Source organism: Pipistrellus kuhlii, unplaced genomic scaffold (assembly GCF_014108245.1).
Source record: "Pipistrellus kuhlii isolate mPipKuh1 unplaced genomic scaffold, mPipKuh1.p scaffold_m20_p_52, whole genome shotgun sequence".
Lineage (NCBI taxonomy): Eukaryota > Metazoa > Chordata > Mammalia > Chiroptera > Vespertilionidae > Pipistrellus > Pipistrellus kuhlii.
In genome coordinates, this window is record NW_023425554.1 from 114,403 (window position 1) to 186,121 (window position 71,719).

Below are 71,719 nucleotides of genomic sequence, written 5' to 3' on the forward strand. Positions count from 1 at the left end.
GCACTTGTTTTCTTTTTTAAAAATTGAATTTATTGAATGGCATTGGTTCACAAAACCATAAGATTTCAAGTGTACAATTCAATAAGACATCATCTTGCACCCATTGCCCCAAGCAAAGCTGCTCTCTATACCCATTTTCTCCCTTTTGTCCACTTTCACCCACCTCTCCCCCCTGCCCCTTTTCTTCTGGATATCCACCATATTGTTGTTTGTGTCTTTGTGTTACATATATATGTCTTTCTTGCTTAATCCCTTCACATTCTTTCAACTAGTACCCCCACCCTGCCATCTAACAGCTGTCAGTCTGTTCCATGTATTCATGCCTCTGTTTCTATTTTGCTCATTAATTTATTTTATTAGATTCCATATATAAGTGAGATTATGGTATTTGTCTTTCTCTGGCTGACTTATTTCACTTAGCAAGGCCCATCCATGCTGTGGCAAAAAGTAAGATTTCCATCTTTTTTTTTTTATGGCCAAGTAATATTCCATTGTGTAAATGTACCACTGCTTTTTTATCCAATCATCTACTGATGGGTACTTGGGGTGTTTCTAGATCTTGGCTATTGTAAATGCTGCTGCAATGAACATAAGAGTGCATGTATTCTGATGAATTAGTGTTTTGGGTTTCTTAGGATAGATCCCCAGAAGTGGGATTGCTGGGTCAAATGGACCTCGGTTTTTGCGTTCTTGAGGGAAATATTTCAATCAAGAGACAAAGTGTAGAAAATCAAGCAAGGATTTATTGACTGCAGCAAAAACATTCTTAGGACCGTGAAATAAGGAAGGCCACAGAAGAAGCAACAGGAGAACTGAGGCTGGGCTGCTTTGGCTCACTGGGAAGTCAAAGAAAGGGGGCCTTAGAGACAAGTTCAGGTTAGCCAGGGACAAGATGCTGCCACCCATTGCTCCCTTGGTTGCAAGTCTCATGAGGTCCCTTAGAGGCTAGTGGATACGTGCCTGTGGGGGGAGGAGAGGAGCAGGGGAAGGGAATGACACAGGCTTGCTCCCTGGAGGGAGAACGCACTGGGACTTTCATTTTCAGGGGTTTCAAAGGCTGGGTGTTTAAGAGAGTTCTTAGGAGTGGATCAATAGAAGATTCATGAATTTTATGCTGATATACCAAAATGAGCTTTATTTTCTTAATTTGTCTGTCTTTGGGTGTGGTTGGCAAATGGCACTTAATTGGATTTCTACTATTTGTCTCCTTGAATAGGGCGATTTAATCTACCAACACTGGTTGGGGAGAAGTGCAAACCATTTATTCTTAAGTGCCTTTAGTTTAAGAAAGATAGGATTTACTAGGTGGCTGCAAACTGCTGTTTAACTGTCTGTCTTGGTGTCCCTATTCCACTTCTCCTAGAATTTTCCTAGTTGCCTATTATATCATTATCCAAACTACATAACAAATGCATATTAATTTATTCATTTTTTCCTGAAATTTAATAAGAGTTTATTTGAGCCAAACTAACAAAATATGCCAGAGAGCAAGATCTCAAATGCTTTGGAGAATAACAATTTTGTAAATACATATTTTTTAAAAATTAATTTTTTTCAATTAGTTGACATACATTATATTAGTTTCTGATGTACAACATAGTGATTATACATTTCTCACTATGTTGTACATCTGACTACATAGTTATTATAATATTATTGACAATATTGCCATACTTCACATCCCCATGACTATTTTATAATTACCAATTTGCTCTTCTTATAATTCCTTCTCCTTAACGAATACATAATTTTAAGGAGGAAGAGTCAGATTTCCTATCTATTGTCTTGAACAGTTTTTCATATCTTATTTTGGAGAGAAAGGCAAGTTGTAGAATAAATAAGATACAGTTATGGGCCTCGTAATGATGGGGATGCATTCTGAGAAATACATCAGAGGTGACATCATAGAGTGCACTTTAACAACCTACATGGTATAGCCTACTACACATCTTGGCTATATGATGTAGACTATTGCTCTGTAGAGGAGAAAACATAATTTCCTCTCTGCTGGGTTCTTGACAAGATATCTCTGTATTAGAAGATTAACAAGAGAAAAAGAAACAAAAGTTTAATAACATGTATACTTCCTAAATACATGGGATAGACTGTAAAACTGAATAACTCACCAAAATGGTTAAAGTCACCACCTTAAATACCACCCTTAACTAAAGACAAAACAAGATATTGGGGGTGGGAGGAGTCAGTTATGGGAGGTTACCAGGAAAAGCATAATTAACAGATTTTAAATCTTTTTTTTTTTTTTTTTTTTTAGTTGTAATAGAAAGGACTTTATTTTTAAGGAAAATTCATTCAGCCACTGATTATAGAGTCATTTCTCAGTACTCCTTATCTTCCTACGTAAGAATCTGAAATACAACATGATTAGGATAATGCAAAAATAAGAATCGCTGGTTCATCACCTAGGGAACAAAACACACTTAATTGCTTGACACTTTATTGAACGCAAAGCAAGATTAGGTGTCTTTGCCTTCCTGGTAGAGCTGAAGCAGGAGCCCAGAGAGGGGAAGACGGCACAGTTTTCCTTTGTGGGGAGATGTGCGCCCCCTGTCATCTCATCTTGTTGTCGAAACACTAACCCATGTTCTTTCGGTTGCCATAGCCCCTAGGATGGGTGTCCTTCCAGTCATCCCACTCCCGAGCTCGGTGGAGTGTTTGCTCATCATCCTCTTCCTCCCTTTGTTCTTGATCTTCTTCTTGTTGAGCTGCTCGTTTGGCCTCTGATGTTGTTCTGGCTATTCCCTGGTCTGGTAAAGTTCCCAGCTTCCGATGCTGCTCATACCAGTCATTCACTGTCATGGTTGCCAGACTTGGATAACCAGCTCCAAATACTTTGGCTTGGGCTGCATCCCGAGTGAGAATGAAGGGTTTCATTGGAGGCCTGGACGGGCGAGATGAGTGAGAAGTTGATGCCTCTTTTGAAGAGTCTTTTCCTCTCAGGATATTTATCTCCTGGTCAATGCTCTCAATCTCTTCTAAGCAGATACCAATCCACCTTCGAAGGTGAAGGAGGTAATATTCACGAACATGCTCATCATCTGCTTTACCACTTTCCACAGCAGATTTCATTTCTGACAACCTATGCTCCATCTCCTTCTTCTGCTTGTATCTCTCTATTTTAGCCTGTCTTTGAGATGCCATAGCAACGAGGCTAGGATGGGCCATGGAGGAACTTGCTGTGTTATTTTCAGCTGAGTTGTTCTTGGTTTTGGGCAACTCAAACTCTGCCACGTGATAGTGCTGGCACTGAGATAAGTAGTTTAAAAAGTGTTCGCGAGCCCATTGCAAATGATCTAAGCGCTTGCTGGAGTTGCCTTGTTTCATGGCGAAGGCTCCTTGAAATGCTGGCACCATCAGGTACTTCAGGTCGGTGGAAGCAATCTCTTCCAAATCTTCATTTCGGCTGAACAAGTCGAGCTGCGCTAACATTTCGGCGGCCTGCTTAAGGTGCTGGAGTCCTTTCGAGACCTTCTCTTGGACTTCCCGGGAGCCGGTGGGCTCAGACGCTACTTCCACTTCGTCCAGAAGCCGCCGGCTGATATCAAACAGCTCGGGTAGCCGTGGCAACAGTAACTCGTCGTCTTCTTCGGCCGCGGCCATCTTGAGGGAGGGAGAAACACGGAAGACCCAGATTTTAAATCTTTGTTTTCTGCATTGATAAGAGTTTCCTGAGATAAGGAGGGAGACACCCTTACAAACGGAGGTTTCCCTTACTAGTGTAAATGTCTCTTACAATGAGTAACTCCTACTTGGTTTTCAGAGACATTATTTTTGTATCACAAATTCTTTCCCCTACAGCTACAAACCCGCACAGCATGTTACTGTACTGAACACTGTAGGCAATCTATAACAATAAAAGGGTAATATGCTAATTAGACCAGTCGTCCTTCAAGGCATCATACTGGATATTCTTCTGGACGAAGCTGGGGTTGGAGCAAAGTCTAGGTCCTGGGTGCCAGAAGAAAGCTGGTGCTGGCAGCCGGGGGAAGGAAGGCCTACTCTTGCACTGGGCCTCTAGTAGTAACATAAAATAGTATTTGAGTAATGCATTGCGCTAAAACATGAAGCCAGCTAGTAAGTCACAAGGGATAGGGATTTTCCAGCTCCATTAAAATGTGAAGGAACCACCGTAGTATATGAAGTCATTAGGTGACTGAAACATCTTTATGCAGCTCATGACTATATTTGATGCTATCTTTAAGATAAATTATTGAGCCTGAAAAGTAAATCTTACTTAAGACATATTTTTTTGCAGGAGCCAAAGGAGTAAGGTAGAACCCAGAGTTGGTGAGAGGAAAGTTAAACATTTGATCATTCACTTGGCCAGAGAGGCCCCGCCCACCAAGCCCAGGTCCCGCCTCCCTTTCCCCCCTCCCCCCCCTCCTCCCTCCCCCTCCCCCCTCCCCCAGCCCATTGGATGTAAACCCTGTCCCAGTCTTGCCCGTTTCCCCAACTCCACCCTCCGGTCCCTCTGACCCAACCCCATAGCCTAACCTCCCTCCCTCAGGCAATTCAACTAGAATGTGTCCTCTCCTCCGAGGTTGGACATATAAGGAGCTAACCTCGCAGCCGCTGTCAGAACCTCCTCCGGCCCTGAGAACTGAGGCCCCGGCTACTTCCGCTCCCGGGGGCTCAAGACCGGAAGCGGAAGTGCTCAGGGGCGGCGGCAGCGGCGTCAAGCAGCTCGGCCGGGCTTCCGCGGGTCCTGTGGTTGGCGTGTCTCTTCCGGTTTTCGCTGGTGCGGTCTGGCCGCCGCGAAGGGCGGGGAGGGCCCCGAGGGGCCCGGGCTGAGGCGCTTCCGCCCCGTGGTTGCTTCGGGGCCGGGATGGATTGAGGACAGTTCAGACTCGCAGCCGCGTCCCCAGCTTGTCCGGCCGGGGACCTCGTCCTCAGGTAACCCCTTCCGGCAGACGGGACTCATTCGTCTGCCAAGAGGAAAATCGCGAGATCCAGCCAGGTCCTGCAGCTCAGGAACGGTGACACCGGCCAGCCCCAGTGCGCTGGGCTCCCCGGGTCTATAGGGCCTTACCCTATCGCCCTTATGCGATAACGGTGCATAAGCAATTCCCATTTTATTTAATGTGACATTTCTTTTTAAATTATATTTTATTGATTTTTTTTTTTATAGCGAGGAAGGGAGAGGGGATAGAGAATAACACCGATCAGCTGCCTCTTGCACACCCCCTACTGGTACATGCAACCAAGGTACATGCCCTTGACCGGAATAGAACCCGGGACCCTTCAGTCCACAGCCTATACTCTATCCACTGAGCCAAACCGGTTAGGGCTAATGTGACATAGCTCGGCAATGGGAAAGTTTGGTCTAAGTCTACATGTACAAATTGGTTTGAATAACTTGTCGAGTACATTTTAAAAAATGGAATGCATCCTTTATCACGGGATGAGCTAGATGACGATTTTGTGTGTGTGTGTGTGTGTGTGACTGACGATTTACAGTTCTTAAATTTAGGACCTGTTTACTTAGCTTTTGTTGCCTTTCCCTTTCATATCTCTTCTTTAAAAAAATTTAAATATATTTTTATTGATTTCAGAGGAAGGGAGAGGGGGAGAGAGAGAGAGAGAGAGTGTGAGAAAAGAAACATCAGTGATGAAAGAATCATTTATCGCTGACTCCTGCATGTCCCACACTTGGGATGGAGCCTGAAACCTGGGCATGTGCCCTGACTGGGAATCGAACCATGACCTCCTGGTTCATGGGTTGATGCTCAACCAATGAGCCACCCCGGCTGGGCTTTTATTTTTTTATTTTTATTTTTTTATTTATTTAAAATATATTTTATTGATATTTTACAGAGAGGAAGGGAGAGAGATAGAGAGCTAGAAACGTCGATGAGAGAGAGTCATCGACCAGCTGCCTCCTGCACCACCCCCACTGGGGATGTGCCCGCAACCAAGGTACATGCCCTTGACCGGAATCGAACCCGGGACCTTTCAGTCCGCTGACCGACGCTCTACCACTGAGCCAAACCGGTTTTGGCCCTGCTGGGCTTTTAATTTGTTACTTTGTGAATACCTTATCAGTTTGTGTTTTTTTTTTCTTTTCCCTGTGAGGTGAGGATGTCTTAAGAAAAATTATTTCTGTTATGTCACAAATCTTATCAAGGAAAAGTAAGCAATTCATTTCTCTTTACTTTGGCTCAGTTACCCCAAACCTGCAAGTACCACAAAGCTTCAAAACACCCGGGACTCCAGGAAAAAGATGACATAGTTTTGTTAGTAATGACAATTGAGATTGAGTTGGCCATAAAATGGGATGTCTTCTTTTAAATTTTTATTTTAAATAATAGGTTTAAAGTTCACACTACTGGGAAATGAGGGAAATAAAAAAGTCCGGAGGAAAACTAAACATCAGATTCCAATTTAATGAGTGCGGTGTTTGTTTTCAGAAAGAATACATGTCTCACCTTGCCTTTTTAGGAAGAATCAACATTCCTTAAAGACATCTGAAGTCTCTTGTGGATCGTATTATATGAACAGTCATTAAAAAACCCCAAAACTTTAGTTTGAGAGTATTACAGATGTCTCCCTTTATTACCCCATAGCTCCCCTCCACCTGGTTTCCACCACCCCAGGCCTTCACCTCCATACCATCTATGTTCATAGGTAAGATCTTTGGTTAATCTCTTCTTGCCCTCCTCCTTCCCTCTGAGGTTCGTCAGCCTGTTCCATACTTCCATGCCTCTGAGTCTATTTTATTCACCAGTTTATTTTGTTCATTAGATTTCCTGTTCGTTTATTTTGATTTTTAGATTCAGTTGTTATATGTATTTGTTGCCCGAACAGGCATTATAAGTCATTTTCATGGTGCTATAGTTTTGTGTGTGCCTGTGTGTGCAGGCAGGGGCACTGCACGGAGGAACCTGTGCAGATTTGGAATACTGGTCAGCTGTAGGACACTGGCATAAGTGCCTGCCACGTGACCACAGAGATGTGGTATGGGCTTGGTGGTGTTTACTGTTCACTAGGTTCCCCAGGATAACAGAGCGGCATCTGATGCATTGACTTAATTTTTTTCCATGATCAGGGTCTCGTGCGGGTCTCATTGACTTTGGCCTAGGGCAGTGGTCGGCAAACTGCGGCTCGAGAGTCACATGCGGCTCTTTGGCCCCTTGAGTTTTTAGCAGAGGCCAGCTTAGGAGGACCCTAAGTAAGTTAATAACAATGTACCTACCTATATAGTTTAAGTTTAAAAAATCTGGCTCTCAAAAGAAATTTCAATTGTTGTACTATTAATATTATATTTGGCTCTGTTGACTAATGAGTTTGCCGACCACTGGCCTAGGGCTTGAGGGCTTAGAGAACCTCAGCCCCAGAGAGAGGTGTGTTGGTGGTTTGGGCCTTGGGTTCAGTGACCATTTTGCTGCCTTTGTACTCATTCATCGTCTTGAGCTGAAGTCCATGTGGCAGCTGGGAGGCTGGTTGGGAAGCATTTGTTTTCTTCTGCAAGCCCTCGGCCAGCACGTGTGTCTTTCTGCCTGAGCAGGGCACCACCATGCAAACCCGGGCTTGCCCCCAGGTGGGGCCAAGAGAAGAGCTGAGGGCAGCACCCCGAGGCAGATTTTGTGCTGTGGGTGTGGGTCAGTGCCAGGGGATGCAGAGATCAATCTATTACGAGGTTGGTGCCTGGAAAGTATCAGTCTTAGAGCATTTTAAAGGCCCTCTATTTTTAGGGGAAATAGGCCATTTGGTATGAGGCTTCTCAGGTAAGTTGCTTGAGCTTTTTTCTGTTTTCAACATTTTAGCTTTTTGGTTTCAGAAAAAGATATGTTCCATTTTTTTTTTTTTTAGAAAATTTTTTTTTGCATCACAAACTACAAGATGCAATCCTTTAAACTGCGCATTTTTTTTAAAAGTATATTTACAAAATTGTGTTATCGCCACTACTGTACTCCAGAACATTCCCATCATCTCAAAATGAAACCTTTATGCCCCCTCCCTCCAGCCCTTGGCAACCATTGATCTGCTTTCTATTTATATGGATTTGCCTGTTCTGGACATTTCATGTAAATAATCGTATAACATGTGACCTTTGGTATGTCATCTTTTACTCAGTATAACATTTTTGAGATTCATCCAGGTATCATTCTTTCCCTTGTATGGATGGACCCCGTTTTGTTTATGTGTAACAAACATCAGGTATTGATGGGTTGTTTATACTTTTTGGCAATGTGAATATGTTGTTGTGAACATTCATGTACAAGATTTCATGTGGACATGTCTTTAGTTTTCTTGAGTATATACTTGGGAATGAAGTTGCTGGGTTATATGGTAACCCTATGTTTAACCTTTTTTTTTTTTTTTTTAAACACACATTTTATTGATTTTTTACAGAGAGGAAGGGAGAGGGATAGAGAGTTAGAAACATCAATGAGGCAGAAACATCTATCAGCTGCCTCCTGCTCACGCCCTACTGGGGATGTGCCGCAACCAAGGCACATGCCCTTGACTGGAATCGAACCTGGGACCCTCCCAGTCCACAGGCTGACACTCTATCCACTGAGCCAAACCGGTGAGGGCCCTATGTTTCACTTTTTGAGGAACTATTAAACTGTTGTCTAAGAACAGGTGCACCATTCTATGTTCCCACTAGCGGTGGATGAAGGTTTTGATTTCTCCACATCTTTACTCACATTGATTATCCAGTTCCTCTTTAAGTTAAACATTTCTATATGTGTTGTCTAATTGCTTCTTGTTTGTCTGATAACATTCTTTTTGGCAACGTCAGTCTCATTCTCCATGGAATCTTTTGCTCGGAAAAATAGCTTCTCATTTTCTCCTTGTTCCTGTCGCTTCCAAATTCTGTACAGAGCTCTACTCACTTTGCTCACTGATGCCTTCTTTCCTTTCAGCACCTCCCCAAGTTTAGGGTCCATATTAAAAAAAACCCACAAAACACATTTTTTTCTGTGTCAATTTCGCACCACTACTTCTTTCTGAACGAAGTCTCTCTCTCTGTCTCTCTGTCTGTCTGTCTGTCTCTCTCTCTCTCTCTCTCTCTTTTTTTTTTTTTTTTTTTACAATTCATTTTAGATTGGGAATCTCCACCTAAAGCCAAAGAGTCTACTCCTATGCAGGATATTTTGGAGGAAAATTCATCTCATGATTTGCAAATGGTAAGAGTTGTGACAGGTGATCCTTTGTTCCCTCTCCTTGGAGAAGTTGATGGACATGTGGGTAGGAAATGCACCCCGGGGCCAGGGCACTTCCTCAGGAGCGTCCCCCACAGTGTTGGAGAGGATGCTGTGACTATGACCGTTCACACAGTCAATGACTCATTAAAGTGGGCGAACATCCACCTGTTGCTCAAGACTCTTTCTTCATAGTCAGTTCCTCCAAGTAAACATTTCCATCAGTGTGAGTCAGACATTGTGTCAGATGTGATTTATCTGCAACCGTCAAGAGAGACAGGCTGTCTGTTCGGGCAGCCCCAAGACAGTCATGAATGCGAGAGAGCCTGGTGATGGAGCCTGCAGTGTCTTCGGAGACCTCAACCCGTGTGAACAAGGAGCACCTCCTCCAATGCTGAACACGTGCTTCTGTTGGGAGCGTCCCCGGGTGTGGCGCAGGTGCTGGGGAGCTTTTCATCATCATTCGCCCCTTGTCAGGAGCGGACTTTGCTGGAGAGAAGACACCTGAGGATTTAGCTGTGGTGGGAAAGCCTTCTGGAGGAACCATACCTGGACATGAACAAGGGACCCCACAGGAGAGAGGGCCATACTGGTTATAAGGAGCGTGGGAAAGTTGTCAGGGATCCCTCCCTGCTTAGGAGACAAGTTGAGACCCCAACCTGCAAAGAAGCCCTTTTCAAAGTGGAGAAGAACCTTCAGAACCAGCTTGTACATTCCAGTGTATGAGAAGATACACATGGAGCCCCTCTGTCCCCATTTTGGCTCTGAGTTCCTGCTTTCTCAAACTGCAGGAGCTTCCGAAATTTGGGTTCCCAATTGTTGGGAATTTTGAAGGTTAGGGTTTAAGTAGAGGGACACACAAAGCCCAGCTTCAACCCTGGACTGGGCCTACTTGTCCCAGAGTCAGTGAGACCTCTGGGTTCCCTCAATCTGCACACCTTTCCCTCTGTTATGGATGATGTTGACCTCTGTGCATCATAGATGCTGGCCCAGGGAATAGGGTGGTGTGGTCTGGGTTGTAGAGACCTCTGTCCTAATCCTGCGCCCTAAGCATGGGGAGCCTCACCCTGCATAGCCTGGTTTGGGCTGCGGGGCTGCCAAAACCCTTACCCTGCACAGCTTGCAACCGACCCCAGGGCAGCTGAGACCCCCCTCCTCCTCAGGTCCTCGATGTCCCTGTCTTACATTCTTTTTTTTTTTTTAAAATATATTTTATTGATTTTTTTTTTACAGAGCGGAAGGGAGAGAGAGAGAGTTAGAGACATCGATGAGAGTCATCGATCAGCTGCCTATTGCACGCCCCCTATTGGGGATGTGCCCGCAACCAATGTACATGCCCTTGACCGGAATCGAACCCGGGACCCTTCAGTCCACAGACCGACGCTCTATCCATTGAGCCAAACCTGTTTCGGCCCTGTCTTATATTCTTGTTTAGGAGGATGTCTTCCAGTAGCTGTTTGGAAAAGGGCATGTGCTATTTGAGAACTTGAGATCTGCAAATGTGTTATTGGAGCTGCCGGATTGCAGGGGCCTCATCTGCCGTGATCGGTGCAGTAACCCTTTACAGAGCATTCTGTGCGTCACAGAGCTCTCGATGTTTGCTGAATGTAGAATGAACAGATATGTGCTGCTGACGGCATCTCCAGGCCCTCACCGTGTCCATGTTTTGACTGGCAGGTGGACTGTGGGAGGAGGAAGGATGCCACGATGGACAGGTCCTCTGTGGTTTCTGTGGCTCTTTCCTCTCAGCATGGGGCTCCAGCACCTCCCACAGAACTCCAGTCCGGCTCAGTAGTGAGCACTGAGTGTGGGAGAGGAGGGGTCTCCTGCTGCATCTGAGCCCAGGAAGTAGGCAATCACAGGATGTTCTGAGTGGGCAGCGGAGATCCACTTCCAGACACATGTAGAGAAGGTGAGCAGTTCACCTCAAAGACATATCAGCCACAAGTGGTCAAGTTGGATTTGGAGCGGGGAGTAGAATCCGGGCTTAACTCCTTAGACAACCATCTCAAGAGGCAGGAGAGAGAGAGGGAATAGGGTAGGTCAGAGCCTTTATTGGGGTTTCCACAGGGCAGGATAACAGGATTGGTGAGCTTGAATAATTCTGGGGGACCTGGTTGTCTGGCACCTGGTGTGGGTGATTTAGGATGGGGGAGTATTGGTTTGAAAAAGAAGTGGCCAGGTAGGTGATTCTGGGTGGCATGGGAGACGTAAACAACGGGCTGGTAATTTGGCCCTATGATTGGTGGATGCCAAATATACAAACACAAAATCTAAGAAAACACAGACCATGGTTTATACTCAGAATTAAGAGCTTCCAACCTTTCTGTGGTCAGACATCCTGTAGTGCCTCTGAGGGCTTGTGGCCTCACCTCCAGACAGGCCCCCCCAAACCAGAAGGGGTCAGGTCCGTCTCCCTTGGAGACGCTTGGTGGGCGCTGGTGCCTTCAGTCGAGTAAAAGAGTTATCCGGTCCGAAACTGCCAGACCAATCTCTGACTTCACTCTTCCTAAACCAACGGTATCCGAGGCCAAGGAAAGCCTCATCTGTCTCTGTCCTGATCAGCATTCTCCACTTCTTTTCTTAGGGGCCGGGGCTTGATTTGAGGATGCAGATCCGACCCATGATGGGAGAGAGGGGGATACTTTCACCTCCAGAGGACCGGCCAGCGCTCTGGGAGTCGCCTCGGCCTCCTGGTCACACGGTAAGCTTGGGAGGGGGCTTGCTGTGGGGGCCTCAGCCAGTAAGGCCAGGGTTCAGGATTTCTGTAAATGAGGAGGCCAGAGAGGAAGAAGGCACCTACGGCCTGCTGTTGGAAACACAAACTGGAGGCCCTGGCTTAGCTTCTAGTGAGAATTGAACAGGCCCCAGCATTTCTGCATGGATGCAAACCTCGAAGGTGGCAGGTGGCAGGGATTAGCGCTCTGACCTTGCCTTGTCTGGCCCAGCCTTTTTTCCTCCCAATCTCTCCACCCTCACAAACACCAGGAAACCTATAGGAATGAGCGGGTCCTGTGATCTAAGGGCTGGATTAGGAGTGTCCAGGCTGATGACTGAAAGTATCAGAAAGGGACACTTCCCTGTGGAGAAGAGGCCTCCCACCTGCCCCTGCCCATCACCTGCCCTCAGAGACCTGTGCAGTTACTTCCCATCCACCACCAAGTCCTGTGAGCTTTTCCTCCAAGCTGTAACCTACTTTTGGCTGCTTCTCCTGTTCCCCCTGCTACCATCCTTCCTGGAGTCACCGGGAACTGCTTCTCACAGACTCCTGCTTCCACTGTCCCACTCTGGGCATAGAGGCCAGCAGCATCCCTTAGAAGTGCAGGCCAGGTTAGACCATTCAAATCCTTTCTCCCAACAGGGCTTCCTTCCTAACGCCCCTCATTTTCATGGGTTCATGCCACACCCTCCCTCCACCCCTCAACCTGCTGGCACCCGCTGCTAGCTTTGCTCCAGCGTTTCCCCCCATCTGGAGGCTGCTCAGAGGAGGCCTCCTCCGTTGGGGCCCCTTCTCTCTGTCCTTCTTGGAGTTGCAGTTCTAACACAGTGATTAGCCTTGTCTTGCAAATTGGGTAAATCTGGGCAGGTAATCAGGGCATGTTCTCATCTATACTAATAATAGAGAAATATGCAAATTATCCATTACAGCGTCACATCACGACCGGATCAGCAGGCTGTGTCTCCACCCTCTGCTCAGGCCGTTATCAGGCCTGGGGTAGGATAGGATACGATAGTAGGGAATAAGAAAGGAGTGAGAGAGGAAGGTGGGCCTGTATGCAGACAGACTGAGAGGAGAAGCAAATATAGAAAGGGAATAAGAAAAAGACACAGGAATGGAGAAGTCCATTGGCCAGGAGGCACCCACGGGTCCCAGACGGAGTGGTGGACAGTTTGAGACTCTCTGGACAGAGGCATTCCTGCTTCGTGTTAGCAGCAGCAGCACCTGGGCTGCATGGGCCTCAGCCACCCTCACCGGGCTGGGCTGGGCAGGGAATGGGAGCAGGACAGCAGTGGGGAGGCCGGGGGAAGCGGGGGTGGCGAACACCTGGCTGGGCTGAGCCCTGGGCTGGGGGTTAATGTGCATATCTCCTTCACCCCCAATGGAAGCTTTAAGAAGGGAGGGAGGGAGAGAAGAACTTTATCAAGGAGTCAGTTGAGAGCAGAGTTAAAGAAGGAAAGAGGATGTATGAGTGAACTGTAGGAGCTATTATGAAAATCAAGTATAGTTGTGTACTGGGGACAGATTTTAAAAGTAGGAGTCAGAAAAGAAAAAAGATAAATGATAGTGAATAATTAGGCAGGTAGATAGATAGATATTAAAACAGTGGAAATAAGTAGAGAAGAATGTATGGGAAAGGTAGGATGAGAGAAAAAGAGGGAGGGAAGAAAAGTTTTAAAGGGCAGCTGGTAGAGTTTAAAAGGAGAACGGGAAGAAGAAATGGGGGAGGGAGCAAAGCAGGTCCGAGGGAGGAAAAGAAGAAAAAAAATTAAGGTGGGAAGGAAGGAAAAAGGGAGGGAGGACAGGGGTAAAGATAAAGAAAAGAAGGAATGTTGGGAGGGAGGGAGGGTAAGAGAAAGATGGGAAGAAGGATGATGGAAGAAAAGTAGGAAATAAGGAGGAAAGAAAGTTTATAAATGATGAGTAATTAGGAAAAAGTGTTGCATAAAGGAGAGAAAAATTGTGTGAGAGGGAGAAGCCAATAAGGAAGTCAAATACAGTTGTATGTGAAGGGGATAAGATTAAAAAAAAAAAAGTTAATAGGGGCAACCAGGCTGGCAGGGGAGGGTAGTTAGGGGGATCAGGCAGGCAGGTAGAGTGGTTAGGGCAGGCAGGCAGGTGAGGGATTAGGAGCCAGAAGTCCCAGATTGAGAGAGGGCTCCCAGATTGGAGAGGGTGCAGGTCGGGCTGAGGGACACCCCCCACTGCACGAATCTTGTGCACCAGGCCTCTAGCATCATATGTTCTCCAAATCAGTACCAGTCATGAGAATTCAGTGAGTGAGCAGGTGTGAGTGGTTCCCTTCCATCACCATGTGTCTCTGATCTATGCCTGTCACTCCATCCAGGGACTGAAGGCAGCTGTGCAGATTCAGGGGGTGGCCATGCTGGAGCCTGCACTGGGCGTTCCTGATCCCTGGGCGATCAAGGGTTCTGGTGAGTAAGTCCCTGTGGAATCGCAGTCCGAGGGCCTGGCTGTCCTGTGAAAACTTGCATCTCCAGCCTTCATTTCCTCTGATGGCAGGCAGAATACTTAAGGGCCTCTCTCATTATCTATGTGTTCAAGGGGAAAGACATCTCACAGCTCTCAGGTTTTTTGTTTTTTTTTTTGGTTTCAGATCTTTCTGTTTTGAAAGAGCAGGCCCTAGTGTCAACAACAAAAGTGCTCTTTAACCAAAGGAGCTATTGTAATAAAACAATTGATATAGCCACTGAGCATTGTCCTCTATGTCAAAAGGTTGCAGGTTCGATCCCCAGTCTGGACATCTATGGGAAGCAACCAAATGTTTCTGTCTCTCTTAAATATATCCTCAGGTGAGGTAAGATAATTGATATTAAAAAGTTGATATATTAAAAAAAAAAAAAAAAAAAAAAAAAAAAAAAAAAAAAAAAAAAGAGCAGGCCCCACTCAGTTGTGGTAAAAGGCCAGACATCTCTTTAGGAGAGATTACATTCTTTACCACACAATTATGCAAAAGACACATTTCCTGAGATTGGGGAAAAAAATTCTGGAGAACAGAAAGTATCTTAACTTTAATTATAAGCACTGGATTACATCATAATTAGTATATCAAGCAGTTTGGCCAGATATTTTGCTGTTTGGAAAGAGGATTTCAGGCCTAGGAACAGCTTCAGTAAAACTACTTACCTCAGAGCCTGGTCCGCCCAGGGACCCATGGAAGACTGTAGAAGGGGCAGAGAGAAGTGGAGAGAGTGAATGGGCTCCAGATCATTTAGGGCCTGGAAGCGTGGGAACAGAACTCTGGCTCATGCCCTAAGCTCTGTCTTAGCGCACTAGTTAAGTATATAATTTTACCTATATGTTCCCCAAAATTCTAGTTTAGCACTTCTTAGTTGGGATTCAGCAATCTGTAGTTTAACAACTCCACCAGGTGATTCTCATCATGAGAGAAGTTTGGGAAACACTGTAAGGCTACTGAGAGGAGGGGCGGGTGCATTTAGGTGAGTGGTACCGTGCATCTGTGGCTCTAACAGAACTCACAGCACCTGGATGATGATGGGCTTCAGGGAAGATGTGAGTGATGGATGCAGGCAGTTAGGAATGGAATGATGGCGACCTAGATTGGGGCAAGTGTCCCTAAGACCACTCTCAGGTTTGGTGACTTACTAGAAGGTCTCATAGGGGACAGCATAGTTTATGGTTTATCACAGGGAAAGGATACAAAGGAAAAGGTGCATGGAATGAAGTCTGGAGGGAACCAGGTACAAGCTTCCAGGCTCGTCTCCCAGCAGAATTACATGGGAAGCACTTAATATCCTGCAATGAGCTGGGACAACTCGTTCGCAGTGTTGTCTGCCAGGGAGGCTCATTAGAGTTTTTACTAGTGGCTGGCATGTAGGCACCCTCTGCCCAGAACATATCTACATAGAAGGGAAGCAAGCATTCAGCACAAACTGTACTGTACAAACTGTTTAAGCAGAGTTAACTCCTCATACCAGTTAGAGTGGTGGGAACCCTCTTGAAATCCAAATTTCCAGACCCCAGCCAAGGTCCAACCTTGACATCAGGCCTTGCTAAGAAGCACCATCGAGCCTGCTGTGTTAACTTTTATCTGCACAGTAGGTAAGCATGGAACATTCATTCTAAGACACATAGGAGGTCAAGTTGAGACAATTTGATGAGTAGTATATACATTCATTTACCAGATGATCCAGAGCATTTATGTGCCAGATGCTGTGCGGGGGACAGGGTTGTGGCATCTAAGTCAAGAGGGAGTGACATTTAAGTGGATCCAGGAGGGAGAAAGGTATGATATGGCATTAGCCACAGTGAGGACAGGGTTAGGAGGAAAGGAAGTGGGTGGGTGGAGTTGGGGAGAGATGGGTGCTTCAAGTAGAGATGTCACTACTGATTTATTTTGGGGGGGGGTTAGTTTTTGGGGTCTGTAGAGTGTCAGAGAGGGGAGAGATTTCACATCTGAGGCAGGAATGTCACTTCCTGAGATTGAGAACACTGGAAGAGGAATAGTCTTTTAAAAAAAATATATATCTTATTGATTTTTTGTACAGAGAGGAAGGGAGAGAGATAGAGAGTTAGAAACATCGATGAGAGAGAATCATCGATCAGCTGCCTCTTGCACACCAGTAGGGGATGTGCCCGCAACCAAGGTACATGCCCTTGACCGGAATTGAACTCTGGACCCTTCAGTCCCCAAGCCGATGCTCTATCCATTGAGCCAAACCAGTTTTGGCAGGAATAGCCTTTGAGAAGAAGGTGGTGAGCACATTTTGTGTGTGTGTGTGTGTGTGTGTGTGTGTGTGTGTGTGGTGTGTGTGTGTGCACATGCAGGGGGAATGAAACAATAAATTTATATCTCATATATCTAAAGGCACAGAAATCAAGATGTCCACAGGGTGATACTTCCTATGAAATTTGGAGGGGAGGGTTCTTTTTTGTCTCTCCCTAGCTTCTGCTGGTTGTTGGCATCCTTGGTATTCCTTGGCTTATAGATGCCTCAATCCAATCTCTGCCTGCATTGTCATATGGTCTTCTCCCCTCATGTGTCCCTGTTTCTGTGTCTCTTTTCCTCTTATAAAGACACCAGTTATTGGACTAAGGGCTCACTCTGCTCCACTGTAATTTCATTCGACTAATTACATCTGCAAAAACGCAGTTTTCAAATAAAATCACATTCTGTTCGAAGCCGGTTTGGCTCAGTGGTAGAGCATTGGTCTGCGGACTGAAAGGTCCCAGGTTCGATTCCAGTCAAGGGCATGTACCTTGGTTGCGGGCACATCCCCGGTGGGGGGTGTGCAAGAGGCAGCTGGTCGATGTTTCTCTCTCATCGATCGACGTTTCTAACTCTCTATCTCTCTCCCTTCCTCTCTGTAAAAAATCAATAAAATATATTAAAAAAAAAAATCACATCCTGAGGTACTGGGAGTTAGAACTTCCTCTTTTATTTGGGAACATAATCCAACCCATACAGTCTGCCCTCTGGCTCCCACAAATTAGTGTCTCCAATTTTTACCCATTCCAGCAGTCTCAAATTTCATCTAAATCTCATCAACTGAAAAAAAGGCCCAAATTTTATCATGTAAATCATCCAAATCAGATATGGGTGGGATTTAGGGTGTGATCCAGCTTGGGCAGACTTCTCTCCATCCGCGAACCTGTGAAACCAGAAAGGAGATCTCTGCTTTCCGAATACGATAACGAGGCCTGCTCAGACATTTCCATTCCTAGCGGGAGAGAAAAAAAGGGATTGCGAGTCCCACACAAGTTCACAACCCAGCAGGGGAAGATCAAGGCCTGAGAATAATCCTTGTTCCTTAGAGCTGCCTGCTTGGGTGACAGCCCTGCTTTCTAGCTCATTCTGGATATTCCATTCTTGTTCGCCCAGATAGGGAAGTAGAGAGATTGGAGCCGTTGGTTGGGTGTCTGGTCTGGAATTCAGATTGAGTCAGCATTGTCAAGTAGAGTTGGCCAAGTAGAGGGGCAGGTTGCCAGCTGAGGCAGAGAGTACTGAGGGAGATGAGAAGAGGAAGGTCTACAATATGGGGATGCTAGCCAGAGGCAAGATGGAGGAGGAGCTTATACAAAAAACTGGGAAGGAGGCAGGGAGTGTGGGTACGGTGCATGTCCCTATGAGTATGTGCATGGGTGTGTATACACATGTGATCACTAACAATCAGGGTGGGCAGCCCCTGGTCTTGTGAATATGCTCACTGGGCCTCACAGCCTTCCCCTTCTCCTCTAGCTCTGCTTGCTCAGGACCCTGTGTGGCTGCAGGAGAAAAGCACAGAGGAAGAGGATGTGGTTCCTGGCGTGCTGTCTACCTGTGTACAGGTAAGTAAGAAGTGCACCTTGCTCTTTCATGCTTTACCCCCTCCTTCTCATTACCTGGAGCTTTCTGACCCTAAAGGGCTGGCTTCCAGGCATCTAGGCATGGGGCTTCTCTCAGTGGGTGGGGGATGGCCCTGGCAATGAACACAGCCCCTCAGTCAGACCTTCCCCAGGTTGTTAAGTGCCGTGTTCTGCTGAGCATCAGGAGGGAAAATAAAGCAAGGATGTGAGCTGTCCTTGTCTCCTAACCGTCATGATCTCCTGGAGCAAATATTTCTCTCTTGCCTTTTTCTTGCCTGCCACATGCTTGGGGACTGAAGGGGAATAAAGCTGCAAGGGCTTCCTGGCTAATTGTCAATAGCTAAGTCCTGTCATGAAGTTGAGGTCCTTTGGCACTGTGCCTCTGGGTGCTATCCCTCAGGAAGGGAAGAGGAGAGAGAGGATTCTAGTTTTGAGGCCTAAGCCAAAGGTCAGATTCTGAGGTACCTCAGAGCCCCATCTGAAAATCCTCCACACAGTGTCTCTGTTCCCAGGCTTGCCAACTCCCCACCATCCTCTTAAGTGTTGGCAGAAGTGGCCCCTGACTGAGCCTGAATGGGTGTGCATTTTAGGAACCAGTCACCTTTGCAGATGTGACTGTGCTCTTCACCCCAGAAGAATGGATGTTTCTAGATTCTGCACAGAGAAGCCTGTATAGAGACGTGATGCTAGAGAACTTCAAGAACCTGGCCTCTGTGGGTAAGGCTGCTCTCATCACTTCATCCATACGCTCATGCAGCAAGAATGGGTTCCTGGAACTGTGCTGGTTTGGAAACTGAGAGATGAAAAGACAGACAAGGCCAGGCTGAGGGAGCCCACCAGTGCAGGAATCCATACTTTGGGCTTCTAGTATGCATATAAGACCTTTGGTTAATCTCTTCCCTCCCCCCCACCTCCCTCCTTCCCACTAAGGTTTATCAGTCTGTCCCATGTTTCCATGCCTGTGGTTTCCGCTCCTGTGTTGAGCATCTGCCTCCTGGTGGTCAGTGCACATCATAGCTACTGGACGGTCGGACGGTTGCTTAGGCTTTTATATATATATAGATAGTCTAAGAGTCTCTCCATTGAAATGAAGATCTATCTGCTGCTTCTGGGATTTTCAAATATGTACATCCCTGAGCTAGGCCCTAGGTTTTGGGGACTGGAATGTCCCAGTGTCCTTGGGAATCCAGCGAAGGAGCTTGTTCCTTAGTGAAAGCTCTGCTGTGCCCATCAGCATTTAGGCATGCTCATTTCACTGCTCCTGTCTTCAGCGCTCCTAATGACTTCAGAATATCAGCCAAGGTTTCATGGCAGGCGTTGTCTGCCCACACTGTCTGTCTTTCCCCACGAGCAGGAGATCAACTATGCAAACTCAATACCTTTTCCTACGTGGAGCGAAGAGAAGAGCTGTGGATCACTGACAGAGGGATGGTCCCAGGAGTCCGAACAGGTGAGTGCCAGATACATCAGGGGAGCATTATGGTAAGATGAATGCTCAATTTGGAATGTGTCAGTAGGGGCCATACTTTCAATGCCTTTGACAGAGAAGGCTATTAATTGAGCTCTCTTAGTGAGTTTTTTCCTTTTATTATCTTAAATACAGTACTCTGGTTTCATAGAATGATGTAGCCCTCCTTCACATTTAGCATTTTCACGTGTGTATTTCATCCAGTTCCTCCCTGCTGTAGATTGTTAATACCACAGAATACTTCCTTAGTAAATTACCTACCATTTCTATTCTTTGTCTCTGTGATTTCATCTTGATTCTAGTTTCCTTCTCTGAACATTTAATTTCTCCCTCTTTCCTTTAATTCGTTTCAGAACCTCAACCTCAACCCCAAGAATCAGTTCTTAACCAAGATACTTTTGTGAAGATTGCATCCATTGGCCTAGAAAGGGTAAGGTACACAATAGTTATTCTTGGTCCTTTGCAATAAGAAGTCTGGAGTTGCTGCTGGTTAGAAAAACAGCACATGAGGCTAGAGAGAGATTTAAGGCAAGGGGTGCTCACCCAGGAGAAAGCAATTTCTTGGTAGAGAGTCTGAATGTCATGATGAAGTGGGAGAAAACTTGAAATATAGGTTAAGACGCATCTTCCTAGAATTTCCACAACTAACCATGTACTTAAATGGGACACAGGCATGGTGCATTTAAAACTTACTATAGCCTATATCTAAGAAACCTCATGAAAGTAATGAAAATGATGTGGTATTACATCCACTTGATAGAACGTAGAGTAAGAAATAATTCAGACACATGAAAATGGTAAAAGTTTCAGCTATAGCAATGTCTTGACTTTACACACAATTTACTTGAGGGAGAATGTCGATGATTATAATGAAATATTTGGTCTTCATGTTTTCCTCAATGGACAGGAGCAACCTCTGCATGGAGAAAAACTCTATAATGAACTTGGGGAACCCTTTAACAGTATCAAACAACTTTTTCAGTGTGAGAGAATTTATGCTGGAGGCCACCCCTATGAATGCCCAGAGAGTGGGAAATCCTTCTTACAGACCACTCACCTAATAGTGCATGAGAAGACCCATAGTGAACACAGTGGAGATAAAACCTATGCATGTAACAAATGTGAAAAATCCTTCAGATACAGCTCTGACCTCACCAGGCACGAGAAGACTCATGCCTCAGAGAAGTACTTTGAATGTCAAGAATGTAGGCACTCCTTCAAGTACTCCTCGAACCTGCGACGCCACATGAGGACACACACAGGAGAGAAACCTTTTGAATGTAGTCAGTGTGGGAAAACCTTCACAAGGAACTTTAACCTGATTTTGCACCAGAGAAACCACACAGGTGAAAAGCCCTATGAATGTAAGGACTGTGGGAAAGCTTTCAATCAGCCATCTTCTCTGAGGAGCCATATGAGAACTCACACTGGAGAGAAGCCCTTTGAATGCAGTCAGTGTGGGAAAGCTTTCAGGGAACATTCGTCACTGAAGACTCATTTGCGAACTCACACCAGAGAGAAACCATATGAGTGTAACCAGTGTGGAAAGCCCTTCCGGACAAGCACCCATCTGAATGTTCACAAGAGGATCCACACGGGGGAGAAACTTTATGAGTGTACTACTTGTGGTCAGGTGTTGAGTCGTCTCTCAACCCTCAAGAGTCACATGCGAACCCACACTGGAGAGAAGCCCTATGCATGCCAGGAGTGTGGGCGAGCCTTTAGTGAGCCCTCATCCCTCAGGAAACATGCAAGGACCCATACCGGCAAGAAGCCCTATGTCTGTCAGGAATGCGGGCGAGCCTTTGGTCAGTCTTCACACCTTATTGTACACATGAGAACACACACTGCAGGAAAACCCTATGAATGTAATCAGTGTGAGAAAGCGTTCAGGCATAGCTCTTCACTTACTATTCATAAAAGGATTCATACCAGGAGAGAAAATGGTAGGAATGGCAACCTGCCTTTATCAGTGTCTCACTCATTTGGTAGGCCCCTTGCTAATTAACTTCCAATTTGTAAAAATATAAACATTTGGGCCTATAATAATCTTTTATAGTACTTGTTTAGCTTCATAACATGTTTTGATGTCTAATTTAATTTTTGTTTAATTCTAAATATTATTTTAGTTTCCTTAATTAAATCTTTGACACATTACTTACTTGTAATTAGATTTTTAAATAACTATGCATGATTATGTTTTTGTAGAGGTATAATTATTTGTAATGGAATGCATAAATCTTACGAGTTAGATGAGTTGGACAGATGTATATATACATGTAACCAACACTCCATTCAAGATATAGAACATGTCTGTCATTCTGGAAAGTTCCTGCATATATCTGGGTGTTTCTTAGTTGCTTTTTTGTTGTTGGTTTCTAATTTAATTACACTGAGAAGACTGTGTGGTCTTTGGGTTACTGAATCTTAGGTATTTGTTGAGATTTCTTTTTGGTCTAGTGTGGCATATCCTAATAGTTGGCTCCCAAAATTGCCCTTTCTTCTTTACAATAGAACCTAAGTTTTTTGTTCACATTGGTAATGTGCACTATTAAAAAATCTCCATCTCTCAGTCCTTGCAGTTAGAGAAGGCCACATCGCCCAGTTTGGGTTAGTATGAGAAGTCGCTGAGTGACTCCTGGGAATGAGGTTGGAAATGAGTGGTTTAATTTAGCCAGGTCCCTCTACCTGCCTTTTGCACAAGCAGACATGGTGTCCAGTGCTGGAGGAGCCGTCTGACCACGAGAATAAAAGCTATGGGCTAAAGAGAGTGGCCAGAAGTTACAAACATTCTGGTTCCACAGTTGGTATCTTTATGTGTCTGCCTCAGCCCAAATCTATTTATTTCTGAATTTCTTGTTAGATGCACTTCTTACTAGTATGTGACATAGGCTTTTTTGAGGAGGGAGGTGGAGAGGGGAAGGTAGAGATGGGCTTATTACAGTTGAATACAATTTCTAACAGATGCACCTAATATATGGTCAGTTTTTATAAGTGCTTCATGGGTGGTTGAAATCAAGGTGTTCTACATAAGTCTACTAAATCAAGTCTATTATTTGTGTTTCAAAATCTGCACATTTATAATAAACTAGAGGCCTGATGCATGAAGATTCCCCTGGCTGCTGGTGCCACCTTTGCTCCGCCTTGGAGCCGCCTTTTTGCCTTTGCTCCGGCCTGTTGTCACCTTTCCACCTTCCACGCTGCACAGAGGTCCTCAGTGGCTGGGGTGATGTGGAACACCTGTGTCATCGCCATGATGATGATACAAGCATCCTGCCCCTGCCACTCGGTGCCTGTGTATGCAAATTAACCTGCCATCTTTATTGAGTTAATTTGCATATTCCTGATTGGCTGGTGGGTGTTGCAAAGGTACAATTTGCATCTTTCTCTTTTATTAGTGTAGATACTAGAGGCCTGGTGCATGAAATTTATGCACAGGGGTGTGTGTCCCACAACCCAGCCTGCACCCTCTCCAATTTGGGACCCTTCCAGGGATGTCTGACTGCCCATTTAGGCCCAATCCTGACATTCCAATTTGTAATCCAGAAGTATTGGCTCCCAACTACTCGCCTGTCTGCCTGCCTGATTTCCCCTAACTGCTTTTGCCTGCCAGCCTGATCACCTCCTACCCACTTCTCTGCCAGCCTGATCAATGCCTAACTGTTACCCTGCTGGCCCAATTGCCCCTAACTTCCTTCCCTTGCCAGCCTGGCCATCCCTAACTGTCCTCCCCTGCAAGCCTGGTCACTCCCAACTGCCCTCTCCTGCTGGCCTGGTCACCTCTAACTACGCTCCCCTGCAGGCCTGGTCGCCCCTAAATGCTCTCCCCTGCTGGCCTGATCGCTCCCAGTTGCCCTTCCCTGCAGGCCTTGTCCCTTCCCTGCATGCCCGGTCACCCCTAACTGCCTTCCCCTGCCAGCTCAGTCACCCTTAAATGCTCTCCCCTGATGGCTGGTTGCTCCCAACTGCTTTGCCATTGCAGTCCTGGTTGCCCCCAACTGCCCTCCCCTGCAGGCCTGGTCCCCCCTACCTACCCTCCCCTACAAGGCCTGAGTCACCTCCTTCCTCTCCAGCTGTCCTCCCCTGCAGGCCTGGTTGCCCCTAACTGCCCTCCCTTTCAGGCCTGGTCCCTCCCAACTGCCCTCCCCTGCTGGCCTGATTGCCCACAATTGTCCTCCCCTGCTGGTCATCTTGTGTTCACATGGGCGGCCATCTTGTGTGTTGGAGTGCTGGTCAATTTGCATATTACCTCTTTATTATATAGGATTGGTCTCTTGTCTTAATTATATAGTTCAGGCAGCTATAACAAATACTATAGGCTGGGTGGCTTACTAGTATAAACAACAGAAATTTATTTCTCACAGTTCTGGAGCCTGGAAGTCTAAGATCAAGGACTGGCAAATTTGACGTCTGCTTCCTGGTTCACAGATGGCCAGCTTCTCTTTCTGTACTCACATGACAGAAGGCCGAGGGGGCTTCTAGTGTCCCTTTTATAAGGGCACTAATCACATTCAAGAGGATCTACTCCCATAATCTAATCATCCCCCAAAGGCCCCATCTCCAGCTTCCATCACACTGGGGAAGGCATTAACATATGAGTGTTGGTGGACATAAACATTTGGTCCATAGCAGTTTCTGATCTATCATTTACTAAAAGATAATTTATTTTTTATTTAAAAAAATATATTTTATTGATTTTTTACTGAGTGGAAGGGAGAGAGATAGAGAGCTAGAAACGTCGATGAGAGAGAAACATCGACCAGCTGCCTTCTGCACACCCCCCCACTGGGGATGTGCCTGCAACCAATGTACATGCCCTTGACAGGAATCGAACCCGGGACCTTTCAATCCGCAGACCGACGCTCTACTGCTGAGCCAAACTGGTTTCGGCTAAAAGAGATAAATTTAACCCCCCCGCCATGATTGTGGATTGCTGAATAAATCTTATAATTCTATCATGTTTTAATTTATATATTTTGAAACAAACTTTTGATAATTTTTTTTCTAGTATCTGCAAAGTGTTTCATTTTTTTAATTAAAAATATTGTTGGAAATATTACATATTGTATTTTTCAGTGTATAAGACGCCCCCATGTATAAGACACCCCCCACTTTTCCAACCCCAAATTAAGAAATCAATATTTTAAAATATTTTGCTGGTTTTCCTGTTACAGCCTTTTTTTTTTTTTTTTTTTTTTTTCCATCTTAAAGAGTTTTTCTTCCTGTTTTCTCCATTGTCTGACAATACACTTAGTGGGAGGAGGTCCAAATTGTCTCTCTGCAGCTCTGTTTCCAGGCTTTTTTTGCATAGCTGATTACATTCAGTTTGAATTTTGCAGAGTAAGACAATCACTTACTGGTATTTATCTTTTTATTTTTTGACATCTTTATGGGCTCCGAACGCTCTGGTCCCCATTGCATCTGCACACTCTCTACCTCCTCCTCTAATTAGAGCATCAGTTGACCTCAGTAACAATAAAGCTTGTGATTGGAGGAAGCCTGTTCAATAAGGTATGGGCAACTACGTACTGTGCAGCTCCCTCCTTGGCTGACTTCTGTGTATAAGACAGCCCTTTTAGTCTAATGATTCTGGAAAAACATAGTGTCTTTTACATGGGAAAATATGGCATATCCCCTGTTTCCCCCCATTGACCCCTTCTGGCCCTTCCCCACCACCCACCCCAGGCCTTCACTACCCTATTATCTGTGTCCATGGGTAATGCATATATGCATACAAGTTCTTTGGTTGATCTATTCCCACCTACCCACCCCTGTCTTCCCTCTGAGATTCTACAGTCTGTTCCATGCTTCCATGTCTCTGGATCTATTTTGTTAGTTTATGTTGTTAATTAGATTCCACATATGAGTGAGATCATGAGATACTTGTCTTTCTCTGACTGGCTTATTTCACTTAGCATGATACTCTCCAGGTTACTCCATGCTGCATAGTATTCCATGTTGTAAAGGTACTACAGCTTTGTAGTCCACTTGTCTACTGATGGGCACTTGGGCTGTTTCCAGATTTTAGCTGTTGTAAATGTGCTGCTATGAACATAGGGATGCATACTTTCTTTCTGATTAATGTTTCGTGTTTCTTAGAATATTCAGTGGAAACTTGGTTCTCAAACCTAAGGCTGTTTGAGAAGTGATTTGTTCGAAAACCGAATCATTTTTTTCCCCCATTAGAAATAATGTAAATTGAATTAATATGTTCCAGACACCCAAATGATTCCCTGTTTTAAACTTTCTTCTTTTTAAAAAAATATATTTTATTGATTTTACACAGAGAGGAATTGAGAGGGATAGAGAGTTAGAAACGTCGATGAGAGAGATACATCAACCAGCTGCCTCTTGCACCCCCCCCACTGGGGATGTGCCCACAACCAAGGTCCATGCCCTTGCCCGGAATCGAACCCGGGATCCTTCAGTCCGCAGGCTGACGCTCTATCCACTGAGCCAAACCGGTTTCGGCTAAACTTTCTTATACATAGGACATGTCTAGTGTACTATTTAATCTATAAATAAACACTTATTTTCTTAAATTTATCAAACCACACCCTACTAGCCTCAAAGGAATTTTTCATATATCACTGCTTCTGAAATCTATCACTGGCTAGTTACTTTTCCTTTATCCAGTAAACAACAGTTTTTCTACCTATTCAATTGCCTGTGATTGTTGTTTTGTCAATACTTTTACACCCTTAACAACATTAGCACTCTTTTTCTTTTATTTTTTAACAGCACTCTTGATGGCCTCTTTAGATTTTTAAAATTGTGCCAAACCTTCATTTCGCCAGCAACAAATTTATTTTCTTCTTTGCTGCCTGAGAGACACTTTTGTTATACTGAAGTATCAGCATGAAAGAGTTGTCAGGTGGAAAACTGAAGTTTTGGTTGATGACTGAGGCTAAAAATATATATATATATATATATATATATATATATATATATATATATATATATATATATATATATATTTATTTATTTATTTATTTTATTTTATTGATTTTTTTTTTTTTTACAGAGAGGAAGGGAGAGGGAAAGAGAGAAACATCAATCAGCTGCCTCTTGCATACCTCCAACTGGGAATGTGCCTGCAACCAAGGTACATATCCTTGACTAGAATCGAACCTGGGACCTTTCAGTCTACAGGTCGACACTCTGTCCACTGAGCCAAACCGGTTAGGGTGATGACTGAGACATTTTTTCTGTGAACAACTTGGTCAAGAACTGAATTGTTTGATATGGGAGATTTTCAAGATATTAATACAAGGTTTAACTGTGTTCCTAGAAGTGGGATCACTAGGTCATACGGCAGTTCCATTTTGAGGAAACTCCACACTATTTTCCAAAGGGGTTGTACCAATCTGCATAGCCACCAGCAGTGTACTAGGGTTCCTTTTCCTCCACACTCTCTCCAGCACTTGTTTGTTGATTTATTGATGGTAGCTATTCAGGAAGGTGTGAGGTGGTATCTCATTGCCATTTTAATCTGCATCTCTCTGATGATTAGTGACATTGAACATTTTTTCAAATGTTACTTGGCCATTTGTATGTCCTCTTTGGTCCTCTGCCCATTTTTAAATTAGATTACTTATTATCCTTTTGTTGAGTTGCATGAGTACTTTATATATTTTGGAAATTAACCCCTCTATTTTTTTAAAAATAATTTTTTTTAGAGAAGTTTTAGGTTTATAGCAATGTTAAGAGGAAGTTTTACCAAATTTCCTTCCACCCTTGCCCCCACACATGTATAGCTTCCCTCATTACCAACATCACTCACTGGTTTGATGCATTTGTTAAAATTGATGAGCCTACATTGATGCTTCATAATCACCAGAAGTCCATAGTTTGCATTAGGGTTCACTCTTGGTGTTGTACATTCTATTGCTTGCATACTTTTCAATTGATCATTCTTGTAACATTTACATGAGGCATCTAATAAATATCTTCCTATAAATATGAGAGCATTTCCCTAAGATAGACTCAAAGAAGTAGGATTTGTGGGCCCTAGGATATGTGCATCTTAAATTTTCATAGCTAGTAACAAATTGCTGATTATAGTAAGTGTGTATGTTAATTTATCCTAGTACTTAATGAGAATATCCATTTCCCTCTGGTCTAATGAATGTTGAATGTTATACAACTCTATATTTTTCTAATTCCTGCAATATTAGCTTCTTGTATTAATTTCAGTATTCTTGATGACTATGTCTTAGCATCTTTTCCTTTTTTCTTTTTTTCATATTTTTATATTTTTATTATTTATTTATTTATTTAATATATTTTATTGATTTTTTTTGCCCCCCTCCCTCCCTCCCATACATACCCTCCCTCCCCAGAGTTTTATGTCCATTGGTTGTACTTATATGCATGTATACAAGTCCTTCGGTTGATCTATTATCTCCTCCAGATCTTCCTCCCCTCCCCACTGTAATTTAACAGTCTCCCTGTTGCTTTACTGTTTATATATCTGTCTCTTGGTTCATCAGTTTATAATGTTCTTTATCATCCACAAATGAGTGAGGTCATGTGGTGTTTCTCTTTCATTGATTGGCTTATTTCACTCAGCATGATGTTCTCCAATTCCATCCAGGTTGCTGCAAATGATGAGAATTCCTTCTTTTTTATGGCAGCATAGTATTCCATTGTGTAGATGCGCCATAGTTTTTGGATCCAATCATCTGCTGATGGGCACCTAGGCTGTTTCCAAATTCTGGCTATTGTAGATTGTGCTGCTATGAACATAGGGGTGCATATATCCTTTCTGACTGGTGTTTCTAGTTTCTTGGGATATACTCCTAGAAGTGGGATTACTAGGTCAAATGGGAGTTCCATTTTCAGTTTTTTGAGGAAACTCCACGCTGTTCTCCACAGTGGTTGCACCAGTCTGCATTCCCACCAGCAGTCTTAGCATCTTTTTCTGTTAATGACCTATAATTTTCTCTTTCTAATATATTTTTAGCATTTTTATCATTGAAATTTAAAAATTATGGATTAATCTCTTACTAACATTAAAATATTTTATGTAGTCTTCAGGCTTCATTAATGGTGTTCTTTATCATCCAGAAACCTTAAGTAGTAAAGCTTGTTAGTTTTTTCTATGCCTTTGGATTTCGATTATGTTGTTAGTGAAATTTTGTTAATGAAAAGGTGTGTTGTTAATGAAATTTTAAATTGTGGCCTCTGTTTTCTTTTGAAATTTCCCATATATTTATACATATTGCCCCTTTTCTAGGAGAATGGGGTTTCTCAGCTTTGGGGTAACAGAAGAGAACATGATATTTGCTGTTAAAAGTTATTATATTACAGCATAGTGATTAGATATTTATTAATAATTTTAATAATTGATATATATTCAAATTATTTTAATTGCTTCCAAAATATTTTTTATAGCTATGTATTTGAATCAGAATACCACTTAGATTGACATTGGATTTGATTGTTATGTTGCTTTTATTTGTTTTCTAAAATAGCATTAGTCTTAAAATGATATTGACTTTCTTTTTAAAGTTTACTGACTTTAGAAGAGTCCAAATCACATGACTTGTTGAATGCACGATGTTCTTGATTTGCTGTTTGTTTCCTCATGATGTTATTTAACTTGTTATTCTGTTTCATGTATTTTATGTATACTAATACTCGTGTCTGAAAGAACAAGTCCCAGCAAGTCAGTGGGCCAGTGAGTAAATATTTTGGCTTTGGGATTTTGCAGTGTCTTTCACAACAACTTAACTCTGACATTGTAGTATGAAAGGAGGCATAGACAAAATCCATCAACACATGACTGTGGACGTGTTCTAGTAAAAGTTTATTTATAAAAGCAGGCAGATGCCTGGATTTAGCCTGCATGTTATAGTTTCCCAACCCTTGATTGAAACGCTGGATTAGATTTTGGTTAGACTGATTTGTCAACAATTCTTTATTTATACACATAGGATATTGTAAAGTCGCATCTTATCAGGAGATAATGTTAGGTTACCCACTATTGACAAAAGTAAGCTGATCATTAAGGTCTTATGGTGACTGTCATATCTCCCTATTGTAAATGGCACTTTGGCCCCTGTAATTAATCAATAACGTATGAGGTGGTATATTTGGCAGTGTGGGACTGACTAGCCTGTCCTCTAACAGCTTTTTACATTTTTTTTTAGTGGCCATTTACTTGATATTGCAAAATCATGATTTTCTAATTTTATCTCATCTTCTAAAATTATTAGCTGATATTTTTAGGTATCACTATGGACTCATGGATATTTTTAATGTTAAGGTCATTTATAGGCATTTCCCCATATGTTCAAATTATACAAATATGGTCTGTGGAAATCCATAGGGAATTTCTTACAGGTGAAATTGCTCTGGATTGGGTTTTGCCTAGGTGAAGTAATATAAACACAATTACACAATATACTGTAGCAATACACACCTTGCATAAAACTCAAATTTATAAAATGCAAGGATGTAGAAACTATTGATTTTATTCTAACATTTTCTTTACATATAAGCTTTGTGAAATCAGGAACTGGATTTGTCTTGATCTGTGTGCAGCACATGGTGAGTAAGAGAAATATTTTTAAATGAAAAATTAGTAAGTCTTTAGAAATGAAGAGTGAAGTCAAGGCATGTAGGTAGGGAGGCCAAATACAGGTATTTGAACATTACTTTTATATGTTGTTTTAAGATAGACATTTGATGATGATTTTCCTTGTTTATATATATTTAACTTGAGGAACATTTTTGTAGAAAAACAGGTTGAAGTGGAAGGTTTAACCCAAGACAAGTGAGGAATTGGGTCTTAGCTCCCTGACTATGCTGGGATTGAGCTGCGCATACTGTGTGGACCAGAAGACCCCAATTCTCTAGTAAATGAATGTCAAACATTTCCTGTATACTTTCTCCCACAATGGTGCCATGAAGAGTTACTTGTAACAGACACAAAAAGTATTTTCTATATTCTTTGCCCAAAGGATGACTGTTCAGTGTTTTCCTTATTTTCCAGGAGACAGGATCATCTGGTGTAGTTGTTAATTTCATTCTCCTGAGATGGAAGGGATAAAAATGATACTGTATTAAGAAGTGCAAGATGTGTACTCTGAAAACTATTAAAGATTGTCAAAAGAAGTCAAACAACCTAAAGAAATGGAAAAATATTGCATGTTCATGGATCAGAAGACTTACGAGTTAAGATTGCAGAACCTCCACATTGATCTATAGATTCAACAAAATGCTTATCAATATCTCAGTGAAATTTTTCTCATAAATGACAAGCACAGCTTAAAATTTATATGGGTCTTAAAAGAGTCCAGAACAGCTAAAACAATCTTGATAAAAAAAAAAGAAATTTGTGGAGTCAATTCCCCAATTTCAAACTTGCTACAAACTATAGTAAGATAGATGATGGAAGAGAGTTAAATATACAAAAATAAAACCTTATATTTATCATGATTTGCTTTTGACAAAGATGTCAGGACAATTCACCGATGGAAAGAACAATCTTTTCAATAAATGATGTTGAGAAAACTGGATATCCACATGTAAAAGAATGGGTATATCACACTGTAAAAACCTCAAATCATTAAAAATAAATTCTAAATCATATACCTAGATGTAATAATTAAAACTACACATTTTTTGAAAGAAAATATGTATAAATCTTATGGGTGTTAGTCAATTCTTTTTTAAATATGATATCTAAAGCACAAGTAAACAACAACAACAAAAAAGATAAATTTCACTTCCACACAGTAAAAAAAAAAAAAGGATCAAGAGTGTGAAAAACCAACCACACAAGAATGGGAGAAAAGAAACTGGATAGAGTAAATGAAATCTAAAGAAGAGGAAGACAGTTCAGTCAGAAAGTTAGAAAGAATGTCAGGAGGTTGAGATCTAGGAACCAGGAACAAAAGAGAAGTTTCATGGTAGAGGCAGTAACCACAACACCCAACAGTACTATTTATTTCATTCAGTGATATGAAGGTCATTAGAGGCTTAAGAGAGAGCTCTTTGGTGCAATGATGGAGGCACATACCAGTTTTGAGTATTTGAGGAAGAAGAGTGAGGGATCAAATGTATAACTTTAATAATTTTTAACAAGACAGATTTAGCATGTTGCAATGAAGGTGGAGTGGATCATTGATGCTGTTGAGAAGGTGAGACTGCAAGGTTCAGAGAGAGAATGCATGCACAGTAATGTAAAGTTATGGAGCAGTCAAGAGTTTTGGAAACCAAAATGCAACAGAAGGACTAGCCTTAAAAAAGGTAGAAGCATATTTTGTCTGTGGCAATAAGATGGAATGAGGAGAGAATGAACCAGATGTCCAATGCCTTGTGTTTTTGAGAGCACAAAGTTGACCTTGTTTCATCCTGCTTACTTGATTTGCTATGGAAGAAATTGGTAGAAACATCTGCTGGAAAGGAAAGAATTAGAAGAATGAGATTCTTGATGAATGGAGAATTTGGGAACGATTAGTTGTAAAGGGTTGGACAAAGAAGTGGATGATAAATATGCATAAGGCTTGGGAGGCAGCATGGTGGGTCCATGGAAGTTGGGAAAAAAAGTGAATTGTCTGAAAACCTCGCACAATCCATATAGAACTTATGAGTGTCATTTTCTTTACCTACCAAATGGGAATGTAATAATACTTATCTTCAAGAGCTGATGTGAAGAACATGTGAACAAAAATCACAAGACAAAATTTTATAAACCAGAATATATCTATGTTCATTGCTATTTTAGGGATCCCTCCTTAGCCTTTTGTGAATCTCCTTCCTGGCTTTGCATTATTTGTATGTGTTGAAAATTCCAGGAACAATTGTAGATTCTCAAGGAAAGTCTCAAATCGAGCCTAATACTTATTTTTACCAGCTTTTATAACTATATATGCCATGTATTTATTGTTATTTATATAACGGTAGCATGGAATGAATTGGGATAAAGGATGGTGCTGTGACTGTGCAGTTTGAGCATCACAGCTTCAAATAATTAATTCCTGCTTGCTGAGCTGATCAACCATAGCTCTTCTCTCTGCTTATGAGGAAATGTTTTGTATCTTTTCACTAAGTAAAATTAAAAACCACATGAATCATGTCTCACAAAGTGAGTGCTCTACACACAGGAGAAGAGAATCATGGGTAAGGGGCAAGGTGAGTACATCAACACAGTGAGTGGAAGTACAGGAAGACCTCCATTGTTGACATGGAAATGCCTTGGGATGAGTCCACAAGTAAACTTAGTGCGAGCCATCCTAGGGCATCACGGCTATATGTCAGGTTGTCCAGTGTGATGGGCATGAGCTATTCAAGTGGATCATCCAGTAAAGTGCTCTGGGAGAAATATGTGATCTTACCACATTGTGTTTGGAGACTTTACACATAGCCCTGCTGGAGAGTGTGTACTTCTCAGAGTCGACTTTGGTTTCCTTGACTCCTTTCAACCATTTCCTGTATTGCGCCTGGACCTACAGAACCAAAGCATGCTCTGAGTCAGCTCACTGAGAGGACTGAGAGTGGAAAATCCTGGGTGGAAGCAGACAATAGTACCTGCTGGCTGAGGAGGCAGTACACCAGGAAGATGAAGACGCCCTGCAGGCTGTTGATGATGGTGAAGAGATAGGACATAGCATGAGCAGCTGGACCCACCTGCAGGATTCCCAGACACCACGTGCAGCCCAAGATGAAGAGCTGAGCCATTGCTTTAAATGTCAACATCCTGGGTGGGAGGAAAAGAGAGGTCAGTGGTGCACCCAGAGCAACAGAATTAAGGTTATCCTAATCTCTCTCCCAGGGATGCATGACTGAGTTGTGATCAACTTTGATAACTACTCTCAATGATCCTTTGAAAGAAATGCTATCAGTGTTTATCATGTCATTTTGACTTTGAGTGAACATCTCCCATCTTGAACAATTTGGTTCTTAACCAGGTTGTCCATAGAAAAAAATGTCTTGGTTAACTTCAGTTCTTGATCTGAATACATCATTATGACAAAAAGTGTCTCTCAGACCACAAACTAAGGAAAGAATGTGCCAATACGAGTCAGTTTACAATTAAACATTGCCTTATTAACATCTCAAGAAATTGTGCTGTGGATTATTTATTTACTTACTTACTTTAGTTGTGGTGAAATGGATGATTAGCACACTTTTAAAACATGAAGAGGCCATCAAGAGTGCTGATGTTGGTAAAGGTGAGACAGTGCTCATGAAACAATGAAGGCAATTCAAGAGGTAGAAAAATTGTTATAATTTGGATAAAGGAAAAGCAGTTAGTCAGTGACAGCATTTCGGGGGCAATGATACGCGAAAAAGTGAAGATGCTGCATACTGACGTCTAGAAAGATACCCTTGAATGAGTGCTAAACATGATTAGTTTAAGGCTAACAGGGAGCAGTTCGATAAATTTAAGAAAGAAGTGTTTGCTTATAGATTAAACACACTAGACATGCACTGTATACAGGAAAGGTTAAGCCATTTGGGGGGTCTGGAACAAATTAATCAGTTTACATGATTTCTAACAGGAAATATCGATTTTGTTTTCCAAGACACCGCTTCTCGAACAGCCTTTCAGAATGAATTAGGTTCAAGAACCGAGGTTCTGCTGTAGTGATAATTCATAAAGCGGGCTTTAAAAAGGTCATGATGTTTCATGAATGTCCCTAATTTCATTCAACTGGCATTACTGGAGACCTTCTGTGTACCTGATTCTCTGTGCCTGGTTTTGGGTATTAAAAATAACACAGAACATGTCTGTTTTCACAAACCTTATAGTCTCATGGAAAGATGAAAACAGTCACAATGTTTATTATGTGTGAGGTACCTCTGCACAGGTCCCATCAAACACTATTCCTATATTTCCACTCTCCATGAACTGAGTGTGAGCCTGGTTTTCCTAGAATAGAGGCCATGTATTCTGTACTAAGGTTAGGAAAGCAAAGGATGCCCCTAGCCTGTCACAAGATGTGATATGTGGATAAAGAACCTGATTTTCTCAGGTGTAGGAGTGGAGAGGGCAGAGGGAAGAACATCCATGAAGATGTGGGCATGAATGTGCATGCTGGGTTCTGGGAACAGTTATGTGATTTCCTAAGTGTTCTATAAAGATAAAAATGTTCTGAGACCTTCATGGACCATGGAAGTAATTCATGTTTAACAGAACAAAGTCAGTTTTCTCTGTGGCTGATAATTTCATGCCAGTGTTATGGAGAAACAATGCTTTTGACTAGGGTTTCAGCAGCAAACTACATTATCTGAGCTGGTTTCCAGAGAGGGTGGCTGCACTTCCCTCCTGACCCCTCAGAATCCCCATGAAAGGACAGCAGGAGCTTGGAACCATGGCATATTGCTCCTGGACCATGCTTTGTATGGAGTGGTATGCCCCACTGATCCCTCTCACCTCGTGTTCTGGAGGGTGGACACATCCTTGTTGAGTGAGGAGAGCTTGGTTTTCAGAATCCAGATGGTCATCAGAAAGAAGACCAAGTTAATCTGCGGAAACCCCACAAGGCATATTGAATATATTCCTCCTGGCTCATCCAATACCTAACTCAGCCAGTATTTCATAGCAGTCATAGAAAAAGGGACCAAATTGCACCCAGTAACTCAGGCTTATGCTTGTTCTGTAACTGGGGTGATCAACTTGTCCCAGTTTTTATGGCAATCTCCACATTTTAGCACTGAAAGTGAGATGTGTCAGGAAATCCCTTTATCCTGGTTTTAAAACAGAAATTTTGCCTGCTGTATGCCTTCTCAGTCCTGGGCAAACTTTAAGGATTTCTCATTCTGCCTGTAACCCTCCTTATACACCTGCTCTTTGATAGACCCTCAGCTGGGCAGGAAGCATGCTCTCATGTCATCTTTTACTCACAGAGAAGATGGTGCAGACGGGGCCAAGGAAGGTCCATATAAATCCCTTTTGTGTGCTGAGCCAGCATCTAAGAGATGGAAAGAGACTGAAGAATCTATTTGCCTTTGTGGATAAAGACTTGGTAGACATATCCTTCACCACCCATAGTTTCTTCTTCCTCCTATTGCTAATATTGTTTCTTTTTGATAAGAACCTTTAAGCTAAGATCTATCCTCTTACTAAATTTTAAGTATACAATACACTATTGTTAATTAGGCCATATACTTTAATCTTATCTTATTACTCTTTCATAACTGAAACTTTGTATGCCCTTGATGGTGATGCTGGTCCTGGTTGTATAGTTAAATTCAAACTTATCAGGTTATAGACCTTAACTATGTATAGCATTGAATACATCAATCATGCCATAATGATGTGATTTTTAAAAAGATACATTTATTTTAAAAGTGTCTGTCAGGTATGCTGGCAGAAGAAAATAAACAGTTTTACATGAAAAGATAAATATCAATAAGTAAATTAAGTTATGGTTTATTGTGAAAATATTGTGTCTCCTCTGTATCAGGATCTCTGCTCGACCTGAAGACCCAGCTGCAATTGAGATAGTCTGGTCCCAGTCCTCAGGGAAGGTCACTAATTAGACAATAGAGACAATCAGGATGATGAGTTTTATGGTCAAGTGTGAGGAGCTATGAGAACACAGAGCTAGACAGCTTGCCTCGTCTGTGGTATAGGAGGGTTAGGTAGTTGGGAAGAGAGAGAACTGATTGCATTTATTCTGAGATATGAATGGATGAACAGGTGTAGAGGGTTAGGTAGTTGGGAAGAGAGAGAACTGATTGCATTTATTCTGAGATATGAATGGATGAACAGGTGTATAGAAGGTGAAAAAAAATTGGAGACTTGCAAGATGATAGTAAAAAAAGATGACGACAGTAACCTGATAACAGTACTAAGGTAGGGCTCATGTGCATTACATAATTTATTCCTCATGACAACATTGACGCAAGTGATCACAGGTTGGTATCTAATGCTTAAGGAAACATAGTAAATCAAGGCCACACTGATAGAAATGATAGAACTGGAAATGATCCCATGTGAGATATTTGTGAATGAGTTGGGAGGTTTGAGTACCATGAAATTAGGTAGACTCACCAGAAGACTCAAAGCCAACCCTACTAAGACAAGGCTGGCAAACCACACCCTGTGGGGCAAATGGGGTCGCTACCTGATTTTGTAAAGGTTCTTTGCAGGTACACAATTATACCGATTCTCTTGCATATCGCCTATGGCAGCTCCTGTGCTACAAGGACAGAGGTGAATAGTTGCAACAGAGAGTACACGGTCTGCAAAGTTGCAGCCCTTTACAGTTTGCTGACTTTTATGCAAGCTGTATAGGAAGGTCATCCGACCAGGGCTACTCCGATGGTGGTGAACATTAAATATATCAACATAGAAGTACGTTGTAAATGCTGGATTGTCTATATTTGATCCCAGTTCTGCCAGCAACCATCTGTATGATTTGGACCATGTCAGTAATCTCTGTATCTCAATTTCCTCACCTGTAAAACTCATATAATACCTGTTCTACCTAAGTGGGTTGTTGGGAGAATGACCTGAGCTGATACATGAAAAATATTGGGAATATAGATTGCATGTCCAAAGTGATTTCTAAATCTTAGCTCTGGTCATCACAATTTCATCATCTAAATAACACCCCCCCCTTTTATTTAATTAAGGAGAGAAGTAGGTTACACCAACCAATGCCATCCCTTCATTCCCATTTTGCTTCCTAGAATATTTAAAGCAGTCCCCTCAATTAGTGTGATAAATATTATATTAATACTAGAGGCCCGGTGCATGAAATTTGTGCACAGGGGTATGTCCCTCAGCCCAGTTTGCACCCTCTCCAATCTGGGACATCCTCTCACAATCCAGGACTGCTGGCTCCCAACTGCTCACCTGCCTGCCTTCCTAATTGCTCCTAACCGTTACTGCCTGCTAGCCTGATCACCCCCTAACCACTCCCCTGCCAGCCTGATTGATGCCTAACTGCTCCCTTGCAGGCCTCCGTAGCAGAGCTAAGGATGTCTGACTGCTGGCTTAGGCTTGCATCCCCCTGCTCCCCTCCTGGATATCCCCCAAGGGCTCCTGGACTATGAGGGGGCACAGGCCAGGCTGAGGGACCCCAGCCATATATGTACTTTGGGAGTTACCAGGCTGGCAGGCAGAGGTGGTTAGGGGTGATCAGGCAGGCAGGGGAGCAGTTAAGGGCATTAGGCAGGCAGGTGAGTGGTTAGGGGCCTGGATTGTGAGAGGGATCTCGGATTGGAGAGGGTATAGGCTGGGCTGAAGGACCTTTCCCCCTAACCGTGCATGAGTTTTGTGCACCAAACCTCTAGTATAAGTATAATTAATATTTAAAAAATTAAGTCTAGAAGAGAAAAATCAGCTTATTTAACCATGTATTAATTTATGATTGTTAACATTTCATTATTATGAAAGTATAAGTAATGAATGTAATGCACAATTAATATTATATAAACATAATTGTATACTATATAATTAACATTTGAAACAATGAAATTTTAAATTCCTAAAAAACAATCACTTCAAGGAATACAATCGTGGAACCAGGAAGATGTCTTTGGGTGGTTATTACTGTTTTCCTATACCTATCATATTCTAGTGAAATTAAAGTGCCACATTGGTTCTCTGCTGACCATGGTCATGGGGAGAAGATGAAGACAGTGGGAACTTTAATTTACCGGGCAGGTGTTCCATAAAGGTGAGGCCTGGATGCTGCAGAAATGCCCACGATTACAGCCGGGACTCCGTAGCCCACAGGGAACATGAGCCACTTCATGAACCTGCTCACGCTGGAGTAGTTGACCACCCTTAGGTTGCAAGCGGCGAGGAAGAGGTGCAGGCCCTCCAGCAGCATCCAGGTGAAGGAGGCCAGGTAGAGATAGTGTAAGGCACCCGCGATGACGGCGCACAGCACCTGGAGGAGGAGTGAGAGTTACCAGGTGGGACTGTCAGGTGAAGTATGGACCCAAGACCTCTCCTATACTCTTTTTTTTTTTTTTTTTTTGGAACTCTGATGTATATGAAAGAAGTGTCAAAAAAGGGGGTCTTCTAGTTGGGCCAGTCATTGTGAAATTGGCTACTCACCCCTCCAACATTCCTAAAACACAAGGCCAATTTGCTAAAATGTTCAATGCAGCATGGCGCCATGAACTCCACATCCCACAGGGAGGACAGGTGTCCTTTGGGACAGTGTCAGTACCTTGTTCTCAGTTCTGTCTATGGCCGTGAGGAAGAGCAGGTGGGCCAGGAAGAGGCAGAGCGAGAGCTGCAGGTGGAGTGAGGTGCTGGTGTTCTGGATGGCTTTGCACAGCAGGAAGGTGAGGGCCGCCAGGAGGAGGCACAGCAGAGAGAGGCTCAGCCCCACGTAGGTGATCACAGCCAGGGCGGGATCCTCCCCCTGGGACCCAGCAAAGAGGAGACATCAGTTATACTTTCCTGAGCTGGATTAATGACTCTCCCACCATATTTAGTTTTATTTTTGGATGTAACAAAATCAGGAATGGAGGAGCCACCTAAAATTCTGATGTTTGTGGGTAATATTAGAGTTTTATGGGTCCTGAGTGGATTAATTCAGACCCCGGAAGAATTGAGGGATAGAAGAGATTACTCAAGATCAAGTCCTGGAACTCACAGGGTTTATTTTAAAATATTTTTTTGCCCCAATCAGTGTGGCTCAATGGAAAGAGCATTGGCTTGTGAACTGAAGGGTCCCAGGTTTGATTCTGGTCAAGGGCATTTACCTCGGTTGCAGGCCTGATCCCTACCCCTGGTTGTGTGTGCAAAGGCAGCCAGTCAATGTGTCTCTCTCACATCGATGTTTTATTCTCTCTACCTCACTCTCTCCCTTCCACTCTCTAAAAATTGAAAAATAGCTTCAGGTGAGGATTAACAACAACAAAAAAGAATGTCACTGAAGAAAAATTTCCCTGCTGGTGTTGCTCAGTGGTTGAGTGTTGACCCATGAACCAGGAGATCATGGTTTGATTCCCAGTCAGGGCACTTGTCTGGGTTGTGTGTTCGATCCCTTGTAGGGAGGTGTGCAGGAGGCAGATGACTGATGATTCTCTCTCATTGATGTTTCTCTCTCCCTTTCCTTTCCTCTCTGAAATCAATAAAAACAAAATACTTTTATTGAATTTTAGAGATAAAGGAAAGGAGAGGGTGATAAAGAGAGAAACACTGATATGAGATGAAACATCAGTTGCCTCCTGCACAGTCCCTATGGGAATAGAGCCTGCATCCCAGGCATGTGCCCTGATCGGGAATCAAACCAGAAACCTTTTGGTGCACCAGACAGCATGGGCCAGGCATAGGGTTTATTTTTCTTTAGACTTTTGGGCATGACTAAGCTTATAGGTTATCACGTGAGAAGAAGGAAGTGTGTAAACAATTGCAACATTATGTATTAGCAAATGATCAAAACAAAACCCACTATAAGAGGTCTTGATGTGTAATTTATGGAGCATTCACAAAATTAAATGCTGTGTGGCAATAAAAATGATGAAGTGTCTCTTTGTAGGCTGGAATAGAAAATTCTCCTAGATGGAATAAATAAAATACAATTTGCACAACAGTGAAAACACACACACACAGACACACACACACACACACACACACACACACACTCCACCAAGTCTTTGAGAAGGGAAAAACCAAGGAACCAATACATGCATTATTTTTATACAGGATGAAGCAAAAGTAGGTCTACAGTTATGAGTATGTGAAAAACAGAGTTTATTCATGTACTATTTGTTAATTATTGTATTATTTTCCATACAAACAACTATAGACCTACTTTTGCCAGACCCTATATGTATGAAATATTCAAAGAAAAATACAGGAGAAACTAACAGCTTTGACTGGTTGAAGCCAGAGGAACTAAGCATCTGGTTTCTTTCTCATTCTGTTTGAATTTAAAATGTAAATATTTTAAATCTTCAATAAATGTAAAACAGTATGTAAATAAAAGCATGAATATTGTATTACCTAGTGAGGTGGCCAGAGGAAGCATGGTCTTGGAGAGTTGTTCACACTTCTGGAAGTTTCTATGAGACCTGGCCACTTGGCTATTATTCTTTTGATGTGGGTGCCACATTTATTTCAGCAAACTAGAGACCCAGTGCACAAAATTTGTGCATGGTGGTAGGGGCGTTTATCCCTCTGTCCAGCCTGCACCCTCTCCAATCTGGGACCCCTCAAGGGATGTCCGACTGCCCGTTTAGGTTCGATCCCACCGGGCAATTGGACATCCCTCTCACAATCCAGCAATAGATGCTGAATTCAACCCCTTTTAGGGCTCTCACCTGCACATCATAGTGGGCCATGAGGACAGCAAAGCTGCTGAGGTGGCTGCATTGGCAGGTGGTGCTGGCGTCTCTGGTGCCCACCCTCCAGCAGCCTTTGGTGGACCAATAACTTTTATTCTGGCCAGACTCCCAGAAGACACAGAAAAGCTTCTGCTGTGGCTCTGGGGCCACTGCCTGTAGGAACAGGGCAAGGTGTGAGCTGGTGTTTCTGATGCTCAGAAATGCTGACCCAAATCCTTGCTTGCAATGGGCTTTCCTGGGGAGATGATGCACCCATGGGAGAGCCCCCAGAACCTCAAGTCTATTCCCAGCAATCAGGATCATTTTATATCTATAGCCCCATCCCAGCAGGACTCACATGCTTGAAGATGAAGGTGACTGGGGAGCTTAGGTTCTGGGTGTTATTGCTCACAAAGACAGAGATGACATCTGAGAACAGGATGAGGGAGACTTCCTGCAACAGGCCCTTGTGTGTCTCATGCAGAACTGACTGCTCCTCAGCTTGTAGAACCAGGGGGGCTTCAGCCATCAACTTGCCCATTCCCGGGGTGGACAAAAGGCCCACCGTAGACGGACCTATAGGAAAAGACCATGGTTGGCATCTTGAGGGGCTCACAGGACCCCTTCTTCAGGTAGGCTCTTTTCTTATGGACCCCACCATAGCCCACATTTTCCTTTAAACTTTAATTCTCCATTTATTCCATCCTTGGGAATCTTGCCCCACTGTGAAACCTCAGTGAACTTCTCCCCATCTCAGCCTTACCTGAATCACCAGATTCCTGTACTGCATCCCAGTCCAGCATCATCTTTGTCTGGTTAACACTGAAGGTGACCGTCCTGTCTCCTTGCTTCTTTATCTTCAGAGACAGTTCTATGAATTGTGGAAGTTATATTGTGGGGGTTGTTAGATTAGTAATTGAACCTGCAATGGTTGCTATAATACCCTGTTATATATAACTAATATATTATATAATTGTATTACATATTTATTTATTACATAATATATATTATCTATTTATATAAAAGCCTAAGCTACCGGATAACCAGATGACTGAATGACTGGTTGACCGGTCACTATGACACACACTGACCATTAGGGCACAGAGGCTCAATAAAGGTCAGTGCACTCCCACAAAGGGAGTGGCAGCTCAGCTGACCGATAGGTGCCAGATGCAGGGTTCACTGCTGTGGCTGCTCGAGCCTCTCCTGATTGCGACCGACTGGGTGTAAGCCTATAGCAGGTGAAATGGGGCTGGGATGAGCGGGAGTCACAGGCAGGAGCTGCTGGTCTCAGACCAATCCCCACAGGCCGTGCTGAGGGACCCCACCAGTGCACAAATCCATGCACCAGACTATATATATATAGTAAACATGATAATAGAAAAACACATAATATTTGTGTACAAAATAATGGCATATATATCATGTGGATTTACAAAGGATCATAAGAGAATATCATGAACGATTATTCAACAAGTTAGATAACCTGGATGAAATGAAGAAATTCCTAGAGTCATACAAACTACCCAAATGGAATTAGTAAGATATAGGAAATTGGAACATGCCTGTAACAGGTAAATAGATTGAACCATTAATTAAAAGCTTCCCCAAATAAAAATCCCATAACTGATGGCTTCATTGGTAAATTCTTACCAGCCATTTATGGAAAAATGAACACCAATTCTTTGTAAAATTATCCATAAAATAGGAGAGGAAGGAAAATTATCTAAATAATTATATGAGGCCACCATCATTCTGAAAAGAAAATCAGATAAAGACATCATAAGAAAATAAAATTGCAGACCAATATCTAACATACACTGAGTGGCCAGATTATTATGATCTCTGAACACATAATAATCTGGCCACTCAGTGTATATCCTATATAATAAAAGGCTAATATGCAAATTGTCCCCTTGACCAGGAGTTCGACCAGCATGCAGGCCAGCCAACTGTCCATGAATGAATTCATGCACCAGGCTTTAAAATATATATATCTACACTAACAAAAGAGAAGCATGCAAATTGATTGTCCTTCTGCTATGCCCACCAGCCAATCAGAGTGAGTATGCAAATTAACTCAACAAAGATGGTTGTTAATTTGCATATGCAGGCGAAGAGCAGCCAGGGTCTGGAAACATCCTCAGGACCCAGGCCTCTCCTAGTGTATAGGTCCATGCTTACACCCTGGGCAGCAGAGGTCCCAGAATGCCCCCTGGCCACTCCGGAACTACAGGTGGAGGTACCAAGTGGCTGGGAGTGGGGCTGGAATATCCTTGTGTCATGGCTGTCAGGGTCCCAGCACGACCCCCAGCCCAGTACCCAGGATGCGGGGCTAGCTCTGGCCTTGGGAGCATGTCTCTGCCCCCCCTCTCCCCTTAGTTGGTGGGGACATGCCCCTAGCCCAGTAGACACAACACAGGAGGTCCTCTGCACATGAGCTGCAAAGGAAACACCTTTTCTTCTCTCTCTCTTTTTTAAAAAAACTATATTTTATTAATTTTTTTTTACAGAGAAGAGGGGAGAGGGATAGACAGTTGGAAAAATCAATGAGAGAGAAACATCAATTGGCTGCTTCCTGCACACTCCCCACTGGGGAAGTGCCTCCAACCAAGGTACATGCCCTTAATAGGAATCTAACCTGGGACCCTTCAGTCTGTAGGCCAACGCTCTATCCACTGAGCCAAACCAGTTCGAGAAAATACCTTTTCTGACCACTAATTGGCTAAGCTCCCTGTACACCGCCACTTGCAGTGTTCTTGGTAACTTGGGTTACAAGAATCCAAGAAAATGATCTAGGGTTTTTCCACCTCACTCCTGGAGGAGAAAACAAAGGTCTGCTGCTGGAGGGCTAAGAAATGTCATATCCTGCTCTTGCTGGTTTGGCTCAGTGGATAGAGCCTCAACCTGCCGACTGCAGGGTCCGGGTTCGATTCTGATCAAGGGCATGTACCTACGTTACAGGCTCCTCCCTGGCCAGGGCCCAGGTCAGGGCTCATTCAGGAGGCAACCAATCAACGTGTCCCTCTCACATTGATGTTTCTCCCTCTCTCTTCCACACTCTCTAAAATTCAATGGAAACATATCTTCAGATGAGAATAAAAAAAAAAAAAAAAAAAAAAGAAAGAAAGAAATGTCATATCCTATGAAAGACACATCTTGAAAATGCCTAAAGAAAGTTGTCACTTTTTCATGGTGAAGGGACTAGAGTCCGTGTTGATGAAAACACCTTGGTGGTTGTGACTGGCAGTGGCTGCAGCAGCGGGGTGGGTAATGGGGCTGGTGCCTTCCCTTGATCAGCCTGGTCGCCTCCTGCAGAGGGTGGCCAGTCTGTGGCTTAGGCCCGCTACCCATGGGAGGATTAAAGCTTAATTCTGGTCAAGAGCCACATGCCTGGTTTGTAGGGTCAATCCCCAGTGGAGGGCATGCAGGAGGCAGCCGATCAATGATTCTCTCTCATCATTGATGCTTCTCTTTCTCTCTCCCTTTCCCTTCCTCTCTGAAATCAATAAAAATATTCTTTTTAACAACAACAATAACAACAACCCCCCCACAAATAAACAAAAAGTATGGTACTGAGTTCTGGTCAAAATGGCAAGGTAGGTCCCACGAGTACATCAAAATAATTTCTAAATTATAGAACAATCAATTTGGAGAACAATTGGGAGACTAGCTGTAGAGAGGCCCTATAACTAAGGATATAAAGAAGAAGCTACATAGAGGCTGTAGGAGGGGAGAGATGAACTGGTCAGTCCTCAAGTGCAGCAGTTGAGCTTTGAGAGAGATATCTTAGCTGCAGAGGTCCCTTCTTAAAAGTGAGGAGTCCCAGCCCCACATTGGGCTCCAAGCCCAGAGTACCAGCGCTGGGAAGAGGAGCTCCCACAACTCACAGCTATGAAATCAGTAGGGATTCTGCCCACCCAGGTGAGATGAAAGGCTGTCGGAAACCCAAGTGTCCCCTTAAACTAGGGTGTTTGTAGGCACTCACGTTGGCCTCTGGCAGTCATCAACACAGACTCTAGCGGCACAAGGGGCTCAGAAAAAGCTGTAGCAGCAAGTGTTGCATTGCAAAGCACATTATTTGCAAACCCAAGACTTGGTACTATGGAAACTCTTTCTACCTGAGCAACAAACACCCTCTTCAACTAATCCCAGGGTCGAGTGGAGACACAGCGTGGATGCCACAGAGGTCTGCCAGTCACCAGGACTGGGAGAGCAAAGCAACAAAGGAAGCGACCTACTTCCCCCAGATCATCCCACCCCACACATCACGGTGAAATGCTGGCAGTGTCTGGGGACAGGGGGCAGCACTGGGATTTCATCCCATCGTTTACCACCTTTCCCCAGATGAGGTTGTTCTCCTAAGACCGAGGTATCTAAACTAGGAAGACTTCTCCAACCTTCCCACGGAGCACAGGCCATTTCCCGCCACCCCTCAGAGATCTGAAAAAGCAGAGCAATTCAGGAGAACGAAAAAACTTGTGATTCAGCACCACCTACTGGAAAACAATGGAAAGAATTAGGCAAACAGAACACCTAATGATCTCAATTCAACAAGGCCTTCTCCAAAGCCCATTGTATTAAAACTGTCAAAAGTTAATGTCATGGAGATCAGATGCATTAAAAAAAAAAAAAAAAAAAGAGAAAAGACTGCTGTATACATGAAAATTTCTTTTATGTGAACTTAATGGCAACTACACATAAAAACCCAAAACTGAGACACATAACTTAGAAAAAGAGGAAACAGGGAAAAATGATGAAATACCACCACCAAACAAAAACAACAGACAGGAGACAAGGAAAAAACAAATAGCACAGAGCTACCAGAAAACAAAAGATAAAACGGCTATAGAAAATCCTCATTCACCAAGAATCACTGTAAATGTACATGAAGGGAATTCACCAATAAAAAGGCACAAAGTAGCAGACGGTATCAAAAACAAAATCCAAGTTACCTAAAAAAATTAAGTGGAACTGCTTTATGACCCGGTGATTCCACTTCTGGAAATTTATCTGAAGAAACCTGAAATGCTAATTTGAAAGGATATATGCACCCCTTTATTCATTGCAGCATTATTTACAATAGCCAAGATTTGGAAGCAGTTCCATCAGTAGATGACTGGGGGAAAAAGATGTGGGACATTTATAGAACGAAATACTACTCTGTCATAAAAAGGGAGAAAATTTTACCCTTCTCTACAGCATGGATAGACCTGGAGAACATTATGCTAAGTGAAATAAACCAGTCAGAGGAAAAACAGTACCATATGATTTCACTCATATGTACAATTTAATGAACAAACTGAACTATTAATAGAGACTAATAGATAGAGGGCAGGCAGATAGCTCTGAGGGTGGAGGTGTTGGAGAGATTTAGACACTATTTAGTTGGTACAGTGTTTACTTTTGGGGTGATGAAAATATTTTAGAAATATTTTAGAAGTGATGATGACAACTCTGAATATACTGGATGTCATTGAATTGTACACTTTGGTTAAAATGGTCAACTTTATGTTATGTGAATTTTACCTCAATAAAACAAATTATTTTCAATGTCAAGTATTTTTAAAAAAATATATTTTTTATTGATTTCAGAGAGAAGGGGAGAGGGAGAGAGAGATAGAAACTACCAATGATGAGAGAGAATCATTGATCAGCTGCCTTCTGCATGCCCCCAGTGGAGATCGAGCCCAAAACCTAGGCATGTGCCCTTCATTAAACCCAGGACCCTCCAGTCCACAGGCTGATGCTCTAGCCACTGAGCCAAACAGCTAGGGCTCAAGTAATATTAAATATACTAGAGACCTGGTTCATGAAAATTCGTGCACTGGAGGGGGGTTCCTCGGCCCAGCCTGCCAATCTCACAGTCCAGGAACCCTCAGGGGTGGGAGGCAACCAGCAATCAGGGGAAGATGATGCCCCATCACACCTCTGCTGCTGCCACTGCCAGCAGCACAAGCCTCGGCAGGCCCTGGTTATCTGAGCCTCAAGTGGCCCTGGGCGGCTGGGCAGCTGCCATCTGAGACTTGCCTGCACCTTGGGCCGGCCTTGGGTGACTGGGGGCTGAGAGGACTGGGCAATGCTATCTTGTGGCTGTGGTGCTGCCATCTTTGAGGATGTGACAGTCAATTAGCCTATTCCGTCTTTATTAGATAGGATATTATTTTTTGTTTGTTAATTCTCACTTAAGGATATTTTTTCCATTGATTTTTAGAGAGAGTGGAAGGGGTGGGGGGAGAGAGAAAGAGAAACATTGATGTGAGAGAGTCACATTGATTGATTGCTTCCTGCAACCTTCCTGACTAGGGCCTGTGATTGAATCTGCAACTCAAGTATGAGCCCTTTACCAGGAATCAAACACACACCCTTTAGTGCGTGGTCCAAGGCCCCAACTACTGAGCCAAACTGGCCATGGCTAAATCTATATTCTTCAAAATTAAGTAAATTGTTCTCTTTTGAAGCCTTTTGTATTTCATCTTAAAATTGCCACTATTTTTATTTCACTGCTCATAATTAATTTTACAATGAAAATGTATATTAATTGTCATTTTATTCATTCTTTTTTTATTGCAGTATGATTGACATAACATTAGTTTCAAATGTACAACAGATGGCTCGATATTTATATATATATTGCAAAATGACCACCACAATAAATTTAATTAACACCTGTCATTATACATAGTTACTAAATTTTTAAAATTCTTGATAAGGACCTTTATGGTTTACTTGCACAGACACTGTCAAATATGTAATACAGTATTACCAACTATAGTTGCCATGGTATACATATATATCCTCATGACTTATTTATATTATAAGTAGAAGTTTGTACCTTTTGACTTCCTTTACCCATTTCAGCAGCCCTTCACCCCCTGCCTTTGGCAATTGTCAATCTATTCTTTGTATCTATGAGTTTGTTTTTTAGATTCCACATATAAGTGATAGCATTCAGTATTTGTTGTCTGTTTGACTTATTTCATTAGCAAAATTTATTCATTTCTCTTTAAGCTTTTACTTTAATTTGCTTATGAGTGGTCACTCAGCTCCAGTGAGATTGGGGGAGGAATGAGGTGCAGAATGGACAGGGCTGAGACTGAGGGCAGACCCAGGCACTTACCTGTGCCTCCGGTTGCTTTAAAGGTCAGCGATTCATTGGGTGGGGCCTTGCTCAACTTTCTGACGACATGTTCCATGTTGAGGAGCAGGTTAGTGGCCACATAGTTCTGATCTGAGTGGGGCCAGGTCTCCAGGTCCCCTGGGCTCTCCAGCAAGTCATCCACCTCCTGTATGAGGTCCTGGGGGTATGGACACAGAACCATTGGCCCATGCACTACAGGGGCTACAGGAAAACTTTGCCCACTCAGCTCCAGCAAACAGATTCTAGATACTGTGTATTTGGGTAGTACCAGATTGCCCCTGCAATCCAGCCATGTAGAGGTCAGTCCTGTTCATAATGCCAAGGGTGATGAAAACTGAATGGGCGCCAAAACTGGTTTGGCTCAGTAGATAGAGCATTGGTCTGCAGACTGAAAGGTCCCAGGTTCAATTCAGGTCAAGGACATGTACATTGGTTGCGGGCACATCCCCAGTAGGGATTGTGCAGGAGGCAGCTGGTCGATGTTACTCTCTCGTCGATGTTTCTAGCTCTCTGTCCCTCTTTCTCTCTCTTCCTCTCTATAAAAAATCAATAAAATATATATTTTTTAAAAAAGAAAACTGAATGGGCAGGAACAGCAAGAAAGGTGTTAGTTGGTGTCTGAGGATCTAACAGTGAGTGCAAGTACCTGCATGTCTGCTTTCCCCACTCGCCCTAGGAGAAGAGGGGACTCAGAGCAGGGCACCATTGTGCCCCTTCCCAAACCAAGGCTGCCCAAGTTCTCCATGGGATTCCTCCACTGCCTCCCCCAGGTCCTGTCCTTACCTGGATGTTGTCCAGATCCGAGGCTGACTTGAAGTCTCTGTCCAAATCATTAAATTTTTGTACCAAGGGGGAGAGCCTCTGGGGAGAAGGAAGATGTGATAGTCAGAGAGTGTCACAGGTAGATGGGGAAAGTTGGGGAAAATAGGTGGGTGCTGAAGGTGGCATAGAGGTATTTTCTGCCTTTGTCCTTGCGGGAGTCACTCACCTTGCTGTTGTTGACTCTAGGGTGTGCATTCCATTTGGGGAAGATCCCTGGTGCAGACAGAAGGGCAGATCATTAGGTGTATGTGAGTGTGTGTGTGTGTGTGTGTGTGTGTGTGTTGGGGGTAGGGCTTGGGACCCAGGCCAGGTTCCTACCTGGATTGTCATTTGGTAATTTACGGACCCTGGTTTGAGAATAGAAGCACCTGGGAGGTTCCACTGTCCCCTCTTCCCTTAGTGGACACTTTTTTCTAGTCACATGGAAGCCTCATAGCATAATAATGTGGTGGCTTCGATGCTCTTTTGTCCAAATGTGGATGGAATCAGCCTGAGTCTTACGTGTCTGCTATTCCCAGTTCCCTAAATTTCCTGGGAAGTTCCCAGCTACCATAGGGGAACATCACAGCTGCCTGTGTCCCAGCCTGAACTTTAGACAGAGGACAGAGTATGCCTTCATGAGAATCCAGGGCACAGGAAATGCTGCATTTCCTGGTCACGACCTGACTTGCCTCCCAGTGATAGCCTTAGTTCTCATTTCCCCAGAGCAGCTACTCACTGACTGAGTTCTCTTTGGAATCCCATTGGGAATGCAAGGGCTTGTAGGAAGGGGTGAGGAGAATGAAGATGATGCCAGACAAACAAGAGCCACCCAGACAGTGGATACCAGAGTAGGGGAGAGAGGGAGTTATGGCTGCCACTGGACTTAGAAGAGCTCAGAAAAATCTGGACATTTAGGGAGGAAGAAATAGCTTTTCTTATTTTCAGAAGACCCTCCCTGGTCCCATTTTCAGAGTAAGCCTCCTTCTCTCCTTGTTAGTAAGAGGACCCGGACCCCAACCAGCACTTACCCAGCTTATGTCACTAATTGCCCTGGCTGGGCAGACTCACCTTTAAGGGCTTTATCTGCAGCATCCAATGTCAAAAGGAGATGGTCATAGAGTCCTGGGGCAGAAAGACAGAAAAATGATCAAGATAGGTCAGTGGAGCTCCAATTTCAACCTCTAACCACAGGCCTCCACCTGGAAGGTGGCTCTGGCCCTGCAGCCCACAGCTTTCTGGCAATTTCTCTGAGGTTTCTATGCTTGAGATCAAGGACTCTGTCTTTTCCCTCCATTTCCTGGGACTCCCCAAGGAGCCAGTCACTGGTAGTCGGGGAACCTCAGATGCTACAGGTAAGGGGACAGAACATACACACAGCTGATGACAGGGACACATCTTAGAAACGCCAACCTTTTCCAATGGGGAGGTTATATCTTGAAGGAGAAAGTCCTTAGATTGGTTTGATTTTTCCCATATTCACATTCTTGGTTCTTTGGCAATGGCATAAATCTGCTTTGAAACCTCATAGTCAGTAGGTGCCAGTTCTTATTCACAGGGAGGCATCCTATGGGTGAATGTTGTGGCTTCAATGCTCCATTGTCCAGATGTGGATGGAAATGTCCTGAATTCTCCCTGTCATTTAGCCCCTGTGCACTTGCTTCCCTGGCAGCTCCCAGGTGGGGTGGAGACATCATGTTTACCTGTGTCTCAGCCTGAGCATTTGGACAAAGGCCAGAGTGGACCTTCCTGGGAGCCAAATGCAGGAGAAATATGTCCCCTGAGCAGTACCCAACTTGGCCCCTGGTGATGGCCTTTGTCCTGCCTCCTTTAGGACAGTTTCTCTCTGCCTTAATTCTCCTTGGAACCCAGTGATGCTGGCAGAACAGGGTTCTCCTTTCCATGCTAACTCTGAGACTCAAGCTGGCCCAAGACCCACCCATGATCCTGACTCCTCAAGGCCTGGAGAAAGGGGTGAGAAGAATGAAGGTGATGGCAGATAAGCAAGAGCCACTCAGACAGTGGATGCCAGGCCATCATTGGATATCCAGCCATGCAGGCTTGAGGTGGTGAAGATGCCTCTTATGATCCCCACAAAGGCATCCCCTGGACTGGCAGGAAGCGGTGAGAATCCACTTCTGAGCAAGGCCAGCAGTAGGTAAAGGCTGGGTGGCTGAAGAAGGGAGCAGGTGCTGATGGCCAAGGGGTGGCAGCTGTTTCTGTCATCTGGCTTTTTGATCTGCATCAGGAATACCAACTTGTAGGTCCTGCTGACTGGGCTCAGTTTGGGTCCCCCTGTGGCCTGAGTTGACCTTTACAGGAGAGGGTCAGGCATGGGGCAATGATGTCCAATTACATCCTTTCTTTCAATCTCATTCAGATAGGAGCCTCTTTCATTTACCTCACTTTCTGAGTATCTGTGGGGTGGTTTATTTCACCCTGCCCACCTCCATCACAACATCCTCCTGGATCCTATTCATCTGAGTTGCCCATAGGCCCATGAACTGAACTTATTGGGTTGAATCAGGGTGGAGCCTTGCTTGGGAAAATAGATGCAGCTGAGAAGTGGGGTCAGGGTGCTAGTAGGGGTTTCACCAGGTGTGGTTGTTGGCCAGGGCAGGGCCAGCTGGACCACATGGGCTGACCCTTGACTCTTGCCACTCACACATTTCTGAACAGGGTGCATCAAGGCCTGAGGGATCTGAGAGTGCTTCGGGGGTGGCCAAGCCCATGTGGACTCTAGTGGGGGAAGATCTCAGCCTGGAAGATTCTGATGAAGAAGAAAAGAATGGATATTGCACTGGAATGCAGTACTCTGTGAGCTCTTGAAGTATCTTGAATGATACCACTTTCTTTGTTTTATAAAATTAAGATGCCAAGTAGCAAGAGGATGTTCCGAAATTGTATAAGTGGCACTTGGTGGGGCATTCAGAGTCTTGGGGTTCAGAGAGGGTGGGTGACCTGGTTAGTGTCCAGGCTACCTCTTTGATAACCTGGAGAAAGGATTGAGAATCCCAAACCTAATGAATGAGAAGATGGAAGACATGGGATCCTTCTCACCATCACACAGGTTGTCAGCATCAATGTGGAACATTTTCTCAGAAACAGGCCTGTTGTCTCGGCTGCATCTGCAGTAGGACTCCGTGAAGTCTTGGCAGTCTAAACGTATTTCACAGGACCATTCTGACTTTGGTCCACACTCCTTGATGTCTGGAACACAATAGGCAAAATGTCAACTCTCAAAGGCAAAAGTTCACACTGGCAGTGACCCTGCCCTCCAGTATGACCCTGTCATGGGGGCTGGAGAGAACACAGGTCCAGGGTTGCACTCCTAGGATGGGGCTGGGCAGAATCAGCTGCCCCAGAGCCTACTGACTCCTCAGCCCATCTTTACTCTCTGAGGCACCTACATTCAGACACTCTGCTGTGTCATGATGGGGTTGAAAGGAGGTCTGCATCCCTCTTCTCAGGCCTTGAGGGGTAGATGGAGACACTGATTCAGGCTCCAAATCCTCCTTTGTGATGCTATTTGCATCATTGGCGACTTGGGGTGGCCTCCAAATAGGGTGATAGTGGATTTGATGGCCATCCTCAATGCTGAGGTTATGGAGGGAATCATGGGTAGGGCTGTATAAGGTGAGGTGGCACTCACTCATCACATACCTGGAGATAGAGCCAGGTGTGAGCCCCTGCCCATTGACACCGTCCATTTCCTTTTAATCACAGTGGCCCAAGTACACCCCACCCTCCTTGGCAGTTCCCCATCTGGCATTTCCCCAGCTCCCAATGGCAGCCTTTTACAGATGCCCAGGATATCTCTGGGAGAGTCTTCTTATCTTCATCCTGGGTAAGATCCTCTGTTATTAGAGGCAGTAGGGGATGTGAAATGAAGAATTAGCATGAAGGCACTCACAGCTAAGCCATGGGGCTGTTTTCTGGCATTTTATCTTTTCATGTTCTCTAAACCGTAGAGAAAGTTGTCCATGGGACAGGTCTCATTTGAGTTGCTCAGAGGTCCAGCGAGAAGTGGCTGGACACCACTGGGTAACAATAGCAAATTAATAAGAACCAAATGAATAAAAATGTAGGGACAGAAAGCTTTACTCTGTACATTCCAAACAGGGTACCAAAGTCTTTAGGGCCTGCCCCAACCAGTTTGGCTGAGTGGATAGAGTGTAGGCCTACTGACTGAAGGGTCCCAGGTTTGATTCCGGTCAAGAGCATGTACCTTGGTTGTGGGCACATCCCCAGTATGTGCAGGAGGCAACTAATCAATGTTTCTCTCTCATCGATGTTTCTAACTTGCCATCCCTCTCCCTTCCTCTCTAAAAAAAATCAATAAAACATATATATATATATATATATATATATATATATATATATATATATTTTTTTTTTTTTTTTTTTTTTTTTTTTCAAGACTTTAGGGTAAGGACTCATTGGGATCATGAGGAGTGAATTAGTCTCCCACCAGGTCAGTTTCTTTTCTAAATTCATGAATTTCCATTTCAAGGCCTAGGTTATGGAGTCAGACCAGGACAGGAGAGGAGCTGGGCGGGATTCACATCTGTGGCATTCATGTTTAGCCTCCACCTGGGCAATAGGTCTTTTTTTTTCTTTTCAGATGATAGTGATGGCTGGAGACCTGCCATTAAGTTTGATGCCATGGGGTAGAGGAGTTGAGGAAAAGTGGAAATAAGGTGTGAAATGGAAGGACAAAACAGTGGGAAATTCCTCAACCTGACAAGTGCCTTCAAGAAGGAAGCTGGGATCCAGGTACCTTAGTAGCATCTTCTCTCCATGTCAATACAGTCTACAATTTTGCATGTGACATGCAAATGCACAAAGAAACCTTTAGGAATACCACTAGTGTTATGGATGGGCACAGCAATAGTGACAACATCTTTTTCTTTTCCTGATAAAAGTTACTTTTCCACAAATATTAAATAACACTTGGATACTGAGAAAGCAAAGAAAATAAAATAATGACAAAAATAATCACCCATAAGTCCCCAATAGAGACTATTGAAAAATTTTAGGGGTATATTTTTATCATCTGTTCACATATATTAAGAATATTTTCATTTATGACCAATTTATATGCATTAAGAGTATTTCAAGTAGATGAAGAGTATTTCTTGGTGTAAAATTTATCCTTCCCATTTTTGTGGTGCTTAAATCAACATAGATAAATTTTTCACTTGAACCATTGTTAGTATTATAATTTCATTTTATGATCCAATTTTCTTGAAGAATAAAACCCCCTTAGCTTTAGCACTACAACTTAATTAGTTTCCAAAACTTTGGCAAGTAACTAAATCTCTTTTGGTCCAAATTTGGTAATTCAAAAAATGATGCTTCCTGGAAACCATAAAATTCATAGAAGAAAACATACTAGGTTAGCTTCTCGACATTTTTCTTGGCAATGAATGTTTGTATTTGACATAAAAAAGGCAACAAAAGCAACAATAGACAAGGGGGCTACATCAAAGTAAAAAGCTCTTGTACAGCAAAGAAAACTATCACTGCAATGAAAAAGCAACTGCAATTGTGAGAAAATATTTGCAAATCCTGTTTCTGATAAGGATTAGCATCTAAAATGTATAAAAACTCACACAACTTAATAGTAGGAAACCCAAGCAATCCGGTTAAAAATTGGGTAGAGGATTTGAACAAATGTTTTCCAAAGAAGACATAAACCCCCTTCCGCCACACCCCCCCCCCCCCCCCAAAATGGAAGTCATCCAAATAGCCAATAGATACATGAAAGGTGTTCAACATCATTAGTCATCAGGGAAATGCAAATAAAAATTATAATGAGATACTACTTCACACCTGTTAGAATGTCTATTATTAAAAAAAAAACCCCAAGAGATAACAAGTGTTGGAGAGGATGTGGAGAAAAGGGACCTTAGGCACTATTGGTGGGAATTTAAATTGGGGCAGCCCCTATGAAAAAATCCTCAAATATTTAAAGATTCAGATTCACTTGAACTTTTGGGTATTTCTCAGAAAGAAATATTAAATCTTGAAAAGATGTCTATAACTCCATGTTCTGTGCAACATTATTTACAATAGCCAAGATTCAAAAACAACCTGAGACCACTGGTGGACAAGTAGATAATTAAAAAGTTGTATGCATTTACAGTGAAATATTATTCAGTCATAAAAAGAAGGAAACCCTGTCCTATGTGACATGGCTAGGTGAAATGTCCGACAGAAAAATACAAATACAATAATCTGACTTAAATGTGTAATTTAAAAAAACCCACACTAACACATAGATACAGAAACAGATGGTTGGTGACTAGGAGTGGGGCAAATGGGTGAAGGTGGGGGAAAAACCCAACTCTGTCTGTGTCCTGGCTCTGCTGTAAGGATGAGGTGGAAAACCAGGGGATTCCTGGTGCGCTCGAGCTAGTAGGAGAGCCTAAGACTCAGAGCTCTGGGTATTTCTTTCCTCCTATTGCTTCCACTATTTCTTTCCTTTCTTTGTGCTATGAAAATAATAATTGGCAGTAACAAGCAGTAACAATGGTTACAGCTCCTATTTATTGACAATTTCTCTGCACTCATCTTAAATTTTTTTTTTCATGCAGGTAACTATGAAGTCTTACACCATCCAGGAGGGGTAGGTGCAATAATTACCCTCAATATACAGACAAGGAAACTGAGGGAGAGGAGAAATAATTTCCTAAAGGTCAGAGAGCCACTTAGTGGCACACAGTTCAGATTCATTGAACCCACACAGTTCAAATCCATTGTGGAAGCTCTACACACCCTTCCTACTAATCACAAAATCCTAACTGCCCACTTCCCTCATACTCCCCTGCCCTGTCTCCTCTCTCTAATCCTTGGCAAAATGCTTGTGCTGCTCTGGATGCTCCACAATATATCCCCATAATCTCTTTATGTCCCTCCACCCCTTTCCCTGAAACCTCTGTACCATTGCAACTCTTCAAGTGGCCGCGGGTGAAGACGCTACTCGGTGCAGCACTGAATCCGGGTGTGCAGTGACAGGCGCGGGGATTGACACATGGAGGGTTCGGAGGGCACCATCGAATACAGGCTGTGGGGTGGAACAGTGAGGTGGAGACCATGGTCAGAAGGCTCAAGGAATGGATAAAGCCATGGACAACTGTGGGTTCAAGACTAGAGGAACAAGCTCATTTCTCACCATTAGGATGGGGTTGCAGACAAGGAAGGATGAGCCTTGTTCTGGAACTTGTCACATTAGTGTTGCCTCCTAGGTGATTAAAAAGAAGCAGCGGGATCTTGGAGAAAACTTCTGACAAAAGATAATGGAAGGGAAGTAGAGACAAAAATTTCAATGTGAGAGAGACACGACTGGTTGCTCCTGCATGTTCCCTGATGGAGGCCAGGAATTGAGCCTGCAACTGAGCATAATATTTCTCAGGTCACACATGACTCCTGTCTTTGTCAGACATACTGTTTGTTGCAAGGATCAGAAATTCAGTTAAGAGGAGAAACCAAGATGGTGGCATAAGGTAAACACCTAAATGCAGCCTACCACAACAATTTTAAACTCACAACTGGAAAACAGAGCAAACATTGCCCTGAACCACCAGAAGGCTGGCTGAGTGGAAGTTCTACCATCTATGGAGGGAAGAGAAAGGTCGCTGAGCCTCAGGAGCTGTGGAGGTGCAGAGATCTGTGCGAGTGGAAAGGGCGGGTGGCCAAATACGCTGCTGGCTTACTCACAGAGCATGCAGATACGGTGGGTAGCTAACGTGCGGCTAGCTTGCTTGTTCAGGAGGAAAACAAAACCTCCCTATTGCACTGATAGCCAGCCCCAGTCATAAAGAAACCGGGCTGTCAGGCAGTGGGCAAAACTCTCTCAGAGGGGCGCATGGCCAGCAGCCATTACTGTGAGACTCAGGAACACGACCCTCTTAGGGCGGGGCTAACGGGAAACCAAAGCTTGTCTGCGTCACTTCGAGACTCTGCCTCATCCAAGAGGGGCGCAAAAGCCCTCCTAGTGGCTAGTTTTCTCGTTCAGGAGAAAAACAAAACCTTCCAATAGTACTGATAGCCAGCTCTCATCCAGGAAGAAACTGACAGTCAGGGAGCAGCAAAACTCATACAGCCTTCCCCCAAGTGGTGAGCATGCCAGCAGCCAGTGTTGCAGGATTCGGCAAATAGGACCCTCTTAAGGAAGTGCTGACGGGAAACCAAAACTTGTCTGCACCACTCTGAGACTCCACCCCATCCAAGCTGAGCACAGAAGCCCTCCTAGCTGAGACACTGCTGATCCTCACAGCCAATTGGCTTAGAGATCAACTCTCCCCAGTGATACCAATAACAAGCAAGGCTTAACAACAAGACTGCACACACAGCCCACAAAGGGCTGCACCAAGAGTGTCCACCTCAGGTAACTGGGAAGGCTGAGCTACTGGGCTCTGCTAGGACACCTAGCACACAAAGCTACTCCATCAACTCAGGGAAGCAGCTAAAATGCAGAGAAAAGGCAGGCAACAAAGGAAGTAAATGGAGGAAACCAAAAGAATGGACATAAAATTCAAAACCACAGTCATAAAGTTTTCTAAGAATTTTCTAGAAAAGACTGATGAAATAAATGAAACCTTTGAGGATATGAAAAGGGATCAACTAGAAATAAAGCATACACTGACTGAAATAAAAAAATATTATACAGAGTCCTAAAAACAGAATGGAAGATTGCAAGAATCAAGTCAAGGATTTGGAACACAAAGAGCCAGAAGACACTTCACCAAAGAAGCAAGAAGAGAAGAGATTCCAGAAAGTTGAAGATAGTGTAAGAAGCCTTTGGGACAACATCAAGTGAACCAATATCAGAATTATGGGGGTCCCAGAAGAAGAGAGAGACCAAGATACCGAAAGCCTATTGGAAGAAATAGAGACAGAAAACTTCCTCCACCTGGTGAAAGAAATAGACTTACAAGTCCAGGAAGCACACAGAACCCCAAACAAAAGTAATCCAAAGAGGACCACACCAAGACACATCATAATTAAAATTCCAAGAGCAAAAGACAAAGAGAGAATATTAAAAGCAGCAAGAGAAAAGCAGTTATTTACCTATAAAGGACCACCCATATGATTGTCAGCTGATTTCTCAACAGAAACTATGCAGGCCAGATGGGAATGGCAAGAAATATTCAAAGTGATCAATATCAAGAATCTACAACCAAGATTACTCTACCCAGCAAAGCTATCACTCAGAATTGAAGGCCAGATAAAGAGCTTCACAAATAAAAAAAAGCCAAAGTAGTTTATCACCGCCAAACCAGAATTATATAAAATGCTGAAAAGTATTCTTTAAGAAGAGGAAGAAGATAGCCGGGACCGGTTTGGCTCAGTGGATAGAGCGTCGGCCTGTGGACTGAAAGGTCCCGGGTTCGATTCCGGTCAAGGGCATGTACCTTGGTTGTGGGCACATCTCCAGTGGAGGGTATGCAAGAGGCAGCTGATCAATGATTCTCTCTCATCGATGTTTCTAACTCTCTATCCCTTTCTCTTCCTCTCTGTGAAAAATCAATAAAATATATTAAAAAAAGAAGAAGAGGAATAAGATAAAGATAAAAATTATGAACAACAAATACGTAACTATCAACAAGTGAATCTAAAAACCCAGGGAATTAAAAAATCTGATGAACAGCATTAACTGGTGAATATAGTAGAATCAGAGGTATAGAAAGGGAGTGGACTGACAATTCTCAGGGAAAAGGGAAGTGGGGGGTGCAGGAAGAGACTGAACAAAAATCGTACACCTATGGATGAGGACAGTGGGGGTGGGGAAAGGGCAGAGGATGGGGTAGGAACCTGGTGGAGGGGAGCAATGGAGGGAAAAAAGAGGAACAATTGTAATAATCTGAACAATAAAGATTTATTTAAAAAAAAAAGACTAGAGGAGGGGAGAGAAGGGAGGGGTGACTGCTATTGGAAAAGGAATAGACAAAAAAAAAAAAAAAAATCTGGGAGGTAAAACAGCTTTTGTTATTTCCAGATCATTTCCAAGCCTCACTTGCAAAATTAGCATCCTTCCCTCCCAGCTGCTGAGAGGGCGCAGACCACAGCCTGCACTCCTCCTCTCCGCCCCCCTCCCCTCCCTGTCCCCCCTAACCCCCTACCTCCCGCCCCCCCCCCTCGCTTCCCCGCCAGCTTAATATCACTAATGGGAATCTGTTTGGGCAGACTTACCCCAATCCTGTGCTGCAACGACCAACGGCAACAATAGCAGCACTGACAGTTCTGGGACAGAAAAACATGACAAGAAGACAAAGGAAAGAGAGTCAATCTCCAATTTCAAAACCTGGCTGCATGGCCATTGCTTCCTTCGGAGGGGGTTCTTGCCCTGCAGCCCACGGCCGTCCAGCAGGTTCTTCGTGTACTTTACTGGGAATTGAGGACTCAATCTTTCCCCCCCACCTCCCAGAACGACCTGAGAAATCAGTCACCAACAGATACAGTCCTCATGGATCCTTAGTTGCCACTGAGTAGCCTCAGCCAGTGGACCCTATGAAAATCCAGCTCTGTGTGCCTTTACAAGAAGTTTCTATCAATAAAATGTGCCCATTCTTAAAAAACATCATGTACCACAAATCAGTTAATGATAAATGTGATGTTTCATAAAAACCAGGAAGCAAATTACAACCAATGGTGACAACCTAATAGAAACACCGAACTTACTAGGTTACAGTTATTATCCAAAGTATTGAAGAAAATAAGGACTAACCAGCCTTTGGCTGACCTTGTTAATATTGATTTTAATCAATTCCCTATCCTTTAGATCACATGTGTCAAACACAAGGCCCGCGGGCCAAATCCGTCCCGCCAGGCCTTGCAATGTGGCCCGCACCGCGCTGTCATCACTGCACTCCGCTGCGTTTCCATCACAATGACAGTTTATGACTGTTCAGTAAACCATTCGGCCCGCGATTTAGGCTGGATTTTAGATTTTGGCCCCTTCTCTGATTGAGTTCGACACCCCTACTTTAGATCATGCCATGATACACACACAATGTTCATGTATTTCTTAGCATAATAGAGTTTTCAGATAGTTTATCTACCCTTCTGAAAAAAAATGATATGTGATAGTTAATCTTATGTATCAATTTGGCTGGACTACAGTACCCAGACATCTAGTCAAACATTAGTTTACTAGAGGTCCAGGGCATGAAATTTGTGTACAGGTGGGGTCCCTAGGCCTGGCCAGCAATCAGGATGGATCGGGCCAGAGTGATCAGGGCTGGGCCAGAGACGAGGCAACGGTCACCAGGCTGGGCAAGCAAGGAAAGGACACCGGATGCTGATGCGGCCATCGTCGGTGCCCCACCACTGCAGTGGGTGGGTGGTGGACTGACTGATCAGGGCTGCTAGCTGGGGGATGGGACAGGGCACGGGAGGTTGGCCGCCAGCCCCAAGGAGGGAGCCAGCCCGCAGCCCCCCTCGGAAAGGGGATATCCCTGTTCCAGCCTGGGGCTGGCCCCGATCAGGTAATTGGGGCCTGCGGGCAGGGAGGCAGGGATTGTGGGAGGTTGGCAATTTCTACCTCCCTGGTGGCCAGTGCACATCATAGCAACTGGTCATTCTGGTCGATAAGGCATAGATATAATCTGTTGTTGCGAATGCAGGTCTATTAAAAAATCTTTATTGTTGAAAATATTACATATGTCCCTCTTTCCCCCCATTGACCTCTCCCAGCCTACCACTACCCTCTACCCCAAGCCTTTACCACCCTATTGTCTGTGTTCCTGGGTTATGCATATATGCATATAAGATCATTAGTTGATCTCTTCCCACCCACCCACACACCCTTGCCTTCCCTCTTAGGTTTGACAGTCTGTTCTGTGCTTCTACCATGTTTCCCCAAAAATAAGACATCCTCTGAAAATAAGACCTACTTACAGGTTTCCTTCTGAGTGAAATATAAGGCATCCCCCCCCCCCCCGCCCGAAAATAAGGACCCCCTACGCTAAACATGAGAGATTTGGTCCACTGATTCTGAAAGAAATGGAGTCACAAGAAATTCACCAGGAAATTCAGGAATTGGATTGTTATGATGATGTTCCAGAAGATAATGACATGATTGTCATTGAATAAATAACTAAATTCTTGATACTGTAGGATTCACAGTTTGTCTGGTTTGTGTTGATAACTACCGTACTACCGTACCGTATACAGGTAATAAATTTCCTTTATTTTCATTTAACAATAAATGTGTACCGTGTTCTTCTTCATGGAAAAATAAGACATTCCCTGAAAATAAGACCTAGAGCATCTTTGGGAGCAAAATTTAATATAAGACACTGTCTCATTTTCGGGGAAACAGGGTATGACTTTGGATCTGTTTTAGATGAGATTAACATTTAAATCAGTAGACTTTGAGTAAATCAGATTGCCCTCCATAAGTTGGGTGGGCCACATCCACTGAATTAAAAATCATAAGAGAAAAAAGACTGACTTCCCCTTCTGTGGAAGAGGGAATTCTGCTTCCAAATGCCTTTTTAAAATTTTATTTTCTTTTAGAGAGTGGAAGAGAGAGGGAAAGACAGAGAGAAACATATTAATTGGTTGCCTCCTGTATGCTCCTCGACTAGGGCCCAGACCTGGGAGGAGCCTGCAACCAAGGTGGGTGCCCTTGAACGAAATCTAACTGGGACCCTTTGGTCTGAAGGCTGACGCTCTATCCACTGAGCCAAACTGGCTAGTGCCCTAACTGTAAGGTGACCAGATGTCCCCCTTTTGGCGGACAGCCCCGATTTTTAACAATTTGTCCCTTATCTTGCTGCGTTTTAAAAAAGTCCCAATTTTTGGAAAGAATGCACGACAAGCTAGGGAACGGCAGAACAGGAAGGGAATATACGGTTTTTGGCGGCCATGGGGCTATTTAGCCAGGATATGAGTTTTATATTATTTTTGCTAATTCTATAATGTTAAACTTTAATAATAACAACTGTTGAGAACTGATTATCGAGAACTGCTTATCAAAGTTCGCATTGTTGATCAGTTGTTATAATTCGACCACCATTGTTTGGACTTATTGAACAATGGCATTTTTGGGATTGGCAACGACGAAAACATTTTGTAACTGTCTCTCAGACGATTCAAATCTTACTGCGTGCTAGTAAGCTAGTTCAACAAGTGATGTCATTACAAATCAGCTATTCAGACAATTTAGGTATGTAATTTATTTGTTTATTTTATAAATACATAAATTTTCTTGAATTTAGCAGACAGTACTCCTATTATTTATATTTTATAGTGGAGGCAAAAAATCTAGCGCCGGCCTTGAAAGTGACACGACTTACGTTACGGCAAATTCAGAGGAAAAATAATACAAGTTAGTATTGTTATTATTTAGAAAGAAATATAGGATTAAAATTAAAATAATTTTTAAAATATAGTTACTTTATAACAATAAAATTAATTTAATTTATAAACTAACAATAAAATATGTTCATGTAATTATGTACCTAATTACTGTGTTTTTAAGCAATATGTATATAATAATTTATAATATAATATAATATAGACCAAATTTTTAATCAAGAACACCCCCCCTCGGTCAATGGTGTCCTGCCTTTAGACTTGGACTTCAGATGAAACATCAATTCTCCCTGGGTTTTCAGCCTACTGGCCTGCCCTGTGGATTTTGAACTTTTCAGCCTCCACTAATCTCATTAATTCATTCCTTATAATAGTGCATTTCTCTCCCCGCTTCTGCCTTTCTCTCTCCATCTCCCTGGTTCTCTCCCTCCTGTCCTTTCTCCTCTCTTCCCCTCTCTCCCTCCCTCTTTCCCTCCTTTCCCCCCTCTCTGCTTCCCTCCCTCCCTCCTATTGATTCTGCTTCTCTGAAGAAACTGGACTAAAACTAGTGGTTAAATGGGAAGTGTCTGTTAAGTCCTTGAGTATGCCCTAGGAATAAGTTTCACTAACTTTCTCCTTTGAGGTTTATTATAAACGAGCTAATATCCTTAAATTTTCTTCCATTTGTGCCTTATAGAGATACCCGGAAAAACAAGTCAGGTATCAAGCAAAAACATAATATTTTCAAACTGGGTAGAGAGTTCCCAGATAGCTTTAATTGTCTGTGGTCATTGTTATAATTTTACCTACCTGGCAGCACGCTTAGGCCTCTGTTTCTCATGGTGCAGATGCAAGTCCAACCACTGAGGATGTCTGATCTCAGTCTGTGTGTGTTAAAAAACTCGTTCTGTTTGGAGTATATATTGTGTCCTAGAGGAAGTAACTTAAGAAATTGTTGATTTGGATTCTTTCTTTCCCACAATCTGCACAATAATTAACTTGTCAGAGACTCCAGTTCTTCTTTTTAAGGATTTATATAGTATTTTAAGTCTTTACAGGAAGCCTCTTTGAGGGTGATTTTTAAGTGTTTTTACATAGGAAAATGTGATACTGTGCATTCAAAGACCTCCCCAAATGAAGAATCACTCTACTAGTCTTTTTGAATCACTCTACTAGTCTTTTTGCCCCTATAGGACCTTAGGTCAGAGTAAACAGAATTATCTATTTATTATCTATTAATGGATATTTTATTAAGATATAATTGACCTACATTATATACTTCCAGATGTACAACATCATAATTCAATAACTGTATACACTGGGAAATGATCACCATAATGTCTAGTTAACAGTTATCATCATATATAATTATAATTTTTTTGTGATGAGAACTTTTCTGTTTTACTTTGTTAGCAACTTTTAAGTATGCAACACTTTATTATTGACTATAGTCACCATGGCTTATTTGTTTTATAACTGGAAGTTTGTATCTTTTACTCCATTTAACCATTCCCCCCCTTCACGCCCTAACTCTGGCAGTAACCAATCTGCACTCTGTATTTATGATCTACGTTTTTTATTTCACATATAAGTGAGATCACATGATATTTGGCTTTCTCTGTCTGATTTATTTTTCCAGGCGTAATGACCCTCAGCTCCATGCATGTTGTCATCAATAGCAACACTTCATGCTATTTTTTTAATGGCTAAATAATATTCTCATTCATGAATGGGCACTTAGATTATTTCCATATCTTGGCTGTTGTAAATAATGTTGCAATTAACATTAGGGTATGTGTATATATATGTATATATATCTTTTTGAGGTAGTATTTTCTTCAGAAAAATACCCAGAAATTAAATTGCTGGATCATATAATTTTATTGTAATTTTTTCAGGTACTTACAAAAGTTAATGTCTTGTTGCTATTTTATTTTTTTACAATTTTTATATATTTCTTTTACTTTCAATTTTTATCTATATGGGTGTATTCCATTGAATACTTAACAAGATTCCAAAAATGCGCTGCCACATACAAAATTTCACATTACACTTTGATGGTGAATATGGCAGGTATTGTCTAATTTGCTGACACCCAGAGAGAAATCTGATCCATAAAGAAGTCTTTCATGGTTCTTTTCTGTGTCCTCAGAGGCCTACAATCGGCCCCAAGTTGTCCTATTCAGTCTTCAGATTGATTGGCAGCATTTCCAGTCTTGTCGTAGCTTCTACTGGTTTTAAAATTTGCCAGCGTGTTGCTTCTCTAATTTGTACTCCTTTAATCTGCCTTGTCCTATGCACATGAGACTACCCCACAGCCTGTTTCTGTTCCCCATCAGTTCTCCATGCCTGGCTGTTATCCCCATCAATTCTAATCTTGTCAACATGAGGACACTTCTGTTTCTTTGCTTCAACAACTGATTCAGATCCAACAGACATCTATATAATAAAAGGCTAATATGCAAATTGAGTGAACAGCAGAATGACTGGTCGCTATGACACACACTGACCACCAGGGGAAAGATGCTCAATGCAGGAGCTGTGCTCCCACAGGGGGAGCTCCGCTCAGCCAGAAGCTGGGCTCATAGCTGGATAGCACAATAGCAGTGGTGGGAGACACTCCCACCACCGTGGCAGTGCTAAGGATGGGGAGCAGGCCTACACCATCAGTCAGACATCCCCTGAGGGCTTCCAGACGGCGAGAGGGTGCAGTCTAGGCTGAGGGACCCCCCTTCAAATGTACAAATTTTGTGCACCGGACCTCTATTATATATATATAACAAGCAACTCCTATATGTCAGGCATCATGCCAAGCATTCTCGAATGGTTCTTCATTTACTCTTCATGTGGTAGGTATAACTGGGCCTGGTTTTCAGACGTATTGTTGTTATTTTAAAATACATATATGTTCACAGGAAGTTGCAAAAACAATACTAAGAGGTCCTGTGTACCCTCCACCCAGAAAGATGACATTTTTATGTAATGATATCCATTTACTTAAACCAAGAAATTGGGATTGGTACAATGTATGTGTATCGTTCTGTGACATTTTATCACATGTGTAGATTCCTGTAACTGCCACTACAATCAAGATACATAAAGATTCAATCACCACAACGATCTCCTCCATATTACCCCAACATCCCTAAACCCTAGTTGGTCTAAAACTAAGGTGTTTTTCATTCTTCAACAATACTCATAACAGTCTTAGATTCATACTTACTGATAAAAGAAAATATTTCTGATATGTTTTATAAACAAGAAAAACATACCCTGCACACATTTCCTATAGTCTGTGTGATGGTATTATATTAATTTTCTCTGTTTACACTTTTACACTTTCTTTTTTCTATATCTATTAGTTGTCCAGAGCTAATATAACAAAATAAAACAGACTAGATAGCGTAAATAACAGATATTTATTTTCTCACAGTTCTGGAGGCTAAATGTACAAGATGTAAGTGATGGCAAGATCTCTAGTGTCTCTTTTTCTCCTTTAAAAACATAAATTCTATGGGATTAGGACCTCATTTACCTTTACTCCTAAAAGACCGTATCTTCATATATGGTCACAGAGAGGTAGGGTTTCAACATATACATTTTATGAGGCACAGTTCATTCTAAAATGCCATATGCTATTTAACATTGACAAAGATTAAGGAAAGGGTAAGTTTTACATAAAAAAATATCGATTTCCGCTTAATTCCGGAAGAACATTTTTTTCTGGATATAGAATTTTGGGTTGATAACACCTTTCTTTCAAAACTTGCATCATGTTGTGCTACTGGTAGCCATAATTTCTGATGAGAAATTAGATGATATTTGAATTGTTTTCCCCTTATGGATGAGTATCATTATTTATTTAATCCCTTGCTGCTTTTGAGATTTTTATTTTGTTTTTAGTTTTCAGAAGTTTGATTTTGTTGTACCTTGGCCCAGATTTCTCTGAGTTTATCCTGTGTGGAGTTTCCTCAGCTTTTTGAATGTATAAGTTTTTGTCAAAATTGAGAATTTTTTATTCATTTTCTCTCTGAATGATTTTTCAGTTCCATGTTCTCTATCTCCTTGTAGAATTCAGTAACAAAAATATTAAATTTTTTATAGTCCCACAGGTCCCAAAATCTCTCTTCATTTTTTTGGTAGTATGTTTTTTATCTCTTGTTCATATTGAGTAAGTTATATTGTTCTGTCTTTAAATTCATTGATTAACCCCCTATTATCTTCATTTTGCTAGTAAGCTCATCCATTAGAGTTTCCTTTTTAAAATCTTTTCTGATTGTTCAATTACAGTTGACATACACTATTACATTATTTTTAGGTGCACATCCCAGTAATTACACAATATATAACTTGCTAAATAATCACCTCAATAAATCTCACACCCATATGACACCATACATAGTTGTCTATATTCCCTATGCTGTTCTTTGCATCTCTATGAATATTCTGTAACTGCCAATTTGTACTTCTAAATCCCTTCACCTTTTTCACCCATCCCCAACCTCTTTCCCATCTGGCAACCATTAAAATGTCCTCTGTATCTATGAGTTGGTTTCTATTCCACTTGTTTTTTTAATTTTAATTTTTAGATTCAGTTGTTGATAGATATCTATTTATTACCATTTTATTTTTTATATTTTAGACCCTCCCCTTCTTCTTAAAGTAAACCCTTTATCACATCATGTAATACTAGTTTGGTGGTGATAAACTCCTTTAGTTTTTTTCTTGTCTGGGAATCACTTTATCTCTCCTTCCATTCTAAATGATAGCTTTGTTGAGTAATTTTTTGTTTTGGTTTGAGAGATTTTAGGAAAGTATGAGGCAAGAAAGGCCAGTTGTATGGAAAAGCTACTGGAAATGGCTTGGATTGGCTGGGAAACTGGGTGGGGCAGGGTTTCAGGGAATCACCAGGGCAGAGAGGAAGAGTGTGAGCCAGGTTGATTGAAACTCAGATATGGTGCTGGCCTGCCTGCTCTGTGTGGGTGTGTGCGTGTCTCAAAAAAGGAACAATGGCCAATGCCAGCAATTCTCTTTGGGAGAAAGCTGTTCCTGCAGCTCTTGCCCTGATTGCAGAAAATTCAGTTCCTCCCTGTATTTCCCTGGTTTCTTTCAAGCTGCTGTCCCAGAACTGTAGTTTAGAGGAAGTGAGTCCAAGTAAGGCTGTGCGTGGGCTTTTCTAGGAGGAATTCCTGAAACTCCTGCAACTTTTGCCTCACTCAGCCCAAATCACTACTAGTTTTTATAGCCCGAAGTTATGAGGACTTCTATTCATGGCTATGGAACCTGGTCTGGGAGGGTCTGGTGTGGGTCTGAGACCCTTGGTCCTCAGCTGGGGCCTCTACAGCCAAAATATACCTCTCATTTTTAAACCACCACTTGTGGGTGTGAGACCAGCCCATTCTATATCTCTGCCATTCCTACCAGTCTCAATGTGGCTTCTTTATTTTATTTAAAAAATATATATTTTATTGATTTATTTACAGAGATGAAAAGAGAGGGATAGAGAGTTAGAAACATTGATGAGAGAGAATCATCAATCAGCTGCATCTTGCACATTGCCTACTGGGGATGTGCCCACAACCATGGAACACGCCCTTGACCAGAATCTAACCTTGGACCCTTCAGTCCACAGGCTGATGTTCTATCCAGTGAGCCAAACCGCTTTCGGATCAATGTGGCTTCTTTAAATCCTTTGATGCGGGAATTCTATTCAGCCCAATTCAGGCAGTTCTGAATCATGATTGTTTGGTAGTTCAGTTGTACTTCTGATGTGGTTGTGGGAGGAATTCAAATACCACATTTACTTACACTTTTGTCTTGACTGGAAGCCAAGATGAGCTTTCATTTAAGTTATTGTGTTTTTCAGGTCTAAAATTTCCATTTTGGTCTTCATTATATCACCTGTTTCTTTGTCAAGGTTTTCTTTCTTTCTTTCTTTCTTTTTTTTTTTTTCGCTGAGATTTTTCTATTTTTTTATTTGTTTCAAAAAGTTTGTTTGCTATTTCTCATTGAAACATTTTTTTTTTAGTGATAGCTGCTTTAAAATACTTGTCAAATAATTCTAATTTGTGTCATCTAAAGTTGAGTTGTCCCTGGTTCATGATATTCTAATGATTTTTTAAAATTGTATGCTAGATATTTAGGGTATTAAGTTTTAAATCCATAGATTTTAATAAAATCTTTTTCTGGAAGGCTACTCTGACACCATGCCAAGGGGAAATAGGGGTGTCTTCTTGTTGCTGGAACTAATTGTGAAAGTTTAGATTCCCCACCTGGGACCCTCCAGTGGGGAGGGATACCTTATTACTGGTGGGTGGAGTTGGAAGCCCTCCCTCACAATCTTGCTGACACTACCATTTCTTGGGGTTATAGGAGCCTGGTACAATGTTCCTCACATGGCTTCTGCTGACATGACTGAGAGGAGGTCCTTACTACTGGGTGTGATGAAAGTCCCAGCTGCTTCTCTGCTACAAGCCCATTGGGGTGAGACGGAGTGTTTCATTACAAATGGGTTAGGGTAGAGCTCTTGACCTCTCATTTGACCTTTGCTGATGAGGATAAGGGTTTGGCCAGTTTTTCTCTGTGATGTTTGGTTGCAGTAGGGCAGTTACTATAGAAATACTATTTTATAGTTTGTTAAGCTTCTACTTTCTTTTTTGGCTAGGGAAACAAGATATAATCTAGCTGCTCCTTCCAAACTGAAATCTGATTGCTAATAGACTGGCCTAGCTCAGAGCTGTCCCATGGAAAAGAACCCATAACTATGTTGCCAGGGAGGACATACACTGAAGATGCCAGCAGTCAAAGAGTTGAATGCTGTGCACTAGGTCCAGGATAACTGCTACACCTTGTTCACGGCAGAGTTTTTGGTCACCATGGACAGGAGTATCTTTGGACACCAGTCTCACTTGATGAGGTCTCATGTCTGTGCTAACATTAATAGTAAACTGAGCAATTATACTTCCCATTACAAATATAATTTAAAAAAATTGAGAATACTGTTGCCATAAACTTACATTTGGGTCCAGCTTTTTAATTATTTACTGTATGAGTTTTGCTTTAGTCTTGCCTAGGATATTATCCTTCATTTTTCTAAAGTTTTAACAATATAGACTATCATTGCATGTAAACTGTAATTGACAAATAAAATAAGAGGGGAAAAAAAGATGAGAAGTAATGGTGTTACCATTACTAGATATTAATAAAGGAGAGCAGCAAAGAGAATCAGACATTATTATTATTATGAATGTTTTTAATCCTCACCTGAAGACATTCTTAGAGAGAATAAAAGAGAGACAGAGAGAGAGAGAGAGAGAGAGATCAGTTGCTTTCCATGTGTGCCACAACTGGGGACCAAACCCACTACCCAGGTATGTCCTCTGACCAGGAATTGAACTGGCAACCTTTTGGTGCACAGGACAATACTCAACCAATTGAATCACTCCAGCTGGGTGGGACTCAGACATTACTGAGCATAATAAATTAGGGAGCTGAACAGATAATAAGTCTGCTTCACTAGGAAGTTGCAGCATTCATAGGCATACCAGGGGAATCGCAGCATTTCACCACCAAGGGAATGAACACCTCTCTCTTTTCCAAGTAGGAAGGAAAGAGAGGCTTTCCAATCTCCCCAGGATACAACCAGTCCATTTGTCCAGATGACTGAGGGAAAGGGGAGAGGGATAAACAAAAAAAAGAGAAAATTTCTCTGCTGGGTGCCTGCCCAGTAGAAGTCAAAATGTCACAGGGGTAGGTAAGCACTTGTGTGAAAGTGAAGATGGCACAAGGGAGGTCCTCCCTCCCTGAGGCACACACAGTAGGAACTAAGATGGCAAGCATTAGGGGCAGAGCCTGGGAAAAGAATGGGATTGGATAAGGGAAACAGAATCCTGGAGGATCTAGGAAATGGATTGACTAGAGGAGGATCCAAAGCCAGCCCACCAAAGATTGGGAAGTTGATTTTGAAAGGGTGCCCAGTCCTTCCCAAGCCCGAGATAATATAACTCAAACTTAATAAAGCTCTCCCTCTCCCTCGGTAACATGTGCTCTCCCCGTTAATTTGTGCATTGTCTTCCCCTAGCAGCCACCTGAGACATGTGGCAGTCTGTGTGGGCTCCAAGTGCAGGCCTGGGTACAATACACAATGTCAGCCAAGATGCAACTGAGAACAGACGCTAAGCTAGCCAGATGGGGACAGGGACCAAACTGAAGTGAACCAATCATGTAGAATTTTTGGACCCTGGCCTTCCTCTGGGCTTGATGAAGACAAGGCTGGATTTTTTTTTTTTTTTTTTTTTTTTTTTTTTTTTTTACAGTGGGACAGGCAGAAATGAGCCATTGGGAACCTGGCCCCACCCATTTATTTCAATCTCAATAAATCTTACCACCAAACCTCACTCTCCAGTGCTCGAGTCCCCCAACATGCTTTTCTGATGACTTTGTGTAAGGATCCCATTCCCATTGGCAACAATAATAAGTTACAAAAAGGAAAAAAAGCAATATTGGTAGATTTTAATATAACAAAAAATTGTTCAATAAATAATATTTCCTAAATGAATAAACTATTGTCCTGATTCATTTATTGAAGAAAATATTGTTATTCCCTTCACTTTATATGCCATTTTCACACAATGGCTTGAAATGCCATTTCTATTATATTGCTACATAGGATGTATTTTTTTATTTTCATTGGTTCATTTCTATATTCCTAGAATAATACCACACTTTAAAAAATACCATAGTTCTCTGTGTTGGTTTTTTTGCGTTTTGAGGCAAATCTCTGTTTTATAGAAAATAAATCCAAATGTGAACTTGGACAAAGGGAGACTGTAATTAGAAAGACTATTCTAATAGGGATAATTCTCTGGTACTCAGAAATCTGTGATTGTTTCAAAATGATGTAGAAGAAGATTTGTCTTTTACAAGGTAAAGAAGAAAGTAGTCAAAAATTTAGCAGAATCTTTGGAGGGAAATGTTGAACAATAAGGGGAAATCATCAAAGATTTGGACAGGATATGGATTTTAGAAAAAACCAAGATGGCAGCATAAGGTAAACACCTAAATATAGCCTACCACAACAATTTTAAAATTATGACTGGACAACAGAGTGGACATTGTCCAGAACCACCAGAATGCTGACTGAGTGGAAGCTCTACCAACTAGAAAAAAAGAGACAGGACGCTGAGCCTCAGGAGCTATGGTGGTGCGGAGATCCGTGTGCATGGAAAGGGCAGGCGGCTGAATACACTGCTGGCTTACTCCCGGCGAGCACGGAGTGGGCAGGCAGCTAACGCAGCTAGCTTTCTCATTCGGGAGGAAAACGAAACCTTCCTATTGCACTGATATTCAGCTCTGGTCAGGGAGAAATTGGGCTGTCAGGCAGCGAGCAAAACTCAAGAGCAGGCTTCTCTCAGAGGTGCCGTGGCCAGCAGCCATTCCTGTAGGACTCGGCAAACAGGACTCTCTTAGGATGGGGCTGATGGGAAACCAAAGCTTGTCTGTGCCACTCCAAGACTGCGTCCCATCCAAGCTGGGCAAAG

The 71,719-nt window shown here is 42.8% G+C and overlaps 3 protein-coding genes across 3 annotated transcripts; 1 reads left to right on the forward strand and 2 right to left on the reverse strand.

Annotated features, from left to right (window-relative positions):
- Positions 1-2,441: 2,441 nt before the first annotated feature.
- On the reverse strand, positions 2,442-4,650 carry LOC118706540 (immunoglobulin-binding protein 1). Its single transcript, XM_036415903.2, has 2 exons — positions 4,581-4,650; positions 2,442-3,618 (listed from the first exon to the last, which is right to left on the reverse strand). The coding sequence occupies exon 2, from the start codon at positions 3,616-3,618 to the stop codon at positions 2,593-2,595; it is 1,026 nt and encodes a 341-aa protein (XP_036271796.1). The 5' UTR covers positions 4,581-4,650; the 3' UTR covers positions 2,442-2,592.
- A 7-nt stretch (positions 4,651-4,657) lies between these two features.
- On the forward strand, positions 4,658-22,724 carry ZNF333 (zinc finger protein 333). The gene is made up of 9 exons (XM_045573553.1): positions 4,658-4,911; positions 9,070-9,152; positions 11,755-11,871; positions 14,234-14,321; positions 18,107-18,195; positions 18,804-18,930; positions 19,568-19,663; positions 20,035-20,111; positions 20,589-22,724. Exons 2-9 carry the CDS (start codon positions 9,108-9,110, stop codon positions 21,687-21,689), a joined length of 1,740 nt encoding a protein of 579 aa, XP_045429509.1. The 5' UTR covers positions 4,658-4,911; positions 9,070-9,107; the 3' UTR covers positions 21,690-22,724.
- Positions 22,725-29,777: 7,053 nt separating this feature from the next.
- Positions 29,778-48,944, reverse strand: LOC118706538 (adhesion G protein-coupled receptor E2). Its single transcript, XM_036415901.2, has 12 exons — positions 48,858-48,944; positions 48,054-48,231; positions 41,697-41,804; positions 41,292-41,509; positions 40,931-41,107; positions 38,827-39,024; positions 38,306-38,541; positions 35,541-35,607; positions 35,070-35,161; positions 33,221-33,389; positions 33,028-33,138; positions 29,778-30,719 (listed from the first exon to the last, which is right to left on the reverse strand). The coding sequence occupies exons 2-12, from the start codon at positions 48,127-48,129 to the stop codon at positions 30,690-30,692; spliced, it is 1,482 nt and encodes a 493-aa protein (XP_036271794.1). The 5' UTR covers positions 48,130-48,231; positions 48,858-48,944; the 3' UTR covers positions 29,778-30,689.
- Positions 48,945-71,719: the final 22,775 nt, after the last annotated feature.

Coding starts and splice junctions, on each gene's coding strand:
- LOC118706540 (XM_036415903.2), bottom strand. CDS start 3,618: ATGGCCGCGGCCGAAGAAGACGACGAGTTACTGTTGCCACGGCTACCC.
- ZNF333 (XM_045573553.1), top strand. CDS start 9,108: ATGCAGGATATTTTGGAGGAAAATTCATCTCATGATTTGCAAATG. Junction 18,196..18,803: donor TGCTGTCTACCTGTGTACAG/GTAAGTAAGAAG, acceptor TGTGCATTTTAG/GAACCAGTCACCTTTGCAGA. Junction 18,931..19,567: donor CAAGAACCTGGCCTCTGTGG/GTAAGGCTGCTC, acceptor CCCCACGAGCAG/GAGATCAACTATGCAAACTC.
- LOC118706538 (XM_036415901.2), bottom strand. CDS start 48,129: ATGGAACATGTCGTCAGAAAGTTGAGCAAGGCCCCACCCAATGAATCG. Junction 41,108..41,291: donor TCACCTTCATCTTCAAGCAT/GTGAGTCCTGCT, acceptor CTGTTCCTACAG/GCAGTGGCCCCAGAGCCACA. Junction 35,162..35,540: donor CCGTCTGCACCATCTTCTCT/GTGAGTAAAAGA, acceptor GGGTTTCCGCAG/ATTAACTTGGTCTTCTTTCT.